The following is a 71,316-nucleotide window of genomic DNA, read 5'->3' as shown; positions in this document are numbered from 1 at the left end:
ATTCTTGACTCTTCTCTTACATCCCTCATTCAACCCATCTCCAAATCCTATAACACCCTCCACCTAGTAGCTCTCAAACCCATGTCCTCCTCTCCACCTCCTTCTTGATCCCATGCGTCATCTGGCCCCACCCAGGATGCTGCTGTAGTCTCCTAACTGGAGATCATCCTGTCCACCTTGTGTCCTTCACCTAATTCTTCCTCGACACAAGGTGTGATGATTACAAAAGGCAAACTGATGCTGTCATTCCCCTTTTCAAAAATTTTACTTATTTATTATTATTCTAGTAGAGGTGATGGAATTCCAGTTGAGCTATTTCAAATCCTAAAAGGTGATGCTGTGAAAGTGCTGCACTCAATATGCCAGCAAATTTGGAAAACTCAGCAGTGGCCACAGGACTGGAAAAGGTCAGTTTTCATTCCAATCCTAAAGAAAGACAATGCCAAAGAATGCCCAAACTACCACACAATTGGACTCATCTCACATGCTAGTAAAGTAATGCTCAAAATTCTCCAAGCCAGGCTTCAGCAATACATGAACCATGAACTTCCTGACGTTCAAGCTGGTTTTAGAAAAGGCAAAGGAACAAGAGACCAAATTGCCAACATCTGCTGGATGATGGAAAAAGCAAGAGAGTTCCAGAAAAACATCTATTTCTGCTTTATTGACTATGCCAAAGCCTTTGACTGTGTGGATCACAATAAACTGTGGAAAATTCTGAAGGAGATGGGCATACCAGACCACCTGACCTGTCTCTTGAGAAACCTGTATGCATGTCAGGAAGCAATAGCTAGAACTGGACATGGAACAACAGACTGGTTCCAAATAGGGAAAGGAGTACATCAAGGCTGTATATTGTCACCTTGCTTATTTAACTTCTATGCAGAGTACATCATGAGAAACACCGGACTGGAAGAAACACAAGCTGGAATCAAGATTGCCGGGAGAAATATCAATCACCTCAGATATGCAGATGATACCACACTCATGGCAGAAAGAGAAGAACTAAAGAGCCTCTTGATGAAAGTGAAAGAGGAGAGTGAAAAAGTTGGCTTAAAACTCAACATTCAGAAAACTAAAATCATGGCATCCGGTCCCATCACTTCATGGGAAATAGATGGGGAAACAGTGGAAACAGTGGCTGACTTTATTTTTCTGGGCTCCAAAATCACTGCAAATGATGATTGCAGCCATGAAATTAAAAGATGCTTACTCCTTGGGAGGAAAGTTATGACCAACCTAGACAGCATATTAAAAAGCAGAGACATTACTTTGTCAACAAAGCCTTTGTCTAGTCAAGGCTATGGTTTTTCCAGCAGTCATGTATGGATGTGAGAGTTGGACTATAAAGAAAGCTTGATGCTTTTGAACTGTGGTGTTGGAGAAGACTCTTGAGAGTCCCTTTGACTTCAGGGAGATCCAACCACTCTGTCCTAAAGGAAATCAGTCCTGGGTGTTCATTTAGAACTGATTATGAAGCTGAAACTCCATACTTTGGCCACCTGATGTGAAGAACTACTCATTTGGAAAGACCCTGATGCTGGGAGGGATTGAGGGCAGGAGGAGAAGGGGATGACAGAGGATGAGATGGCTGGATGGCATCGCCGACTCAATGGACATGAGTTTGGATGGACTCCGGGAGCTGGTGGTGGACAGGGAGGCCTGGCGTGCTGCGGTTCACGGGGTCGCAGAGAGTCGGCCATGCCTGAGTGACTGAGCTGAGCTGAATGGGCTGCACTGAGTGAGCCTTTGCTGCTGTGTGGGCTTTGCTCTGATTGTGTAGAGCATGGGCCACTCTCTAGTTGTGTGTGATGGGAGGGCTTCCTCGGTGTAGTGGTTTCTCTTGTTGTGGAGCCCAGCTCTGGCTACACGGGCTTCAGTAGTTGCAGAGCGTGAGCTCGGTACATGCCGCTCTCAGGCTTCAGAGCACAGGCTCAACAGTTATGGCACATGGGCTTGGTTGCGCCCCCCCCCCATGTGAGACCTTCCCCCATCAGGGATTGAACCTGTGTCTCCTGCATTGGCAGGTGGATTCTTCACCACTGAGCCACCAGGGAAGTCCCTGTCATTCCCCTTTTGAACATCTCTCAAGGAATCCTTGGGGCTTTCCGGGTAGCTCAGCTGGTAAAGAATCTGCCTGCAATGTAGGAGACCCTGATTTCATTCTGGGTCAGGAAGATCGTCTGCAGAAGGGATGGGCTACTCACTCCAGTATTCTTGGGCTTCCCTTGTGGCTCAGCTAGTAAAGAATCCACCTGCAATGTGGGAGACCTGGGTTCAATCCCTGGGTTGGGAAGATCCCCTGGAGGAGGGAAAGGCTACCCACTCCAGTATTCTGGCCTGGAGAATTCCATGAACTGTATGTATAGTCCATGGGGTCACAAACAGTCGGACACGACTGAGTGACTTTCACTTTCACAAGGGATCCTTATCATCTTTGGGAAAAGATGGCCGTCCGTGGCCAGGCCTCCAGCCCTCATATTCTGAAGCTGCCCACCTCTACAGCGCCTCCTTTGCCTCAGACCTCATCCCTAGACTACTGTCCCCAACTCAAGCAGGTAATTGTACCCAAGGCTCCAGCTCTTACTCTAAAATCCTACAATTGTGTAACCTGGACTGGCCAAGGCCTCACTAGCCTCTGGGAACAAATGAAGTCACCCTATTGATAATAACCTTGATTTCTCTGGTCCATGTCCTGCAAGAATTTGGCACCTTACAATCTGCATTCCAAGTATTTCTGGGAGGCCCCAGGAATGCTTTACCCATGGCTGCACATAAGTCCAGTTTCCATCTAGTGGTCCATCAAAACTTGTTGCGGGGGATGGGGGGGGCAGGTAATCATGCTGCCTTCTCAACATCAATTTCATCCTTCCTGCATGCAACAGGCAGGTAGTTGGAAGGTCCTGACCCCATCTCGACTCTAAAGGGGATCCTGATTGGTCCAAGCCAGGGTTTCTCAGCCTCAGCGCCCTTGGCATTTGGGGCCAGATAGCTCTTTGTTTGGAGTGGGGCTGGCCTGTGCATTGTAGAGTGTTTGGCGGCACCTCTGGCCTTTGCCCACTAGATGCCAGTCACATACACATACACCACTTGTGATATGCCTTCAGACTGCCAGATTTCCTCTGTGGGGCAAAACTGCCCTTGGTTGAAAATTGCTGGTTTAAGCCAGTTGCATAATGTTATTCTTTTTCTCTCATTCTCACATTATTAGCTTGGATAAATGGTCCAATGAGAATGAAGTTCTAGAGCTACGTTCAGTGATCTTGTTTTCTCACCTACTTACGTGTGTCAACCAAGGAACTGGAGGTAGCCTAGCCAACTTGCAAACTCAAGAGGACCCATTTGAAGGAGGAAGCTAACCTCATCTAAAACAGAGAGATGAAGAGAAATAGTCCCAAGTGACTTGATTTCTAAATCTAACTGCCTTAATCTCACTGCATTGCTGGACATTTGCATATACTGTCTATAAATATCCTTTATTGTTTTCAGTGTTAACAATCCTGCTACTTGCATCATTGCTATATCTTCTGACTTCCCTGGTAGCTTGGTTGGTTAAGAATCCACCTGCAATGCAAGAGACCCCAGTTTGATTCCTGGGTCAGAAGATGCACTGGAGAAGGAAAAGGCTACCCACTCCAGTATTCTTGAGCTTCCCTTGTGGCTCAGCTGGTAAAGAATCTGCCTGCAATGTGGGAGACCTGGGTTCAATCCCTGGGTTGGGAAGATCCCCTGGAGAAGGGAAAGGCTCCCCACTCCAGTATTCTGGCCAGGAGAAATCCATGGACTACAGTCCATGGGGATGCAAGGAGTCAGACACGACTGAGCTGCTTTCACTTTCATTTTCTGTATAGCACATATCCAGCGTCTAACACACCCTACACAAGCACTGTACTCTTCCCTTTCCCACTGGGCTCTAATCTCCACCCCTGAACATGACTCCTATCCACAGCACTTTCCAGTGGGCACAGACACCACTGTTCTGGTACCCTCAAGATGCAAAGCCATCAGAGGATCAGGGTGGAGAGACAGACTCTTTCTTCTGCCATTGTGCTGCGCTCTGGGAGAAAATCTCAAAGCTCATTGCTCTGGTCACAATACCTTTTAGATTTTTAGTGAAACATTTTGTTTTTACTCGAACTGCAGCTCTCTTTCTCCCAGGGATAAGATGCAACTTCATGGGATGTGGCCAAGAACATGTGTAAGTAATACACATCACTCTGTATTATACTCCCTTAGCCTCTTTAAGACCAACCAAGACCATTATAATATTAGGGCATATTCTTTCCCCAAAATCCCCTCAGTCTCTCATTCAAATAAATTCTGGTTTATTAGACCAGTAGTGGTGTATCAATTAGCTTTTGCTAGTTTACCTTGCAGCAACAAGAAATCCCAAGATTTCAGTGTTGCTTGCAACAAGTTTTTACATTTTCAACATTATATTTAAAACATTAAATATAAACATAATAATTCTATACATATTATGAAATATTCATCACCCACCACCTAGTATAATGGTTTCTCAATTCCTTTGGGTTCTTTATTTAGACTCCTCCATTGATTAACTGGATTCCAACCCTAGGTAGTTTTTCGAGAAGTACAGGATGTAATAGTCCTGGCATATTTTCAGGTTTGTGAATGACTACTGCCTGTAGACTTGAGTGACAATTTGGCTGAGTGAAACTGTGTTGGGTCATACTTCCCTCAGAACTCAAGACAGAACTCCACTCTCTTTTGCTACTGAATGTCACTGAAGATAAGCCTCAGGCCAGCTAACATTATTTTCTCCTTTGAGTGAGTTGCTTTTTCTTCCTGGTTGCCCAAGTGACTCTTTAGCTTTAATACCTAATTACTTCACCAGGATGTGTTCTTTCAGGAACATAAACGTGCCTGTTCAGACTGCACATTCAGGTCTTCCTTAGTTGGACAGTTTTCATTTACTTTTGAATTTTTCCTTTTCCTTTTACTCTGTCACTATTAATGGAACAACAGTTGCATACATGCTGGAGTCCTTTGATCTATTTTTTATATTTGTTCTTCTCATTTCATTTTGTAAATTTTTCTCATACTTATCTACTATGTATCTTACTTTGCTTGCAAAAGTATGCTCGGTTTTTGTGTGTTGTCGATAAGATTTTCTACTTTCAACACATTATTATCGTATATTTCTATTTTTTAATCTTCATTGGCTCACTTTTTCTCTCTCTCCATTATCTTAATGTTGCTTCTTCAATCTTTTATCTCCTCTCTGTCTTCCATTTCCCTCTTAAGTGTTCATGTTCTCATTAATTTCTTTGAGATTGTGGACAGAGTATTTTACTGAAATGTCCTCTGTTTCCGGGAGTAATTCTTTTTCTGATACGCGTTTGTCATGAACGTTTTACTTTTATGTGTCTTTTCTCCCTTCTCTGTTGTACCAGTTTTCTTGATGATTCCTTTCTGTTTACTGTTTCCCCTTTGAATGGGGAAAATTCTGTCTAGGCTAGCATTTTTCTGGAGAATTATATTCGTGAGGTATGGCCACAGTTGACAGCTTTAATTTAGGCATTACTCTAAGACCACTTTCTTACCAAAAGCACTGTGCTCTCTGTCTCAGGACACACTATCACTAAGGTTCCAGTGGCCCCCCCCCCCCCACAACTCTAAGGATGAGCAAGAGGTCTTCTTGCAGTCCCTTCTTCTTTGAATGTCCTTCTGATTATTTTTCTATTTTCCCCCCATGATTTTTAAACCAGCCTTATTAGAGTATAATTTATACACATTAATATTCATTTTAAGTGTAAAGCTTCATCAGTTTGGGAAATTATATGCAGTCATATAACCACTGCTACAATCAAGATAAACAGTGTTTTCATCAACCTAAAATTTTCATGGTGTCTCTTTATATCAATCCCCTCCCCAAGCCCCACAGGCTCAGAGAATCACTCATCTACTTTCTGTCACTATAATCTTGCATTTTGTAGAACTTCACATAAAGGAACCACATAGCACCTGGTCTTTTATGCTTTACTTCTCTTATTTAGCATAATTCTTTGGGGATTAATTCATGCTATTGTATGCATCAATATTTTGTTCTTTTTCTTGCTAAATTCACTACATAGAAATTCCACAATTTGTTTACCCATTTGCCAGCTGATGAACATTTAGGCTGTTTCTAGTTTGGGACATGTATGAAAAAAAGGTGCTGTGAACATTCACATACAAGTATGTTAGCGGACAAATGTTCTTTCTCTCGGGTAACTATTAGGAGTGGGATTATTGGATAGGTGGCGCGGTGGTAAAGAATCCACCTGCTGGTGGGAGATGTGGGTTTGATCCCTGGATGGAGAAGATCCCCTGGGGTAGGAAATGGCAACCCACTCCAGTATTCTTGCCTGGAAAATCCGATGGACAGGAGAGCCTTGCAGGCTGCAGACAATGGAGTCGAAACGAGTCAGACACGACTGGTTAATGTGATAAGGTGAACCATCCTGTTTACCAAAGTGGGTGCATTACTTTACATTCCCAGCTAATGAATCTGACTGTTAGTTGATTGTCCTCAATAATGTTTGGTACGGTCAATCTTTCTAATTTAATTCTAGCAGGCAGATAGTGCTCACTGTGGATTTAATTTGCATTTCACTGAAGACTGGTGATGTCAGACATCTTTTCCTGTGCTTATTGATCAGCCAGGCTTCTCTAGTGGCTCAGGAGTAAAGAATCCATCTGCAACGCAGGAGATACAGGAGACATTGATTTGATTCCTGGCTTGGGAAGATCCCTTGGAGGAGGAAATGGCAACCCACTCAAGTATCCTTGTCTAGAGAACCCCATGGACAAAGGAACCTGCTGGGCCACAGTCCACGGAGTCACAGAGCTGGACACAACTGAGCAGCTAAGGACACACACTGATCCGTCATATGTGTTCTTTAGTGAAATGTCTCTTCAATTATTTGCTCACTTTTAAATTGGGTAATTTGTATTATTACTAAATGGTAAGAGTTCTTTGAATATTCTGTATACAAGTCCTGGGCCAGACATGTTTAGTAAATATATCCTCTCATTGTGTGACTTGCCTTTTCATTTTCTTAACGATGTCTTTAGAAAAGCAAAATTTTTAGATTTTGATAAAATTCATTGTATCATTTTTCTTCTATGATTCGTGTTTGTCATATTCTGTTTCAGAAGTCTTTACCTAAGCCAATGTCACAAATATTTTCTCCTGTGTTCTTTTCTAGAAACTTTATTATTTTAGGTCTATGACTCATTTAGGATTAACTTTTCTGAGAGGTAAATGTGGAGATTTATTTTTTCCTAATAGATATTCAGCTGTCCCACCAACTCCTCTTCTTCTATAAGTTTCTAGATCATTACTTTAGTAATATGTGCTCAGTATAAAACTTTCAAAAATTCTTATAAGATAAAGAGAAAAAAACACATTCATAATCTCATTACCCAGAAATTAATACACCAAGCAGTTCAAACAGCCTTCCTAAAACCAGCTATTTCATCATTTTAGTCTTTGCCAACCTGAGAAGTAAATCTTTTCCTATTTTGGATTTATTTGATTGCTATTAAAGTTTTCATGTTTACTGGTCATTGTATTTCTACTTTGTGAATCTTTATCTGCTTGTCTTTACTTGATTTTTTTCTTAGTATATTCAAGTTTTTCTTAATGGTATATGCTGGCTCTTTATATTTTAAGGCTTTTCATTACATGTGATATTTAATATAATTATCATTTGCTTTATCATTTATCATCTAGTTTATTATTTGGTTTGTATTCATCTATAAATATTTGCTAAGTACCTATTATGTGCCAGACACTCTAATAGATACAGAAATATCATTAGTGAACAATATAAGGTTAAAGAGACATGACCTCATGAAACTTAAGCAAACCTCCTAAACTTTTTTTGAAAAGGACTAGATAATACTACGGAGAAGGCAATGGCACCCCACTCCAGTACTCTTGCCTGGAAAATCCCATGGATGGAGGAGCCTGGTAGGCTGCAGTCCATGCTAAGGGTTGGACACGACTGAGCGACTTCACTTTCACTTTTCACTCTCATGCATTGGAGAAGGAAATGGCAACCCACTCCAGTGTTCTTGCCTGGAGAACCCTAGGGACAGGGGAGCCTGGTGGGCTGCTGTCTATGGGGCCGCACAGAGTTGGACACGACTGAAGTGACTCAGCAGCAGCAGATAATACTAAATGCTTTAGGTCAGTAGACAAGTTTGAGGTAGGTACTTATATAATGATAAAGTTCCCTCTCCTCCCCACCCCACCCCAGTTGCCAGGGTGATGGGCCCACTTGGCGCTGGGGGCCATCCACTGCAGACATTCTTGGGAAGAAGAGTGACCGTCGCAAGGAGGGGATGGCAGACAAGAGCGGGTGCAGCTGCAATGAAGCGTTTCACCCTCTGCTCCAGTGACAACCAAACCTCAAAACAGTTTGCTTTTCCAAGAAAATCTGCCATCTCAACCAGAGCAGCGGTTGGTGGGGGTGGGGGTGGGTTGCTGGCTGAGTCACTGTCTCCCAGACTGATATTCCTTCCGCCAGTCAGTGCCTGGTTGTTGCCAAGAGCACAGAGATGTCAGCCAGAGGATCTTGGGGGCCTGGGAGGTGGGACAAGGGAGGCAGTCCCTGGAGGCTAAGGGGGAAATGGGTGCAGGAAGGGCACTGAGTAGGTCTTCTTAGCTTACCGAGCTGACCCATAAAAACCCAGGCTGCAGCTGAATTTGACCTACGTGCTGTGGTTTGCTAACCTCCTCTCTAGAGTGAGACATACAATGAGTACATAAAAACGTACGTATATAAACTGCCAAGCTATTGAGGTGCTAGAGAAAAAAAAACATAAAGCAGGGAAGAGGGACAAAGTGTACTGGCAGGGAGACGGACTGCAACTCTAAACAAGGGAGATCTCACTGAGAAAGGGCATGTCTTCAAGTCAGGGCAAGACTTGAAGAAAATGAGGCAGCCAAACCACTCCAAAGTCTGAGGGAATAGGTTCCAAACAGGAGGAAACAGCCGGTGCAAAGGCCTTGAGGCAGGAGCATGCCTGGTGTGCTCAAGAACAGTGAAAAGCCAGTTCAGTTGGAATGGAGTAAGCAAGTGACAAAGGAGAAGCTGTAGGAGATGAAGCCAGAGAGGCAACCGCAGATGGTGAAGGGCAGGGCTTCTCCACTCCATCTGCTCATTAGGACCCCAAAGGGCTTTCCTACACTCGCAGCGCTGATGACCCACTCTCAGAGACTCTCATTTAACTGGCTTATTCCAAGATCTCTACTTCTTTTAAAACTTCCAGACGATTCTAATGTGTAGCCATAATTAAGAACCAGTGACACTGAGGCATGGTGGCCATTATAAGGACTTGGGTTTCTCTTCCAAGTGGTGTGAGAGCCAAAGGGCAATGGGGATTCTGATGCAGGGGTGATGTGATATGAGTGAGCGAGTGTGGGGTAGAGACGTTTGCGACTCATAGTGGACAGCTAAGTGAAGATCCTGAATGTGCAGTTGAGCACACAAGGGTGGGATCCAGGAGCAAGATCCAGGCTAGAGATGCAAATTTGTTAAGTTTCAGAATATACTAATCCTTAAAGCCATAACGTCACATGAAATCACCAAGGAAAGGAGTATGGAGAGAGAAGAGAAGAAATCCAAGGAATGAGCTTGGACCTTTTAATATTTGTTTATGAAGACTTCCTAGGGAAGGCCCTAAATTTATATATAGTTAAATCTATGAGTTTAGGCTTTGATAGTATATTTAAAAATTCTTTCTCACCCAAAGATTATATAACTCTTTATCTCTGGTTCATGATTTAACTTTTATATTTACTTATGCCCTGATCTTTATTTCTCAATACCATTTCCCAATAAAAAGAACCAAAGTTCCTTAGAGAAATGGCTGACTCCAAGTCTGGGACAGAGAAAGTATAAAATAAGCCTGGAACACCTTGTGCCAGAAAGCAAAGAAGAGCTTTAAAAATGATGGGAACGGGTCCCCAGGGCAAAGGACCCACTGCCAAACAGGGCACAATTTCAGCATCAAAATGAATTATGATGGTAATGGGTGATGGCCCATTGAATAACATAAGAATCCACGAGTTCACACTGACAGAGGAGAAAGAAAGGAAGGAAGAGAGAAGAGAGGGAGAGAGGAAAACAGGGAGAGAAAACTCTTTGGTACAAGAAGGGCCAACTAATAAATACAGAAAGGATAACAGAATTGGAAAATCACCACCTTACAGCAACCCTAGCAGCAACTAATTTAGCCAAAATGAGTAACAAATATTTAAATAGCTTCCAAGTATTATGTCACAGATTTTGTATTTCTCACAAAAGAAGATAGAATAACTGCACAGTGGAGAAATCCATTAACCACTACTTCACCAAGTGATCAATCAAAGTTGACAGCACAAATAATGGAAAAACCTACATCATGTGCCTCCCAGAGTGCACCATTGGGAAGAACACAACATACCTGTGCAGTATCCCACACAAACACACAACTTGACTCCAGTTATGAAGAAGTGCCGGGTATACACAAATGGAGAGAGGCTCCTCAAAACTACTGCTCTGCATATTTCAAAAAATAGCAGTAGCATGAAAGACAAAGAAAGGCTGAGGAATTACTCCAGATCAAAGGAAACTAAAGACGTGACAACTGAATATAATGAATGACCCCAGATTCCAGTCCTGGATAGAGGAAGGGGGGTGTCTAAAATGGATAATAATGGGAAACGGCAAAATTTGAATATGCATGAAACATTTTGTTGTTACTATTGTTTAGTTGCTAAGTTGTGTTAACACCTTGTGACCCCATGGACTGTCTCCCCTGTCCATAGAATTTCCTAGGCAAGAATACTGAAGTGAGTTGTTGTTACCTTCTCCAAGGGATCTTCCTGACATAAGGACCAAACCCATGTCTCCTGCTTGGCAGGCAGATTCTTTACCATTGAGCCACCTTGGAGTATTGTCTTAATGTTAAATATTCTGAATTTGATCATTGTGTTATGGTTACATAAAAGAATACCCTTGTTCTTTGGAGAAGTTCACACTAGGATAAAGGGTACATGTAGTCTGAAAATTACTTTCAACTGTTACAGAAAAAAAATGTGTTCCTTTGTGTCTGTGTGTGTGTGTGTGTGTGCATGGCACAGTCAGGAAGTGGAAAAAAAGCCAGGATTTGAATTCATAAGATTTATAAGTTTATTAGCTTAAAGTTATAAACATTGTAAAATATTAACAATAGGTGAATCATCATGAAGGATAATGGAATTTATTGTACTTTTCTTGCACCTTTAAAAAAAAAATCTTGAAATTTTTTCGAAACAAAAGATCAAAAATAAAAACATATGTAAGTAGAAGCTGAGATTTGCTTATTGACTGGTCTATGAAATAATAAATTTTCGTGCACATTTGGATTTGCTCCTCCCTTCCTACTCTGTCCCATGAATCCTGTCTGTTTTTATATACCAGTGAATCGGTTTTAATTGTTGGAGTCTTTAATTATATTTAATACCTGGTAGGGCCAGTCTATCCACCTTGCTCTCCCGCACCATTTTCCTCTTCACACTTTTAGTCTTCCAGACAAATTTACAATAATTTTGTCAAGATTTCCCTAAGGAAAAAAAAAAAACCTCATTGAGATTTTGATTGAATTTGTTCGTTTATAGATTCATTGGAACAGCTGAAAGCTTATATTGTTGATTCTTCTTAGAAAAGAGTGTTTGCATCTCCTTTTAAGTTTCATCCTAAGTTTCTTTCTAAAGGTCTTTCTGTTTTCTTTGTGTAAATCTTGTCCATTTCTTGTTGAGTTAATTCCCATGAATTTTGTTGCTGCTGTAAATGTGATATAGTTCCACGATATGTTCCTAACAGCTTGCTCATTATCATAAAAAAGGTATTGGTTTTTACATCTCTAATTCTATATTTTGTGACTGCTACCCTACTAAACTCACTTGTTAGCCCTTGACTTTTTCCATTTTTTTGAGAGGTTCAAAGTACAAAAGAAAAAAACCCATATCTCCTGAAAATGATGATGATAATATTTCTTCCTTGGGAATATTTGTGACTCTTATTTTATTCTCTTGTTAAATCCATTATTAGAACTTCTGGAACATTAATAAGTGGTAGTGGGGAAACAAAGGCATCCTTATCTTGTTCCTGAGTTTAACCAGGATGTCACTAATGTTTCCACAGTTAATTATTGCTTTGGTTTGAGAGAGACTATCTTTGTAATACTAAAGGACTGTTCTTCAATTCTTGTTTTATTTACAAAACATCACCAGAAATGGATGGCAATATCTTGGAATTTTTCTAAAATTCTCATTTACTAAGCTCTGCTTATGCATTCAGCACTGTGCCAAGAGTTATATTCATTATTTAATTTAATCTGTATATGACCTTGACTTCAGACAATATTTTCCAAACTTGAAGATAGGGAAAGTGTACAAGATTCACAGTTAGGAATTGAAAAAAGATAGAATTTGTACTCAGACTTTCTGATTTCAAAACCTAAGCTCATAAGACAGCAATAATGTGGTTGTTCTCCTTGATCTACAAACATAATTGATCACATTAAGAGATTTCCTGATACTGTACAACTGTAGGGAAAAGCAAATTAGCCAAGACTGCGTGGCCAGGCTCTCTCACCCCATGGCCTTTTGCTCTTGCCCCACATTTTGTAAGTAAGATGGTGTACCAGTGGAGCGCTTCTAGAGCGCCACGCGTGCACGTCAAGAGGTCCGCCCCTTGTCAGGGGTTGTGTGGTGCTGGTGTGTGAGCTCCACCTAAAACGCGGTGGCACTACTGCTGCACCACGGCTGTGTCCACTGGGTCAAGCACAGGAGGGGAGAATACAGCGTGTCTGCTGCTACAGCTGCTGTGCCAGCCAGGAGAGCACAAACATGTCTGCAGTTCCTGCGGTTTCTTGAATTTTCTTCCAGCTTCCCGCTTGCGCCTTGCCTACCCTGAGTTTAGCGACTCGGCATCACGAACAGGATCAGCGATACAATACCATTTGTTTTGCTGACATTGGTCCTGCTTGTACAATAGTGTATTGTTAGTTTGCACATCTGGTTGCATTCAGTTTTCTGTTACTCTGTGTCTGTCCTGGGAAGCTCGGCTGCAGTCCTTCTCTGGTCCCTCTGACAGGTTCGCTTTTGTTGGGGGGTGGGGAGCGGTGTGCAACGCTGGCTTACTAAAATGACTTGGGCTGCCCCTCTTTTCCCACATGCTAACCCTATTTAAACAGCATGGAGATGATCAGTTTGTTGATTCACTTCTGGTGAAATGGTCTGGGTAATACATTTTTGGACAACTTTCTCAGCTTCTTCTAGGATTTTTCATCTATGCATCTTCTCTATCACTTCTTCAGTCAAATGAGATAATTTTTATTTTCCCAGAAAACTATCCTCTTCATTGAGATTTTCAAGCTTATTAATATAAAGTTGTAAAACCTACTCCTCCACATTTTTCTTTAATGGCCTACCATTTCTCATTTCTGCCCAATCACATTTTCCTTTTCTTGATTAGCCTTGCCAATGGTTTCTCTAAGTCATCGACCTTTTTAAAGAGCCAGATTCGGAATGCATTTATCAACTTATGTTTCCCATTTTCTAATTCATTAATTTCTGGGGCTTTTGTTATTAGCTTCACCGCCTTCTTTCCTTGGGTTGTGGTGGTGGTAATCTGCTTTCATCTCTTTGGCATCTGAAAATAAATGTTTGGCTCATTTATTTCTCTGTGTTGTCATTCATGATCACTGGTTTTATACTTCTTGTTAGGGATGTCTGTCTGTATTCCCACCTAGACCCAACCAAGAGTGACTTAGAAAAGTGATATTTAATTTCCCAAGTGGTTCAGAATTTTGTTGATTGTTTATCATACAAGTTTTAATTTCTAGTTTTCTTAAATTCTAGTCAGAGAATGTAACCTGTACAGTTTGTACATTTTAGAGGTTATTGATAACGTGTTTGTGACCTGGAATAAAAATGATTTTTGAAAATGTTCTCAATAGTTTGAAGAGAGTGTATATCCCTGCTTGTAGGATTCTCTCAGATGACCCCTGAGCAAGCTTGAAGGATGGAGAAAACATGACTTTCAAGCCCCCTCCGGGACAGTCAAACCAGCTTTTTTAACACTAGAAAGAGATCAAGGGTGGGAGTCTGTGGATGGCAAAGGCACAGGAGGAGCTGGGAAACCCACCCCAAGCTGTCCAGAACCTTCCCAACTTCCAGGTGGCCTGGAAGTTCTTCCTAGAGATACCCGGGGCAGACAGCGGGTGGTGCCACAGGAGCCCCTCAAAGAGCACTGTTTTGCGGCTTGGGGGCCCGATTTTGCTTGCTTATTGAACAGGGAAAGGCAGAGAGGCCAAGTGGACCCTCAAGGAAGCAGCCAGACTTGCTGAGAACAGGTCTGCTCCTCACTGGCCTCTCTCCCCCAAGTGTGACAGTGGGTAGTGGGGGTTCAGGGAAGAGAGGGGTCATTTAATCCTGACACGAACTCAAAGAAAGTGAGTGAAAGTGAAGTCACTCAGTCGTGTCCGACTCTTTGCGACTCCATGGACTGTAGCCTACCACTCTCCTCCGTCCATGGGATTTTCCAGGCAAGAGTACTGGAGTGGGTTGCCAATTCCTTCTCCAGAGGATCTTCCTGATCCAGGGATTGAACCTGGGTCTCTCGCACTGTAGGCAGACACTTTACCCTCTGAACCACCAGGGAAGTCCAAAGTTCCAGGGAACTCAAAGAAAGAAAGAACCTTATTATCCTTGGTTCAACTGCTTTGTCTTGCTTAGAAAAAGCCAAAGTGCAGTGACGTGGTTCTAGACATCCAAACACGCACGTGTGTGGCCTGTGCGACTCTCAGAGTGGTGCCCTGGGGCACACCCCATGCACAGGGCCCCTGGTCTGTGTCTCAGGAACCAGCCTGTGCCCTTGCCTTGTACTTGAGTCTCTTCTCCCAGCCCTCTGTCTCAGACCCTCACCCCAAGACCCCTCCTTCTGTGCTCTGTTACACTCGATTACATGGAGGGATGTAGCCCTCTTTGGTGAAATTCCCCACCCCCTTCTAGATGGAGCCCTTCTGTAGCCCGCCCACTGGGCTGGAATTACACAGTGAGTTCAGGAGTTTCCATTACTCCCATCTCCCAGCATCAGCCCTTCACGATCTATTCAGTGAGCAGTTATTTAATCCCAAAGCCTTGGGTTAAACACTGGAGCGTTTTTTTTTTTTCTGTATCTCACTTTCAAATAATCAAAATCACTTGAAGTTCCAAATACTGACTCAGTTGGAAGTGTCCAGGCCCCCAACTGAGAATAAAATCCTCAAACCTGATTTTTATTTTCACTCCCATGCAGGAAGTGGGTGCTGTGCAAAGGGGGCCACTGGGGGTGGGCGTTAGGCATGCGACTTGTTCTCTCTTTCATTATCTGATACTCCTCTCCCTCCTTGGCCAGTAGCTGTGGCATCTGCCCTTCCGGGACTGGGGGTCTTGAGAGGAAGGGGAGGAAGGAGGAGTAAGGATACGAGCGAGAGCAGAGTACCCACCTGACAGGTACTGTCGCAAGAATGCTTTACACTGTGATTTAAAGGTGACTTTCTGCGCCTGCACCTCCACGGGAATGCCCTGCTGCACTTGCTTTGAAGGGGAGATGCATTTTCTCCCACAGCCTTTCCAGTCACACTGAAAGTGCGAAGAGGCTATGGGAGAAATTTTCCCTTAAGCCAGTTGGTGAACCTCCAAGGTTCACTCTGATTTCATGAGAAATGGCGCCCCTAGATCAGCCCTGGGTGGAAGCAAGCTCAGTCTCCTTGTAGCCAGCCTCCTTCTGCCTCTTCTCAGGCAGAAGTCAGACCCCAGGCCACTGCATGCCCGCACCCAGGCTGCACAGCCAAGTCTCCCAGGCCCAGAGGTGAGGGGACCCGGAGGCTCACGCATGCCCACATTCTCCAAGGAGACCCTCCCTCTCAAATCCCCTCCAACCCTCACCACCTGGCCCTCACCAGTGGCTTTTATAAAGGGCCCAGGTCACAAAACCAACTTTTTAACTGTCTTTAGTCACTCCTGCATATGATCCCTGCAATGCTACACTACTTGGGTCCACACTGAAATCACCCGAAGTGTTTGTAAAAATAGTAATACCTAAACCCCAGCCTCCAGATTTTCATTTAATTGGCTTGGGATGTGGCCTGGCCATTGAGGTTTTTTAAAACTCTCCAGGTGGTTCCAATGAACAGCCAAGAATGAGAACAGTGTCCTGGCCCAGTGCTTCTCAAACTCGTGTGCTTGTGATGGGCCCAGGACGCCATTAAATAGTAAGCCTGGGGTCCAGAGCCTGCATTTCTAACAAGCTCACTCCCAGCTGACGTGACATATCTGATCTGAAGACCAGGATTTGAGCATCAAGGAGCTAGAATATCAATGTGTTTTGGTGAAACTCTGCTGCATTTTTTTTATAGGCTTTATATTTTTAGAGCAGTTTTACCTTCACAGCAAAACTGGGTAGAAAGCACAGTATTTCCTCATATACCTCCTGCTCCCACACATTGCACAGCTTCTGTCATTATCAACATCCCACACAAACGGTGAGTCTATGCTGACACATTATAATCACCCAAAGTCCATGGAGGGCTCACTCTTGTTGTACAGTTTTAACAGAAGTATAATGACTAATATTCACAACTATCATAAAAGTAGTTTTGTTCCCTAAAAGTCCTCTGCACTCAGCCTATTCATCCCTCTCTACCTCCTAATCTCTTGTAACCACTTAAAACTGATTTTTAATCTTATACAGTTCAGGTCTGGAAAAGGAAATGGCAACCCATTCCAATGTTCTTGCCTGGAGAATCCGATGGACAGGGGAGCCTGGTGGGCTGCTGTCTATGGGGTCACACAGAGTCAGACATGACTGACATGACTTAGCAGCAGCAGCGTTTCAGTTCAGTTCACTCACTCAGTCATGTCCGACTCTTTGTGACCTCATGGACTGCAGCACGCCAGGCTTCTCTGTCCATCAAGCTTGCTCAGACTCAAGTCCATCAAGTCAGTGATGCTGTCCAATCATCTCCTCCTCTGTCGTCCCCTTCTCTTCCTGCCTTCAATCTTTCCCAGCATGAGGGTATTTTCCAATGAGTCAGCTCTTCGTCATCAGATGGCCATAGTATTGGAGCTTCAGCTTCAGCATCAGTTCTTCCAATTAATATTTAGGACTGGTTTCCTTTAGGATTGACTGGTTTGATCTCCTTGCAGTCCAAGGACTCTCAAGATTCTTCTCCAACACCATAGTTCAAAAGCATCAATTCTTCGGCCCTCAGCTTTCTTTATAGTCCAACTCTCACATCCATACATGACTACTGGAAAAACCATAGCTTTGACTAGATGGACCTTTGTCGGCAAAGTAATATCTCTGCTTTTTAATATGCTGTCTAGGTTTGTCATAACTTTTCTTCCAAGGAGCAAGTGTCTTTTTAATTTCATGACACTGTTTCCATTGTTTCCCCATCTACTAGCCATGAAGTGATGGGACTGGATGCCATGATCTTAGTTTTTTGAATGTTGAGTTTTAAGCCAACTTTTTCACTCTCCTCTTTCACTTTCATCAAGAGGCTCTTTAGTTCTTCTTCACTTTCTGCCATAAGAGTGGTGTCATTTGCATATCTGAGGTTATTGATATTTCTCCCAGCAATCTTGATTCCAGCTTGTGCTTCTTTCAGCCCAGCATTTCTCATGATGTACTCTGCATAGAAGGTAAATAAGCAGGCTGACAATATTGGTGCACCAAAACTAAATATTGGCGTACCCTTGATGTACTCCTTTTCTAATTTGGAACCAGTCCATTGTTTCAAGTCTGGCTCTAACTGTTGCTTCTTGACCTGCATACAGATTTCTCAGGAGGTAGATAAGGTGGTCTGGTATTCCCATCTCTTTAAGAATGTTCCACAGTTTGCTATGATCCTCATAGTCAAAGCCTTTGGCTTAGTCAATAAAGCAAAAGTAGATGTTTCTCTGGAACTCTCTTGCTTTATTGATGATCCAACAGATGTTGGCAATTTGATCTCTGCTTCCTCTGCCTTTTCTAAATCCAGCTTGAACATCTGGAAGTTCTCAGTTCACATACTATTGAAGCCTGGCTTGGAGAATTTTGAGCACTACTTTACTAGAGTATAAGATGAGTGCAATTGTGTAGTAGTTTGAACATTCTTTGGCATTGGCTTTCTTTGGGATTGGAATGAAAACTGACCTTTTCCAGTCCTGTGGCCACTGCTGAGTTTTCCAAATTTGTTGGCATATTGAGTGCAGCACTTTCATATCATCTTCTAGGATTTAAAATAGCTCAGTTGGAATTTCATCACCTCCACTAACTTTGATTGTAGTGATGTTTCCTAAGGCCCACTTGACTTCAAATTCCAGGATGTCTGGCTCTAGGTGAGTGATCACACCATCATGGTTATCTGCGTCATTAAGATCTTTTTTGTATAGTTCTTCTGTGTATTCTTACCACCTCTTCTTAATATCTTCTGCTTCTGTTAGGTCCATAACTTTTCTGTCCTTTATCGAGCCCATCTTTGCATGAAATGTTCCCTTGGTATCTCTAATTTTCTTGAAAAGATCTCTAGTCTTTTCCATTCTATTGTTTTCCTCTATTTTTTTGCACTGATCACTGAGAAAGGCTTTCTTATCTTTCCTTGCTATTCTTTGGAACTCTGCATTCAGATGAGCATATCTTTCCTTTTCTCCTTTGTCTTTAGCTTCTTTTCTTTTCTCATGTATTTGTAAGGCCTCCTCAGACAGCCATTTTGCCTTTTTGCATTTCTTTTTCATGGGATGGTCTTCATCACTGCCTCCCATACTATGTCACGAACCTCCATCTATAGTTCATCAGGCACTCTGTCTATCAGATCTAGTCCCTTAAATCTTTTTCTCACTTCCATTGTGTAGTCATAAAGGATTTGATTCAGGTCATACCTGAATGGTCTAGCAGTTTTCCCTACTTTCTTCAATTTAAGTCTGAATTTGGTAATAAGGAGTTCATGATCTGAGCCACAGTCAGCTCCTGGTCTTGTTTTTGTTGACTGTATAGAGCTTCTCCATCTTTGGCTGCAAAGAATATAATCAATCTGATTTCAGTGTTGACCATCTGGTGATGTCCATGTGTAGAGTCTTCTCTTGTGTTGTTGGAAGAGGGTGTTTGCTATGACCAGTGCATTCTCTTGGCAAAACTCTGTTAGCCTTTGCCCTGCTTCATTTTGTACTCCAAGGCCAAACTTGCCTGTTACTCCAGGTGTTTCTTGACTTCCTACTTTTGCATTCCAGTCCCTTATGATGAAAATGACATCTTTTTGGGGTGTTAGTCCTAGAAGGTCTTGTAGGTCATTATAGAACCATTCAACTTCAGCTTCTTCAGCATTAGTGGTTGGGGCATAGACTTGATTACTGTGATATTGAAGGGTTTACCTTAGAAACAAACAGAGATCGTTCTGTCATTTTTGAGATTGCACCCAAGTACTGAATTTCAGACTCTTGTTGACTATGAGGTCTACTCCATTTCTTCTAAGGGATTCTTGCCCACAGTTGTAGACGTAATAGTCATCTGAATTAAATTCTCCCATTCCGGTCCATTTTAGTTCACTGATTCCTAAAATGTCTGTGTTCACTCTTGCTATCTCCTGTTTGACCACATCCAATTTACCTTGATCGATGGACCTAACATTCCAGTTTCCTACACAATATTGTTCTTTACAGCAGTGGACTTTACTTCCATCACGTCACATCCACAACTGGGCATGGTTTTTTGCTTTGGCTCCGTCTCTTCATTCTTTCTGGAGTTATTTCTCCACTTTTCTCCAGGAGCATATTAGGCATCTACCGACCTGGGGAGTTCATCTTTCAGTGTCATATCTTTTCGACTTTTCACACTCTTCATGGGGCTCTCAAGGCAAGAATACTGAAGTGGTTTGCCATTCCTTTCTTAATCTTATTACATTTTCATAATTTGTTGAATCCTAAGAAGGTATCTTCCCAAAGAAAGGTGATAATGGCTCTATAGCTGACTTAGCCATTAAACAACAAGCTGAGTTTCCTTTGTGGTGGGAGTGTAGGATATTAGCAACATCCCCATTTTTTACCTACTAGCTGCTGGCAGGTAGAAATACCCTTACCAAGTTATGACAACCAAAAATTTCCCTAGAAGTTACCAAATGTTCTGAGAAAGAAGGAGGGTGCAGAATCACCTTTAGTCAAGAACCATTGATTTATAGCAACACAAAGAACTTGAAGAAGTTTAAAATTTTTTACACTTGTAACTTCATTCATTTACAAATTATATGATTGAGCCAGTGCTATTGTATGCTAAACAGAGTTCTAGTACTGGGGATATAAAGGTGAACAAACCAAATGTTTATATAATAATATAATGTCAAATAGTGATAATATTATGTGCAGAAAATAAACAAAGAAAGCACAATAAGAGATAGTGATGGCCTAGAGCCAACAGGGAGAATCCTATCATGAAGAGAAGTTGAAGGCCTCTTTGAGGAGGTAGCTTTTGAGGTTTCAAGAAAATGCAGTGAGGATGAGTCAAGTAAATACAGTTCAGGCAGAGGTCAGGTTTTTCCAGACTAAGGGAAAGCTGGAGTAAAGGCACTAAGGTGAGAGTATGATTTAATCCCAGAACAAAGTCTTGGGCTAGGTTGAGGATGAAGTATTGGTGTTCCTTTCTGACCCAACAAAAGCTACAGGGAGCAGTGCAACCTTAAAAGGTGATTCTTCCTTATTCAAATGAAACCTCAGGAGTCTCCACTTACCCCACTCCCTTTACTGTTATATTCGTAGTATTCAGTTTTTCTATAGCTCTAAGAGTTTCCTCACTCTGTCAAATACAAAGACCATATTGTTTAAATCCCCACTAATATGATGGGTTTGTGAATTTCTTCTTTTGTTTGTAATAGCTTTTGTCTTGTTTTTTTTTAATGAGATGTTACTTGGCTCATAAAAGTTTACCATGTATCTTTAACGTAGATTGACACTTTGACCATCATTTTTGGGGTAATATTTATTTATTCACTTTTGGCTGTGATGGGTCTTCGCCGCTGCATGTGCTTTCCCTAGCTGTGGCAAATGGGGGCTACTTTCTATTGTGCGGTGTGGGCTTCTCATTGAGCTGGCTGCTGCTGTTTTGGCATGCAGGCTCTAGGTGCGCCGGCTTCAGTTGCGGCTCCTGGGCTCTAGAACACAGGCTCAATAGTTGTGGAGCAGGAGCTCTGTGGCTCCATGGCATGTGAAATCCTCCAGGATCAGGGATCAAACCCATATCTCCTGCACTGGTGGCAAATTCTTTACCACTGAACCAGGGGGAAGCCCACTTTGATTACTATTAACATTCTCTTATTGGCACTTTCTCTTGAATTTTACCCCATATGCTTTCAATATCACTACTTCTGCTGTTTTTGTTTGCATTTCCTGAGTATAATACTTTTATATTCATTTATTTTTCACTTTTGCATAACATCTTATGTTTCTGATGAACAAAATACCTTAATTTTCAATACAATCTAAAAGTTTTCAACTATTAATAGTAGAATCCATACTCCCATACTTGAATGAAACATTTCTGTTTGGTATTATTTTTGTAACATTATTTTTCACTTGCTTTTTTTCCCTTGCCATTTCTTTTTCTGAATTTTTGTTAGTTGATCAGTTTTCCTTGGCTTGCTTTTCTGTAATAATTTGAAAGTTATATACATATCAGTTCAGTTCAGTTGCTCAGTCGTGTCCAGTTCTTTGTAACCCCATGAACCACAGCATGCCAGGCCTCCCTGTCCATCACCAACTCCCAGAGTCTACCCAAACTCATGTCCATTGAGTCAGTGATGTCATCTAACCATCGCATCCTCTGTCGACCCCTTCTCCTCCTGCCTTCAATCTTTCCCAGCATCAGGGTCTTTTCCAATGAGTCAGTTCTTCACATCAGGTGGCCAAAGTATTGGAGTTTAAGCTTCAGCATCAGTCCTTCCAATGAACACCAAGGACTGATCTCCTCTAGGATGGATTTGTTGCATCTCCTTGCAGTCCAAGGGACTCTCAAGAGTCTTTTCCAACACCACAGTTCAAAAGCATCACTTCTTCAGTGCTCAGCTTTCTTTATAGTCCAACTCTCACATCCATACATGACTACTGGAAAAACCATAGCCTTGACTAGACAGACCTTTGTTGACAAAGTAATGTCTCTGCTTTTTAATATGCTGTCTAGGTTGGTCATAACTTTCCTTCCAAGGAGTAAGCATCTTTTAATTCCATGGCTGCAATCATCATCTGCAGTGATTTTGGAGCCCCTCAAAGAAAGTCAGCCACTGTTTCCACTGTTTCCCCATCTATTTCCCATGAAGTGATGGGACCGGAAGCCATGATCTTCGTTTTCTGAATGTTGAGCTTTAAGCCAACTTTTTCACTCTCCACTTTCACTTTCATCAAGAGGCTCTTTAGTTCTTCTTCACTTTCTGCCATAAGGGTCGTGTCATCTGCATATCTGAGGTTATTGATATTTCTCCTGGCAATCTTGATTCCAGCTTGTGCTTCCCCCAGCCCAGCATTTCTCATGATGTACTCTGCATAGAAGTTAAATAAGCAGGGTGACAATATACAGCCTTGATGTACTCCTTTTCCTATTTGGAACCAGTCTGTTGTTCCATGTCCAGTTCTAACTGTTGTTTCCTGACCTGCATACAGGTTTCTCAAGAGGCAGGTCAGGTGGTCTGGTATTCCCATCTCTTTCAGAATTTTCCACAGTTGATTGTGATCCACACAGTCAAAGGCTTTGGCATAGTCAATAAAGCAGAAATAGATGTTTTTCCGGAACTCTCTTGCTTTTCCGATGGTCCAGCAGATGTTAGCAATTTGATCTCTGGTTCCTCTGCCTTTTCTAAATCCAGCTTGAACATCTGAAAGTTCATGGTTCATGTATTGCTGTAGCCTGGCTTGGAGAATTTTGAGCATTACTTTACTAGCGTGTGAGATGAATGCAATTGTGTGGTAGTTTGAGCATTCTTTGGCATTACCTTTCTTTGGGATTGGAATGACAATTGACCTTATCCAGTCCTGTGGCCACTGCTGAGTTTTCCAAATTTGCTGGCATATTGAGTGCAGCACTTTCACAGCATTACCTTTTAGGATTTAAAATATCTCAACTGGAATTCTATCACCTCCACTAGCTTTGTTCGTAGTGATGCTTCCTAAGGCCCATTTGACTTCACACTCCAAGATGTGTGGCTCTAGGTGAGTGATCACACCATCATGATTATCTGGGTCATGAAGATCTTTTTTGTACAGTTCTTCTGTGTATTCTTATAGAATAAGACAAAATGTTTAAAAAAAAATTCTACCAATTTCAAGAATTAAACAGTATCTACAACTGCATTCAAATTGGATGAGAAATCGTGGTCAATTCCTCCTTTACTTTTCCCTCATCTTAAATTTTTGTCAGAATAATTCCCTTAAAGATTATTTCTGATGTTTGCATTTGGTTTCATAACCATGTTTCAAACAATGATTTAGACACTAACTATTCTTTACCGGCTTAATTACTCATGGTTGTTTCTTTTGTACCACCTCTTCCATTCCTGGGTTCTTTTTTTTGACTCATTTCTCGGTTGATTGGTGGACCTTTGAGGGCATTATTTTTCAGGCAGATAATGTGAGTCCTTACATGTCTAAGAATTTCTTTCTCTTGACCCATGTATGAATGACATCATAGCTACTTAAAGAATTCTTTACATTTGTTGCTTCTAAAAATTCAGCAGATATTGCTTCATTGTCTTCTAGAATTGAGAGTTACCTAATAAAGTCTGGTACAAGTCCATTCTTTTCTATGTGAGTAAACGTTTTTCCTAAAAACATGAAAACATTTTTCCTTTATCTTTGAAACTTGAGATTTTATAAAGACACAAATACGCATGGGTCCCTTTACATTAATTTCAGCCATTAAATCTGATGGCTTACACCCGCCACATCAGAGAAGAAGTTTTCTATTAATTCTTTGATTATAGAAATAGTAAATTACAGAACATATTTAGAACTTAAAAAAATTTTTTCTGTTCAACTCTATTGAGATATAATTAACATACAGCACTCTGTAAGCACTCTGTAAGTTTAAAATATACATTATAATGACCTGTTTTACATATATGGTCTTCCTTGGTGGTTCAGATGGTAAAATACCTGCCCGCAATGCAGGAGACCCAGGTTTAATCATTGGGTTGGGAAGATCCCCTGGAGAAGGAAAAGGCAACCCACTTCAGTATTCTTGCCTGGTAGATCCCGTGGACAGAGGAGCCTGGCAGGCTACAGTCCACGGGGTCGCAAAAAGAGGAGGGCATGACTGAGCTACTAACACTACCACCATACAGCACTCGAGAAGTTTACAATGTACATTATACTGACCTGATTAGCGTATATTGTATGATAATTACCATAGTAAGTTTAGTGAACATCCATCATTTCACATTATTGCCAGAAAAAGAGAGAAAGATAAAATGTTTTTCCTGTAGTGAGAATGTTTAAGATCTACTCTCTTTGCAGTTTTCAAGTATACCATACAGCAGTGTTAACTATAGTCATCGTGTTCTACGCTACACCTCCAGAGATTTTTCTTATAACAGAAAATTTGTACCTTTGACGCTCCTTCCAGTCCCCTCACTCACCAGCCCCACCTCTGGTAACCAGGTCATCTTCTATGAATTTGGCTTGTTGTGGTTTTTTTTTGTTTTGTTTTAATTTCTCATATAAGTGAGATTATATGGTATTTGTCTTTCTCTGTCTTGACTAGAATTTTTAAATGAGCATAAAAAGTCTCCTCTAGTTGTTGACTCATGATAGACTCAATAAATATATGTTAAATGAATGACAAATGGATGAAGAGATGAATCTTCTTTTCCTCCTTCTTTGCTCCCTTCATCTCCCAATTACACAAATGCTCCGTCACCTGTATTTCCTTCATCCCTTTAGCCTTCTCCTCTGGTATTTAATAGAAAATTTCAAGCTAGCTTTCTAATAGTATTTGTTATTATGCTATCCAATTCTCATACTTTTATAATTTTATAATACCAATTTTTCATATAAAATAAATTTTTGTAATTGTAGTTACTCTTTTCTCACAGGTGCAATGAAATTTGTAAAAACTATAAAGACAGATATAGTATTTTATTTCATTCCTTTTTTTTTTCCTCTTGTTTCTTGCAGTAGCTCTCCTCCACAGTAATATTTGTTCAGTTTCCTTTTTTCTAAGTGAAAGTGAAAGTCGCTCAGTCATGTCTGACTCTTTGTGACCCCATGGACTATACAGTCCATGGAATTCTCCAGGCCAGCATACTGGAGTGGGTAGCCTTTCCCTTCTCCAGGGGATCTTCCCAACCCAGGGATTGAACCAAGTCTCCCACATTGCAGGTGGACTCTTTACTACCTGAGCCACAAGGGAAGCCCAAGAATACTGGAGTGGGTAACCTATCCCTTCTCCAGCGGATCTTCCTGACCCAGGAAATGAACTGGGGTATCTTGCATTGCAGACAGATTCTTTTCCAACTGAGCAATCAATAGCTACAATAATAAAGACTCTTTGCAAACCCCATGGACTGTAACTTGTTAGGCTCCTCTGTCCGCGGGATTTCCTAGGCAAGAATACTGGAGTGGCTTGTCATTTCCTTCTCCAAGGGATCTTCCTGACCCAGGGATTGAACCCAGGTCTCCTGCATTGCAAGTGGATTCTTTACCAGCTGAGCCATAAGGGAAGCCCTCCTCTTTCTGACCAGCCTCCAAAATATCTCCCAAAGAGATATCTCCCTCCTGCTATTCCTGACATCTGTGTTCCCCCCACACAGTGAACCAGGGCAGCCTGTGAGACCAACGGTGTCTCACCACAATGCAGACATTATTGTGCCTTACTTTTGAGGCTAGGTTATAAAGGCATTGTGACCTCCTCCTGGTCCTCTGGGATCTCTCCCTCTGGAGGAAGCCCACCATCATGTCATGAGGATGCTCAAGCAACCCTGGGGAGAGGTCCACCCGGAAAGGAAATAAGGGGTCCTGCCAACAGCAGCCAGTGCCAACTGGTTAGCTGTGTGTATGAGCTACCTTGGAAGAAGATCATCCCAATCCATCAAGTCTTCTGATGATAGCAGCCGATCAACATATTGGAAGACCACCCTTATGACAGTCCCCAAGCCAGAACCATCCCTCCATGGGTCTCCCAAACTGCTAACTCACAGAAATTTCAGAGATTATACGTATTTATTATTGTTTTACGCCACTAAGTTTTAGGATAATTTGTTAGGCAGCCATAGATAACTTTTCAACTGATTGGTCATTTCAATAAATGTTACTTTTCCAATATTGGGGCTTGAGATAGGTGGTGCTAGAAAGCATGTGGGTCTCTGTTCAACTCTTTCATCCTCGAGAAAGAAGAGAAAGGCTGAGCTATTCTGTGGCATTACTTTTTCAGTCAAGAGGTCTATTTGTTACTGATGAATACAGAAGTTTCTACAGCTTGGTGAGCCTGGTGCCAGGTGTTTCCTCACTGTGCAGAAGGGCTTTCTGTATGGCTATATTGGAATATTAGTGGTAGCAAGGGCCTCTCCCAGCTCCCAGACATTAGAACCAACAAGCTCCCCAGCCATCCTTTTTATCATCTCTGCCAGCCACAGGGTCATAGTAATGGTCTTCTTTCTTGCTTGGTATAGATCTCCCCGGAACCTATATTGAATCTCTGAGGGGCTATTACAGGCCCCAACAAGTTTACATTCCAGAGCATTGAAGAGCCAAATGCCTCCTCCATTAATCTCCATCAAATTAACTCATCAGACCATAGTGTTAAACTATGGTCTCAATGGAAGCATGAGGACAGTATCAGGAAGGAACAACCACACAGGAATAACATACTTTGGAAAACAGTCTTGGCATCATCTTGTAAAGCTGAGCACTCCCACTCATGTATCCTACAACTTACCTCTAAAGAAACTCTGGAATTTGTTCCTCCGGCCACAGGAATATTCACAGTAGCACTGCTTAAGGTAGAAAAACACGTGGAGATAATCCACTGTAGAATGGATAGATAGATCGAGGTATATTTTCATATATAATAGGATGTCATAAAGTAGTGAAAAATTAATCACAACTCCACATATCAACATAATTTTGTGGAATCTCAAAATTCATAACATGGAGCAAAAGAAACAAGTAGAACAAAAATTCTGTTTACAAAATGGTCAGCAGCGCTAAATAGTGTCTTGCTTAAGGTTACACTCCAAAGTGGGAAACAGAGTAATAAACTCAAAATCGAGAAGGATTGGAAGGGAATTGTGTGCAGTTGGGGTGAGTTTCACTGGGTTGGTACCAGACCTGGTGGAGTTCATTTTCCCATCCCCTAGTGGTGGTTCCACAGAATTTGCTTTATTGTTATTCTTTAATGCTCTTTAATATGTAAGAAATATCAATGCTTCACAATGTTATAAATCGAAAAGATTCTCACAACTTCATGCCTCAGGACTTTACACTGAGGGCTCCTTCCAGACGCAGCAACTGGGCATTTGCTCCCCTTTTCATGCCTCCCTCTTCAACTCACACAGCAGCACCCCTCCCGCTGCCAAGAACCCCCACCCCTTTCCCTAGGAGGAGCTGCGTTAGAAGACCAGGTCCTCAGTCTCAAGCAGCACCTCCATCCATCCAGACTGGCACCAGCCTGACACCTCTTGGTCAGCACCTCCCTGGACTGCCTTGAACAGGAGGCAATAGACTCCCTCTTGTGCAAAAACTATTTTGAGTGGGTATTCTGTCATTTGTAACTAAAAGAATCCTGACTAATACACAAGTGTTTGCTTATTAAGCCTTTCTCAAAATGGCCCTTTGTGACATGTACGGGAAGGTCTGAGAATTCTTATTTGATCCTTCATGTGGCTGGTTCTGAGGGGACTCATTCACTGAATCAGTTCCCCAGGCAGCAGGGGCAGGTGGGCAGACACTGCCCTGAGAGCCAGGACAGGCAGGTCCCTCAGAGTGTTCCAGCCTCAGCTGCTAGCTGGTTACAGGCAAGTCGCTTTTCCTGCCTGGCCCTCAGTTGCTTCATCTGCCAAGTGGGGAGTCTGGTCCCTCTTGGTGAGCATTTACAGAGTACAGGTGTCTCTGATGAGTGGCCAGGTGACTTTAGTGAGCAGGATCGCTAAAGAGGTTGTGTTCTCCTTGAGAAGTCAGGACCACAGGCAGCAGGCCAAGAGCACTACAAGCAGAGGCCGACTCAAGGGCAGAGTCCCCAGCACAAATGCAGACGGGCGCTGAGACCAGCCACTGGGGAGGGCATTGAGCGGGGACAACCCTGGAGCCGTGTCCTAGGGGCTCAGAGAGGTCTGAGAAGGTCAGAGCCAAGGAGAGGGGATAGTCACGAGTCAGGTCTGGAAGACCATGGGCCGAGTGCAGCGTCAGGCCAGCAGGGAACGGAAACTTGTAGAGCCACGGGGTGGGGGTTGTGTGAAGCTTCACGGAGGGGGTGCTGTGTCCACTCCTCAAGCGAGAGGCCCTCTTAATGGCTGCAGGATGCAGCTTCCCCCTCAGCCACTCCCTAGGTGTTCAGTGTGCAGGAAAGCTGCGGGATATTCTAATCCCAGGCCTCTGGCAGGTGCTGCATTTGACCCCATCCAGTGGCTGATAGAGCCCGTGACAGAACACTGAGGCTCCGAGCCCCCTGACCTACTCCATCAGGCACTGGCGGGCTGTTTGGGAGATGATTATGCAGGATCTGGGGGTTTGTGCCTGGGCCAAGGGAGGGAAATGGCGGGTGAGAAACACGCCGTGGCCTGGTCACCCAGAAGGGGAGCTGGCCTCCTGCAGGGCCCAGTGCTGAGGGTTAGTTCCGGGAGAAGACGGATAAGGCAGAGAGCTGCATTCCCCCGTGGGGATGGTCCTCGCCCAGACACCGCATTTGGCCCTGCTGCCCCCCAGTGAGGTGAGTGACAAGAATTCAATCACCCCAGCTGGCCCTGGGGCTGGAGTTTCCCCACAATCATCTCCCCCAGAAGACCCAGCAAATGTACGTAGGTTTGCTGGACACAAGGCAAAAGGTTTCCCTGGGACAGGCTGTCTGCTCAGGATTGGATTGAAATTCTCTTTGTTACGGAGACAGCAGTCCTGCTATAGTCTCCCACTATGTCCCCTTAGGTCTATCACCTCCCTGAACCATTAGCCTCTCAGCAGGTCAGAGCTCACCCAGGCACACAGCTAGAAGGGGTCAGAGCTGCAAATGACCACGTGCACAGGCCCAGCATCCAGAGAGGCTAGGAGAGACAGGCTTCCTACCGCCCCCTCAGTCATCTCTCCTCAGGCATTCCAGGTGGAGCCAACAGTCCACACCCTCCATCACCCCAAGGGGGCTAGGATGTGACCCCAACCACAGACTCAGTCCCTGCCTCCAGCCAGAACCTTCCTTGCATTTTGCATCAACAGCGAGAGAGCTCTTCTTCCACCAGGGTTGCATGGACCCCAGCACATGGCCAACCACCTGCCCCCCTACTCGCTCAGAATGGAGCCAAACACAGATACTCAAATGAGGGATTCTATTTGAACCCCAGACCCGGTGTGCCTGAGCTAGACTTGGAGTCAGTGGGTCCTGTTTCCTGCTGCTTGTAAATGAAAGAGCCTTGGCTGACGCAGCTCTGACGCTGACGCAGTCTATGCCGCATACCTGGACCTTCACTCAGCTGTCACTGCAACATGCTGGCTCCTCAGCCTCACCCACCACACAAAACCTGTGGCCCTGCAGCCCTGGCTTCCTCATGGTGAGCACCGTGGTCCTAGACTGGCCCCCCCTGCAGCTCAGGGCAGACGTGGCACCCGCCAGTGCCAGGGGCTGGGTTGTACAGGAGCATGGCTGCCGGGCCTCAGCCTGGAGCTCTGGGTCCCCACCTCGGGAATGCAGCCTGCTCCGAAGAGCTGCACCTGAGCACGTACACTCAGAGGCTCACTCCCTGCCCAAGCCCTTCATTCGATTTGTCTCCTTAGCATGCTAGCTTGGGAGTTATTTCTCATTTAAATAAAATGTGAAATCGGAGCTAATGAACGGTACTAATGTTAGGAAGATGACTTTTTGGACCAGGGCACACGAATGAGGGTTTGCCACTGTCCGGAACTGAGGAAGCTGGGATCCACACGATCCTGAATGGGTGGAGCGTCGTTTTCCTCCAGCAGCGAAGAGGGCGGCACGCATCCGGTCACCGCGCAGGTTCTGCGCACGTGCACGGTCTGTGTCAGGCTCTGGGGTGGGGAGAAGCCCACGTGGCGGGAGGGCCTTTCTTGCCAGCCATCTGCGGTCGCAGTGGCAGGGGGTGGTCCTGTCCGGGAAGCCCGGTGCTCCTTGCTGTCTGGAGGAGCCTCCTGGGAGGGAGAAGCCCTGTGCTCCCCCGGCCCTCACCCCTCAGCGTGTCATGACAGGGAGGTGCAGAGGTGGGGAAATCAGTCAGCCATCCTCAGTGAGTCAGGCCTTTGGCAGGCGGCCCCCAGCCCCGGAGCACCTCTGACTCAGCCTGCTGACTGACGGACAGGGGACCGACAGACAAGAGGCAGTGAAAGTGCCGGGAAAGGGCGGCACCAAGGGCGGCCTCCTGACACAGGTCACCCTCCAGGCCCGGCCCCGTGGGGCTCTCGTGTCCCTCCTCACTCGCTCCTTCCCCTCACACCCCTCCTCAGTCCGAGAGGCTGAGCGTTTGAGGGAAACCTGAGGGACAGAGAAGGGCGCCCCCTTTCCACACACCGGCAACAGACTGGTGGTCCCCCAGCTCCAGGCCAGACATCAGCCTGCCCTTCAGCGGACGGGATACTCCGGGGAGGGTGGGGCTGATGCTGAGGGCTGAGGAAAGATCACTTCCTGGCTCTCGGCTCGCCCACACCCTGCCGTGGGCCCCACCCACAGGCAGCTCTCTCTAAGTGCTGCTCACTGCCAGCGTGGGGCCTGCCCTGACCCCCAGGTCGTTTTCTTAAGCATGCGTGCCTCACCGGCTTCTCCCACCCTGTATTAAAGCTCCGGGTTCGGCCCCTCAGGACACACCTCATGCTGTTTCTCCAGTGTTAGCCCACACATGCCCTGACTCTTCTCTGTGTTCACACTGCTCTTCCCAGCCTCCCAGGCGCAGAGCCCAGCCTGCCACTCCGAGGAACCCCCTGGGTCACCCCCAGCCCCAGAGCCCCCAAGCTCCTCAAAGGCCAGAGAAGGGTCTACATGGAGCTCTTCTTCACCCTGCTATCTCAGAGCCCTCAGAGGGACCTACTTGCCCCTTTGTTTAGCCACTTCTCTGCCGCCATACAGAAGGGAAGGGAGGAGCCATGCCTGACAGCTTTGCACCACCCTGGAGCTTCTGCAGCAGCGCCCCAGGCCCGTGGGCAGCCATCCCAATGTGGCATCCGCGCTGAGCCAGAAGAAGCTCCTGCTCGCTGCACAAGGGTCGGGCCTGCTCCCCCATCTCCAGGAGAAAGCCATAGAAACCGCCTCTCTCCCAGGACTCCAACTTTCCAACAGTGAGACCCTAAACAAAGCACCCAGCACGCCAAGCCTCAGTTTCCTCTTCTGAAAAAAGAGAGAATGGGGCCTGGGACACAGAAGGAGCCGAGTAAGGATGGTCTCTGCTTGTTTCATTCTTGCCGGCAGAAGCTCAGAGCACCAACGCCTCACCTCTCTCTAGATCTGGGGCCCCCTGAAAAGCTCTGGAGGTTATGACCTCTCTCCTCTGAGAAGGCAACCACACCAACATTGCACAAACAGTGCTCAGGCTGAGGGGCCTCTGCAGCCCTCCACTGCCCCTGCGTCGAAATCTGTTCCACAGATCCAGTCTGGGTGGGGCTCGGAGCTCAGGGCTATCTGAGGCCAGCCTTAGTGGTCACGCTGGGCCCACAACAAAGCACTTGTGCTCCAGCTGGCCCATCCAGGAGCACACTCTCAGGGGCATGCAAGGCAGAACAAAGTGCATGGGGCTCTGCTCTCCCTTCTAAGCAGGGCCTGGAGATGGCAGCATCTCTCCTGGCAGAGCAAGCTGTGGCCTGTGGGATGTGCAGTGTCCCTCTCCCACCCGGCTCCTGCCAACCCCCAGCATCTTGGCCCACGTGCCTCCGAGCAAGGTGGCTGTCCTCGGAAGGACGTGGTCCCACGCCCTGCTCTCCTTCCCTTTGTAGCTCTTACCTGGGACAATCTCACATTCTTTTGAATGTTAAGTTTTCTGTGTGTGAACTATACCAGACCAATGAAAATAGCACACAGAAATATATAAACGTAAAGATAAGAAAGGCTTAATAAATCAGACCGCCTCCTCCAGCGCCCAGCACAGTGAGAGGCTGGGGGAGGCTCTCCAGTTCAGACCTCTAGGGCATGGGCACTATTAGATTTGGTTTTTAGCTCTGGGTCCTGATGCAGAAAAGATACCTGTGCATCTGCCCAGATTTGCGACAAAGGAGACTGCACAGAGAGCCAGGGATGAAGCCTCCTGGAGAGTATTTGACAATTTCTGTACTGTCGAGTGACCTGGGCGGTGAATTCCTCACAGGCGAAAGGGAGGGGGAACACACAGCTTCACTGGTCTGTGAGGTCTCTTGGAATCCTTGACATATTCCTTGTGAGGACATCAGAGAGACATTCTGAGCTGCCAGACTTTAGCCAGTGCTCCTGCCTGGGCAGCCTTAGCACGTCCCAGTGTGGAAGTTCAGGAGGAGCAGTGCCTGGAGGTGGAGAGGCAAGGAGGTGACAAGAGCAGCAGCTGCTTCCCAAGGAAAAGCTGTGAGGCTGTGGCAGCCGGCCCCTGGTGTCCTAGAGACGGGGGGGACAGGATCTGCCTGCTTTCCAGGAGATAGGAGGTTGGGTTAGCCTGAGTGCAGACTGGGTGTAGATTCCCCAGGAATGTGTGCCAGGTGGGGATGCTCTGACCCCTGCTTTAGAAGGCAGCACTTTCCATCACGCTAGATACCCTTCATCACTGAGGAGTCCTCTATATTGTATTCAGCCAAACTGTGAGCCCCAGACTGTTCAGCGCTGCCCTTCAAGTGGGTTAGAAATGACTTTCACAGCCACTCACAGAAATCTGGTAAAAAAACAACAACAAAAAACCTGTCCCCATTTGCCCAGGACTGAAGCATTTCCTAGGAGACAGGACTTTTTACCTGGGCAAACAGGGGTGGGTGCTCACCTACACAGAAGCCAGGAGGACTGGGGGGATCCTACTGGAGGGCTGGGCCTTCTCTGTGTGTCCAGAGAGCTGTGCCACCAAGGGTGGCAGGAGCAACCCCTCCTGTGAAACTGATTTGCTCAGCCACTGCTCAGCAATGCAGAGGAGAGTGTGTCCTGTGCCAAATGTCCTCAGAAGCCAGGAGGAATCAGTTAAGCTGGTGACCTCTGCTTTAGGGCTCCCTGCTTGCTTATCTCCACTTCTGGGCCTTTCTGTACTTAGGAAAGATTAATTCAGACCTCTCTCCCCACTATGCCAATCTTCCCAGGACCACCTGCCTGGAATCAGAGTACCCAGGTGCCCGTGGACAGGACCAGGCTTCTGGACATTCCCCTCCACCCCACCCCTCCACCAGCCACCTGCTCGGAACTGCCCTGAATGTTGACGGGAGAGGGGAGAGGTAAGCAGAAAGGAGAGTTCTGGACAGTGTTGTCTGGGCCTGCTCTTTTCTCAGCTAGCACTGTTCCTACCTATGGGCCCTGACATCATCTTGACTGGCTAAAGAGTATACATTTGCAGTATACATTACAAATTAGAAATTTGTAATGCTTTTTAGAACCAACTCCTGCATTAACTAGGGCATTGAGGTAGTGAGTTACTCATGAGTTATGATGTGAATAATGAAATTATTCATAAGTTATGATGCTTATGGCAGGCAAAAGGGTATGGGTTATGTCTCAAGACCATGGGACAAGCTTGGCATCTGTTGGCCTGAGCTTGGGGAGGGTTGCCAGGTGACTGGTCTCATGGAGGGGGTTGATATATCTTCCAATCTCCATAAAGGGTAGAAATGGCAAGGATGTTCAGACTTGAGGATGATTTTTCAGGCTTGCTACCACCTCCAAAAGGCTCTTTCTGTCCCTAATAGAAATCATTCGGTCACATCTGACTGAATTTCACCCTCTTTTTCCCCATTTACTTTTCACACTAGTAGAAGACTAGTGGGGAATTTCCAGTTCTGGTTGTTTTTAGAGAAGAATGGGAGCAAATAGGTCAGCTAGCTTCCTCTGCTCTTGAGAAATAGGTTTAAAAAAACCCCTTAGTATCTCCCATCCACACTGGATTTATAAGTGACAAGCCATGGGGTCCCCAGGGGCATACATTCTGCCTACCCTCTAACCTGGGACCTGGACTCCTGTTCCTATGTATCTCTCATGCATGCTAAGTCACTTCAGTGTTCGACTCTTTGTGACCCTATGGACTATAACCAGCCAGGCTCCTCTGTCCATGGAATTCTCCAGGCAAGAATACTGGAGTGGGTTGCCACGCCCTCCTCCAGGGGATCTTCCAGACCCAGGGATCGAACCTGAGTCTTTTATGTCTCCCGCACTGGCAAGCAAGTTCTTTAACACTAGAGCCACCTAACACCTCGGTATTCAGAGACACTGATGTGAAACTCAATCCTGCTTTAATGTTTTAAACACACACACACAGAATCACACAAAGCCCTTGGCACATGGTAGGCTTAATTTTGAAAGAGGAAGATTTGACATCATAATAACTCAAATAATTTCACATGCAGCAGCAGCAGCTTCATCTTAGAGCTTCTCCACCTTTAAAATGTCATTTCCCACTCCCAGCCCACTTGCTGTCTTTTTTTTTTTTCTCCACTCACTGTCTTGCTAGCTCCTTCCTCTTCCTCTGGAATAATGTTAGTTTCCATCTGTCTCTTTCCCCTATTCCACCCCATCTCGACCTTGGACGGCCAAGATGTACTTATCCTCACATTGATACACAAATTTAGTGTAAGACCTATCAAAATCCCAGCAAGAATTTTTGTAGATATATAGAAAAAATTATTCTACATTTTGTATAGAAAGGCAAAAGAATCCGAATAACTAAAACAGTGCGGAAAAAGAGGAAGAATGTAGAAGAAATAATTCTACCCAAGTTTAAGACTTTATAGCTACAAAGACTCTTTGCAACCCCATGGACTGTAACTTACTAGGCTCCTCTGTCCATGGGATTTCCCAGGCAAGAATACTGGATTGGGAAATACATTTCCTTCTCCAGGGGATCTTCCTGATCTAGGGATTGAACCCAGGTCTCCTGCTTGGTCAGCAGATTCTTTTTACCTCTGAGCCACCTAGATAAACCAAGTAGACCAAAACAACTCTGAAATTTAAATTTTCAATGAAGCTACAACTCACAAAAGCAAGCCAAGACCTTTGTGCTAAACAGAGCAACCAAGTACTGAAATTGAAAATTTGTATAAAACCCAGAGTCTCCTAACATGATAGCCAAAACATACAAGATAGAATAAAAAACCACCCAGCATACCAAGAGTCAGGGGAATTACAATTTGAATGAGGAAAAACAATCAACTGATGTCCAAATAAGATAAGTTATCTGGCAGGAATTTTGAAGCATTAGCATTATCTTGAAACAAATGAAAAAATTTTAAAAATTCTGCAAATAGACATTATAAAAACGAAGCAAATAGAAATCATAGAACTGAAAAATAATAATTTTAAAAAAAAATCTCACTGGATAAGCTAAATAGTAGAATGGAGTTGAGAGAGAAAAGAATCAGTGAGCCTGAGGACATAATAATAGAATTTATCCAGTCCAAACAACATATAGGAAAAGTACTAAAAAAATAATAAGCAGAGCTTCTCCTATGTGAAGATGACAAAAAAGACCCAATATTCACATAATTACCATCCAAGAAGCAAAAGAGGAGGGGAAGTGCTGAAAAAGTCCTCAAAGAAATAAGCTAAAATCCTAAATTTGGCAAAAGATATAAGCCCACAGATCAAAAAAGCTGAATGAACACCAAAGGATAAATTCAAAAGAAATCCATGCCAAGATACCTAATTAAATTTATGAAAACTAAAGAAAAGGGGAGGATCTTGAAACTGTCAAATAGAAATGACACATTAACTGTAAAGGAACACCAATTTGAAAAACAAATTTCTCACCTGAAACCAGTGAGACCAGAATATTTTTCAAATGCAAAAACATATCTCAATTGTAGATCCTCCACTGGGTAAAACCATCTTTCGGGAATAAAGGAGATATATGCCTTCTCATATGACTTAAAATGGGAAAAGGAAGTTCTCCAGATGGAAAGGAAAGGCTATAAGGAAGAATCTTGGAACATCAGGAAGGAAAATAATAGAACAAAATAAATATGGGAATATACAATAAACTATTCTCTCCTTGTAAGCTCTCTAAACTATATTATATTACTGAAACAAAACATATAACACCATCTGAAACTCAAGCTAATAATATTTAAAAGTGAACTAGGTGAAAGGACTTAAATAGATTTAAGGTCTCTATGCTTCACTCAAACTGTTGAAATGTTGATACCAGCAGACCTTGTAGGCGACATATATATTAAAATACCCAGAGCAACCACCAAGAAATGCAAACCATAAAGTTCAGTTCAGTTCAGTCTCTCAGTCGTGTCCGACTTTTTGCGACCCCATGAATCACAGCATGCCAGGCCTCCGTGTCTATCACCAACTCCAGGAGTTCACTCAGATTCGTGTCCATCGACTCAGTGATGCCATCCAGCCATCTCATCCTCTGTCGTCCCCTTCTCCTCCTGCCCCCAATCCCTCCCAGCATAAAGAAATACAGTCAAAAACACTAGATAAATTGAGATGAGAGACCTCTCTGAGGTCTCTTTTATATGGGTCTCTGGACAGAGGAGCCTGGTAGGTTGCAGTCCATGGGGTCGCTAAGAGTTGGACACGACTGAGCGACTTCACTTTCACTTCTCACTTTCATGCATTGGAAAAGGAAATGGCAACCCACTCCAGTGTTCTTGCCTGGAGAATCCCAGGGACGGGGGAGCCTGGTGGGCTGCCGTCTATGGGGTCGCAGAGAGTCGGACACGACTGAAGCACTTAGCAGCAGCAGCAGCAGCTCCCTGATAGCTCAGTTGGTAAAGAATCCACCTGCAATTCAGGAGACCCTGGTTCAACTGCTGGGTCGGGAAGATTTGCTGGAGAAGGGATAGGCTAACCACTCCAGTATTCTTGGGCTTCTCTTGTGGCTCAGCTGGTAAAGAATCTGCCTGCAATGCAGGAGACCTGGGTTCAGTCCCTCAGTTGGGAAGATCCCCTGGAGGAGGGAAAGGCTACCCACTGTCCTGGAGAATTCCATGGACTGTATAGTCCATGGGGTCACAAAGAGTTGGACACGACTGAATGACTTTCACTTTCTCATCTCTTCTACTAACCCCCAGAAGAACTGGCATTGAAGGTCAGTGGGCTTACTTTCAGCTTCCCAGGTAGCATTAGTGGTAAAGAACCCACCTGCCAATGCAGGAGACATAAGAGACGTGGGTTCAATCCCTGGGTCAGGAAGATCCCCTGGAGGAGAGCACAGCAACCTACTCCAGTAATCTTATCTGAAGAATCTCTTGGACAGAGGATCCTGGTGGGTTATAGTTCATAGGGTTTCACAGAGTCAGACACAACTGAAGCGACTTAGCATGCATGCGTGCAAAGGGCTTACTTTCAGAAGAGCCAGAGTATAGTGGGAAATAGAGACTCCTCTCTTAAGGAGCACACACAAAATCTTTCAAGCTCTAGGACCCAGATTAGAAGAGGTAATTTGAAAGGCGCCTTGGTCAGACCCCCCTGCTGATCTTAGCCTTTCAGAGAGGCAAGAGGCAATTGGAGCTCACCTGGGGACACAAACACTGGCAACAACCATTTTGGGGAGCTTGTTCTACCACGGACACTGGTGTTGGCAAGCACCATTTTGAAATCCTTTCTCTGGCTTATTAACACCAGAACCTGACTCCTCCCAGCAGCCTTTTGGCACCAGCACTGAGACACCCCAGGCCAAGCAATTAGCCAGGGAGAGACACAGCTCCACCCACCAGCAGGCTGGCTGCCTTAGGACCTTCTGAGCCCCCAGCTGCCCCAGGATCACACCACCCACAAGTGCACTGGCTAGCCTCGGGAGCTTGCCTTGTCCACTGCAGGGCCCAGAACTCAGCTCCAAACACCAGTGCTCAGCACAGTCTCTAGGCCTCTAAGGCCCTACAGCCAGATACCCTGGGATCAGTCTCCCTCTGACAGTAGGTAGGCACCACCCCCAGGACCCCCAGAGACCTGAAACCACAGGTTCATAGATTCAGTTTCATCCACCAATGGGCCAGCAGTAGCTGCAGTATCCAGCCTCACCCACCAGTAGGCAGGCACCAGCGTGGGGAATGCTCCAGGCCCCAGCCCCAGGACCAAAGCAAGCTCTGCAGGTGGCCATATCAGGACCCAGCCCGCCCATCAGCAGGCCAGCTCCAACCCTGAGACCACCTGGGCCACAGCACTGGCCACCAGGTCAACCACGGTCCTGCAGCCAGAGACTCAAGAACCAGGTGCTGCCCACTAGTGAGCCAGAACTAGACCTGGGAAAACTGAGCTCTAACCCTACCCACCAGCAAGCTCTGAGACACCTTGTACCATTCAGCCCATCACCTCAGGATCCAGCCCCAATCTCCAACCGGGCAAGGCCAGCTTTAGGGCACCCTGGATCCTGCAGCCAGTGGGGTCAGGAAACAGCCCAAGCCACCAACCAGCCAAGACTAAATCCAGGATCGCCAACCCTGCAACCACAGGCAGAACCAGGCTCAACCAATCAGCTTACTGTCACTAGCCCCGAGACCTACTGGGGCTCTGCAGTTACCTGCCTGGTGACACAGCCCTACCAACCAGAAGCCAGCAGCCTCCACTCAGGGCAGGGCCTGGCAACCAACCAGACGAGGGCTGGCCATCTCCCAGGTTACCCACAGCAGTCAGCCCACCACCACAGAGGGACCCACAACAGAGGCCCACGTAAGGTTCACCCACGTAAGGGTCACCATATAACTCTGGTGACCAGATAGGAGGGTGCTATTGGGACACATACGGTGTCTCCTGTAAAAAGCCGCAACTCCAAGGTTGGAAAACACAACCAACCTAACAACACATAGAAATAAAAGCATCAAATAAGGCAAAATGTGGCAACAGAGGTATACGTTCCAAACGAAGGAACAAGATAAAACTCTAGAAGAACTGGGGTTCTCCTACACTCTTGGTGGGAACGTAAACTGGTGCACCCACTATAGAGAACAATTTGAAGGTTTCTTAAAAAATTAAAAATAGTTACCATGCTGCTATTGCTAAGTTGCTTCAGTCGTGTCCGACTCTGTGCAACCCCATAAACGGCAGCCCACCAGGCTCCGCCATCCCTGGGGTTCTCCAGGCAAGAACACTGGAGTGGGTTGCCATTTCCTTCTCCAATGCATGAAAGTGAAAAGTGAAAGTGAAGTCACTGAGTCGTGTCCAATATGATCCAGCAATCCCACTCTTGTGCACACATCTGGAGAAAATTCTAATTTGAAAAGAAACATGCACCCCAATGTTAATACCAGCACAATTTACAACAACAAAGACATAGAAGCAACCTAATGACCACTGAAAAATGAATGGATAAAGAAAATATGGTGTGTGTATATATGTCTATATACATATGTATATACACACACACATATACGTATACATACAGGGAGTTGCTGGTAGCTCAGCTGATAAAGAATCTGCCTGCAATGCAGGAGACCCCGGTTGGATTCCTGGGTTGGGAAGATCCCCTGGAGTAGGGATACGCTACCCACCAAGCTCAGACAGTAAAGAATACAGGTGCAATGTCGGAGACTGGCATTCAATCCCTGGGTTGGGAAGATCCCCTGGAGGAGGTCATGGCAACCCACTCCAGCATTCTTGCCTGGAGAATCCCCACGGACAGAGGAGCCTGGTGGGCTATAGTCCATGGGGTCTCAAAGAGTCAGACATGACTGAGCAACTAAGCACAGCACAGCATAGCACATATATACGTACAATAGAAGACTACTTTGCCATAAAAATAGAATAAAATAATGCCATTTTCAGTAACATGAATGGACACAGAGATTATCATATTAAGTGAAATCAGACAGAGCAAGCCAAATATTATATGATGTCACTTATATAGTGAATCTAAGATTTGATATAAATGAACTTATTCACAAAACAGTAACAGACTCACAGACATAGAAAACAAACCTATGGTTAGCAAAGCGGAAAGACAGGGAGAGGGATAAACCAGGAGTGGGATTAGTAGACACAAACTGCTGCATATAAAATAGATGATAAACAAGATCCTACTGTACAGCACAGGGAAATATATTCAATATCTTATAATAAACTATAACAGAAAAAATATTAAAAAGAATATATATAGATATATGTCTGAATCAGTTTACCAGTTTGCTGTACACCAGAAATTAACACATTAAAAATTAACTATACTTTCATAAAAAAAGATAAAACCTGAGAAGAAAAACTAAGTGGAGATAAGCTATGTGAAGGATAGAGTTCAAGGAACTGATCATAAAGATATTTAAAGAACTTAAAGATATATTTAAACGTATATTGAGATACTTAAAGATATATCGAGAGAAGATTGGATAACAGTGAGAATTTACGAATTGTAACAAGGAGTTACATAGTATAAAGAACCAAACAAAGATGAAGTATACAATTACGGAAGTGAAGAATACACTAGAAGTCAGGTGCAGGTTAGATGATACAGAGGAACAAATCAACACCCTGGAAGGCAGAATACTGGAAATCTCTGAACAGAAAAAAATTTAATAAAAAGAAATGAAAACAACTTAAAAGACTTCTTCTAGGACACCATCAACCCTACTAACATTAACATTATAGGGAGAGAAGGGTAAGAGAGAGAGAAAGAACAGAGAACATTTTGAGGAAATAATAGTTGAAAACATCCCTAAACTGGGAAAGGAAATAGACATCCATGTCCAAGAAGTATCAAGATTACCAAACAGGATCAATCCAAAGAAGACCACACCAAGACACACTGTAATTAACAGAGCAAAAATTAAAGATAAATTGTTGCTGTTCAGGCGCTCAGTCATGTCTGACTCTTTGTGACCCCATGGCCTGCAGCACACCAGGCTTCCCTGTCCTTCACCATCTCCCAGAGTTCGCTCAAATTCATGTCCATTGAGTCTGTGATGCCACCCAACCATCTCATTCTCTCTCATCCCCTTTTCCGCCTGCCTTCAATCTTTCAGCATCGGGGTTTTTTCCAATGAGTTGGCTCTTCACATCAGGGGCCAAAGGATTAGAGCTTCAGCTTCAGCATCAGTCCTTCCAATGAATATTCAGTGTTGATTTCCTTTTCAACTGACTGATTTGATCTTGCAGTCCAGTGAAAGTGAAAGTCACTTTGTTGTGTCCAGCTCTTTGCAACCGCATGAACGATACAGTCCATGGAATTCTCCAGGCCAGAATACTGGAGTGGGTAACCATTCCCTTCTCCAGGGAATCTTCCCAACCCAGGGATCAAACCCAGGTCCCACACATTGCAGGTGGACTCTTTATCAGCTTAGCCACCAGGGAAGCCCGAAATGTTAGTCACTCAGTCGTGTTCTACTCTTGGGACCCTATGGACTGTAGTGCTATGGACAGGTTACTCTGTCCATAGAATTCTCCAGGCAAGAATACTGGACTGGGGTGCCATGCCCTTCTCCAGGGCATCTTCCCAACCCAGGGACTGAACTCCGGTCTCGCCACATTGCAGTCAGGTTCTTTACCACATGAGCCACCAGGAAAGCTCCATGCAGTCCAAGGGACTCTCAAGAGTCTTCTCCAACACCACAATTTGAAAGCACCAATTTTTCACCACTCAGCCTTCTTTATGGCCCAAATTTCACATCCCTACAGGACTACTGGAAAACCCATAGCTTTGACTATATGGACTTTTGCTGGCAAAGTAATAGCTCTGCTTTTTAATACACTGTCTAGGTTTGTCATAGCTTTTCTTCCAATGAGCAAGCCTCTTTTAATTTGGTGGCTGCAGTCACCATCTGCAGTGATTTTGGAGCCCAAGAAAATAAAGTCTGTCACTGTTTCCATTGTTTCCCCATCCATTTGCCATGAAGTGATGGGACCAGATGCCATGATCTTCATATTCTGAATCTTGAGTTTTAAGCCAGCTTTTCACTCTTCTCTTTCACCCTCATCAAGAGACTCTTTAGTTCCTCTTTGTTTTCTGCCATTACAGTGGTGTCATCTGCATTTCTGAGGTTACTGATATTTCTCCTGGCAATCTTGATTCCAGCTTGTGCTTCATTCAGCCTGGCATTTTGCATGATGTATCCTGTATATATATTAAATAAGCAGGATGACAATATATGGTTTTGATGTACTCCTTTCCCAATTTTGAACCGGTCTGTTGTTCCATGTCTGGTTCTAACTGTTGCTTCTTGACCAGAATACAGGTTTCTCAGGAAGCAGGTAAGGTGGTCTGGTATTCCCATCTCTTGAAGAATTTTCCAGTTTGTTGTGATCCACACAGTCAAAGGCTTTAGCATAGTCAGTGAAGCAGAAGTAAATGTTTTTCTACAATTCCTTTAATTTTTTCTATGATCCAATGGATGTTGGCAATTTGATCTCTGGCTCCTCTGCCTTTTCTAAATCCAGCTTGTATATCTGGAAGTTCTCAGTTCATGTACTGTTGAAGCCTTGCTTGAAGGATTTTTAGCATTACCTTGATAGCATGAAAAATTAATTGTGCGGTTGTTTGAACATACTTTGGCATTGCCTTTCTTTGGGATTGGAATGAAAACTGACCTTTTCCAGTCCTGTGGCCACTGCTGAGTTTTCCAAATTTCCTGGCATATTGAGTGCAGCACTTTCACAGCATCATCTTTTAGGATTTGAAATAGCTCAACTGGAATTCCATTACCTCTACTAGCTTTGTTTGTAGTAATGTTTCCTAAGGCTCACTTGACTTCACGCTCCAGGATGTCTGGCTCTAGGTGACTGATCACACCATGGTGGTTATTAGAATTATTAAGATCTTTTTTTGTACAGTTCTTCTGTGTATTCTTGCCACCTTTTCTTAATATCTTCTGATTCTGTTAGGTCCATACAATTTCTGTCCTATATTGTGCCCATCTTTGCATGAAATGCTCCCTTGGTATCTCTAATTTTCTTCTAGAGATCCCTAGTCCTTCCTATTCTATTGTTTTCCTCTATTTCTGTGTGATGTTCACTTAAGAAGGCTTTCTTATCACTCCTTGCTTTTCTTTGGAACTCTGCATTCAGTTGGGTCTATTCTGCCTTTTGGTTTTTTTGCCCTTTTGCGTCTCTTCTCTTCTCAGCTATTTCTAAGACAATCATTTTCCCTTGTTGCATTTCTTTTTCTTTGGCATGGTTTTGGTCACCACCTCCTGTACAATGTGACAAACCTCTGTCCATAATTCTTCAGACACTCTATCAGACCTAATTCCTTGAATCTATTTGTCACTTCCACTATATAGTCATAAAGGATTTGATTTAGATATTACCGTAATGGCCTAGCGGTTTTCCCTACTTTCTTCAAATTAAGTCTGAAGTTTGCAATAAGGAGCTCGTGTTCTGAGCCACTGTCAATTCTGGGTCTTGTTTTTGCTGACTGTATAGAGCTTCTCCATCTTTGGCTGCAAAGAAGAGAATCAGTCTAATTTCACTGCTGACCATCTGGTGACACCTACATGTAGAATCATTTCTTGTGTTGTTGGAAGAGGGTATTTGCTATGACAAGTGAGTTCTCTTGGCAAAACTCTGTTAGGCTTTGCCCTGCTTCATTTTATACTCCAAGGCCAACTTGCCTGTTACTCCAGGTATCTTTTGACTTCCTACTTTTGCATTTCCCCTAGGATGAAAAGGACATCTTTCTTGGGTGTTAATTCTAGAAGATCTTGCAGGTCTTCACAGAACTGTTCAACTTCTTTGGCATTGGTGTTTGGGGCATAGACTTGGATTACTGTGATGTTGAATGATTTGCTTTGGAAATGAACAAAGATCATTCTGCCATTTTTGAGATTGCACACAAGTACTGCATTTCGGACTCTTCTGTTGACTATGAGGGCTACTCCATTCCTTCCAAGGGATTCTTGTCCACAGTAGTAGTAAATATAATGATCATATCAATCGAATTTGCCCATCCCATCCATTTTAGTTCCTAAGATGTTGATGTTCACTCTTGCCATCTCCTGTTTGAACATCCAATTTACCTTGATTCATGGACCTAACATTCCAGGTTTCTATGCAGTATTGTTCTTTATAGCATCAGACTTTACATTCACCACCAGACACATCCACAACTGGGTGTCAGTTCCACTTTGGCTCTGCCTCTTCAGTATTTCTGGAGCTATTTCTCTCCTTTTTCCCAGTAGCATATTGGACAGCTACCAACTTGGGGGACTCATCTTCCAGAGTCATACCTTTTTGCCTTTTCATACTGTTCATGGGTTCTCAAGGCAAGAATACTGAAGTAGTTAGCCATTCCCTTCTCCAGTGGACCACATTTTGTCAGAACTCTCCACCATGACCTGTCTGTCTGGGGTTGCCCTACATGACATGGCTGATAGTTTCACTGAGTTTTAAACCCCTAGCTAAAACTCAATACTCAATGGTGAAAACTGAAACTATTTCCTCTAAGATCAGAAACAAGTCAAGGATACATACTCTGGCCACTTTAATTCAATGTATTATTGGATGTCCTAGCCACAGCAGTCAGATAATAGAAAAAATAAAAGGAAAACAGATTGGAAAGAAAGACATAAAACTGTCACGGGTTGCAGATAACATAACATGATACTATGGGTAGAAAATCCTCAGTTCAGTTCAGTTCAGTCGCTCAGTTGTGTCCAACTCTTTGTGACCCCATGGACTGCAGCACACCAGGCTTCCCTGTCCATCACCAACTCCCAGAGCTTGCTCAAACTCATGTACATCAACTCAGTGAGGCCATCCAACCATCTCATCCTCTGTCATCCCCTTCTCCTCCTGCTTTCAATCTTTCCCAGCATCAGGGTCTTTTCCAATGAGTCAGTTCTTCACATCAGGTAGCCAAAGTATTGGAGTCAGCTTCAGCATCAGTCCTTCCAATAAATATTCAGGATTGATTCCCTTTAGGATTGACTGGTTGGATCTCCTTGCAGTCCAAGGGACTCTCAAGAGTCTTCTCCAACATCACCATTCAAAAGCATCAGTTCTTAGGTGCTCAGCTTTCTTTATGGTCCGACTCTCACATCCATACATGACTACTGGAAAAATCATAGCTTCAACTAGAGGGACCTTTTTAGCAAAGTAATATCTCTACTTATTAATATCCTGTCTAGGTTGGTCATAGCTTTTCTTCCAAGGAGCAAGCATCTTTTAATTTCATGGCTGCAGTCACCATCCACAGTGATTTTGGAGCCTAAGAAAATAGTCCAAGAAAATGGAAACACTGTTTCCATTGTTTCCCCATCTATTTGCCATGAAGTGATGGGACTGGATGCCATGATCTTAGTTTTTGAAGTTGAGTTTTAAGCCAACTTTTTCACTCTCCTCTTTCACTTTCATCAAGAGGCTCTTTAGTTCTTCTTCGCTTTCTGCCCTAAGAGTGGTGTCATCTGTGCATCTGAGGTTGATATTTCTCCTGGCAATCTTGATTCCAGATTGTGCTTCATCCAGCCTGGCATTTCACATGATGTACTCTGCATATAAGTTAAATAAGCTGAGTGACAATCTTCTTCAAACCTTTCCCCAAAATTGAAGGGATGGAAACATTTCTAAACTCATGCTATGAGTCCAGCATTACCCTGATACCACAGTCAGACAAAGACACTACAAAAAAGGAAAACTATAGATCAATATACCTGATGAATATGGAAGTAAAAATCCTAACAAAATACAAGGAAACAAAATTCAATATCATAATAAATTCCATGTGATCAAGTGGGATTTATTCATTAAATGCAAGGATAGTTTGACATATACAATTCAATCAATGTAGTACATCACATTAATGGAATGATTGTGGGGAAATGACAATATCACCTCAACTGATGTTAAAAAAGCATTTAACAAAATTTTACACCTTTTCATTGTAAAAACTCAACAAACTAGGAATAGAAGGAAATAACCTCAGCATAACATTTGTAACAGCCAAAAACTGGAAACAACCCAAATATCCTTCAACAAGTGAATGGTTAAACAACTGTTATACATCCGTACCATGGAATGCTGCTGCTGCTGCTGCTGCTGCTGCTGCTGCTGCTGCTAAGTCGCTTCAGTCGTGTCCGACTCTGTGCGACCCCACAGACAGCCTCCTACCAGGCTCCTCTGTCCCTGGGATTCTCCAGGCAAGAACACTGGAGTGGGTTGCCATTTCCTTCTCCAATGCATGAAAGTGAAAAGTGAAAGTGAAGTCGCTCAGTCATGTCCGACTCTGTGCAACTCCATGCACTGCAGCTTACCAGGCTCCTCCGTCCATGGGATTTTCCAGGCAAGAGTACTGGAGTGGGGTGCCACTGCCTTCTGAAATGCTACTCAGCAACAAAAAGAAATAAATTAATGATATATGCAATAGCTTGGCTGGTTCTTCAGAGCATTATGATTTCTCAGGGGGGAGGAAAACAATCTCAAAAGATCCCACACTGAATGATTCCACTTATTTAACCTTCTTGAAATGACAGAATTATAGACATGGGAAGTTAGTGGTGGCCAGGGCTTAGAGAGAGAAGGGACTGGTGGGGAGGTATACCACGAGTGACTATAAAGCTTTATGCAGATCTTCCTGGTGGTGAAATAATCCTGTATTTGATTTCACTGATGACTCTGTGAATCTATAGTCGATAAAATGGCATCAGACTACACATAAACACTGTGCCAGTGTTAATTTCCTGGCTTGATATTGTACTATAATTATGGAAGAAGCCATCGGGAGAAACTGGATGAGGGTACATGGGGCCTCTCTTGTACTATCTTTGCAACTTTCTGTGCATCTATGATTATTTCAAAATAAAATACCAACATACACTGTCACACAAAGCCCTTGGAAACATGGCACACTTTATTCTGATGGACGAAGAGCTGACATCGTAGCCATGCATTCTCACCATAAGTGTGTGAGTCTGGCACCTAAGAGCTTCTCTTCTCTTAAACTATCCTTCATCACACATCCTCCTACGGTCCTGGCACATCACTTCGGCAGCCAGGACCTTCCTCCATCTTGCTTGTTCCTTTCTCTCCCTCCTCGACTGTGTTCTGGAGTAGAGTTTACTCCCATCTGTCCCCTCCAACAATTCCCTCACACCTCCACCTTGGGCTGCCAATCATATGCGATGTCACCACGCCCACGGCAAGGTAACCAATCAGAGGTAGCCATCCTCCTTCCATCGGGATAAACATGTGACTCAAATTGGACCAATCAGAGTCCTCGCAGGGAGTTGCTCTGTGAAAACTGCCCTACTGGTTCAGGGTGGAGCATTCTCGCTGCTGCGTACCTTGGGAGCACCACTCACAACGTGTTTTACAAAACATTTCTCTCAGAGGGAATCTAAGGGTGAGTCCCAGAGGAAAAAAGCTGTGGGAAGGAAGGACTTACCAAAATGTCAAGTCTAAAAAAAAAGTCTACACGAGGCAAGGCAAAAAGGGCTTCTCTGGGTGGAGACAAGCCAGGAAGGAGAGGACTATAGCCAAGCAGGTGGGCCTTGCCCAGGCACATCTGCCTCCCAGACCACCCACATTCCCTCACAGGAGCATGATGCCCTCACATGGGCCAGCATCCTGGCCACATGGCTGCCAGCAGCCAAGGATGCCCCACTGTGCCTCTGACAGCCCCCCGGGGCAGACCCAGCTGCTTCCAAAGTTGATGTCTTAGTGCCACACTTCCATGGAAGTCTTTGTGGGCTCACCCATCACTCCACTGCTGTGCAGGATGGGGGATCTGATGGAGGGGGCCAGAGGCTTAGAGCACTAGGGTTCAGGAGGGTTATGCAGAGGCATTCTCATCACGGGAAGGCCAAGGTTGCAGGGACTAGAATAAGTATCTCCTGGGAGGCCAGAGTCCCTGGGGGTGGATGAGGCCAGTGGGGCAGACCAATCTAGTGAAGGGGAAGTGGGGCTGGAGATAAGGAGCGGAACCTGAGTCCCAGCCTGCTGTTTCGCCATCACTGACTCCACACCAAGCTCAGGGCTTCAGAGCCTCTGTGAGGAACAGAGCCTGGCTGGCTCAGCTGAGGACTTAGGCTTGTTTTTCCTTTAGCCCCCAACGCAGACACACACAGTCCTCCTCCCTCTCCCCCTGCCCCAGTCCAGGGCCCAGCCCCCAGACTGGCTCTGGCAGAGTGCTGTCTCTGCCCTCACCTGGCCACCTCACTCACTGGCCCTGAGGCCCTGCTTTCCCCTGCCCTGTTCCTGGCGCCCAGCCCCCGGCCACCCCAGGCAGCCAGGCCCAACCAAGGCAGGCTGTTTTGGAAAAGTGCTGGGAGGTGGCAGAATGTGCGGTCTGTGAGTTCCCTCCAACCTGGCGCCCCAACCCCTAGACAAACAGCGACCGTGTCGGCCTGTCCACAGTGGCCTGTGTTCTCCTTCCAGGCCAGGAGATCCCAGGGGCAGGCAGCCGTGCGGGAGACGTCACTCGCCCACTGGGCCCACGGGGGAGAGGCCAGGACAGACTGGGTGATGACAGGCCAGCCACCCGCCCAGCCGGGCCCTCCCACCCCGTGGCAGGGCGGTCAGACCGAGGGCAGCTCGAGGACCAGGCTTCCTTCACCTCTGCTGCCACACAGGACATTCCACTGGGAGAGATGGAATTTACACTCTGAAAAACTACTGCCTTCCACTGGCACATTTCCTGGTGGAAGCTGGGGATGTCTGTTGCTGCTTCTTGCTGACCCTGGAGGCCTCAGTCTGAGAGAGCCCTTGGGTGGGGCCTGTGCTGTTCAGGCCAGGTGACCCCCGTTCTGGCACAGGACACCCTCTGCTTCTGTGTGGCTCTGCGAACATCCCTGCTATGCTGAGACTCTGCTTCAGCTTAAGGAAACAGGGGATCACCTTGCTCTCCCCTCCCCAGGGTGGAGGTTAGGGCTTGGGGAGTACAGATCCAGGGTGGGGAAGCAGAGCCAGGGTGAAGCAGCCTACCGGTGGCACTGCCCAGGAGATGCTGGTGATGCCCCTCTGGGTGGCCGGGCTCTGTGACCCAGGTTGTAAGAGGCCCTGTCTGGGCTGAGGTTGGGTCTGACTGACTGTATCAAAAAGAAACACTGCAGCCACAAAACGGCCTTTTTCAGGCCAGCTCAGTGGGGACTTTTACTCCCCAGGCTCCGAGGAAGGGCCTGGGCACAGACAGGGTCTGGGACTGGCCTGAGCACTGTGAGGCTTGGCACTTGCCAGGGTTGGGCCCCTCGGTGCCTGGTATAGCTCCATGGGCCACGGCTTTGCTACTCACTGCCCTCCCTCCCTCCCCACCCCCAGCCCCTTGTTTTAGGGACTGCCCTGGATGTTCCTTGCCTGGCACTGGACAATGTGCCTTTTGCAGGGTCATCTCTAGGCTCTATGACAGTCACAGAGTGTGAGAATGGGCAAAGAGGACATGGTTTCAGTCATTAAGTGGTCTTGGGGAGCCCTGTAGCTTGTGAGCTCTTCACTGTCCAGCCCTCAGCGTGCCTGAGAAGGAATCTGTGCCTGACTCTGTTTAAGGCCTTTGGCAAACTGATTTGGTCCCAGAATCAATGCGTTCCTGCAACACCCATGAAACAGCCCTGAGAAGTGCCTCGTGGGGTGTGAGACTGGAAATCAGGAGAACTGAGTTCTGCTCTCCTATTTGTCGTGTGGCTGTGAACATCCATGTCCTGACTCATGTAAACAAGCTGGACTCTGCAGCACTCTGGTTGCCAAGACACCTGGCCCAGCCACATGGCCAGGACTCAGCTCCCAGTCACTCCATCCCACATCAGGCTTCTGGGGCCAGTGACCATCCAAGTACACCTCCCACTCCCCGGGGGACCTGCTGCTCCCAGGACACAGACACTGTGTGCCTTCACATGGGGAGGGGCGGGGTATGGCCTTTCAGGACCAACTCTGAGGAGAAGACCTTCCTCCCTGAGAAGTAGGTGGGACTGGGTGTCGACGAAGGGACTGTAGGTGGCCAGGAGGACCCTTTCAGGGAGCTGAGAAAGCAGAGGCCAGAGAGCCAAACGAGGGTGAGTCTTCACGGTTTATTATGGAAGCCTATAAAAGAGCCACATTGAGTATTTCCAAAATCACAAAACGCACAACATTTTTTTACTATGCAACATGGAATATTATATACAGAGTAAAACCACATGACAGCAAAAACACTCACACGGCACCAGGTTCAGATCAAAACACAACACACAAGTGCTTCTTTTCAATATTAAAACAACTGTGATAAAAACATATTAATATTTTGAACCATGTTTACAATAGAGGAAACAATTCATATTTTACTAAATAACAAATATTTAACAGCAAAAACTTTATACTAAATATCTATTTTGAATTATAACAAAAATAGTACTTATAATAGTTTATAAAGACAGACACAAAATTATAACATTTATGAAAAAACAAGTTTTGTGTATAAAATTAGAGCGATCTGGGCAGAGTCAAGATGATGCCCAGAACACAAATGCCAGCGCCCAACATTGAAAGTGCTTCAATCTGCAAGCCCATGGCGTGAAGAGCTTTGTGGGGTTCTGTCTCTTTAATGTCAAGTAGGAATGGTAAGTGAGAACACATCACCCATCTAATGCTACTACTATAAAACCTACAACAAGCACACAGACACGGATGGATGTAAAGAGGAGATGGATGAGTCTCGACATTGAAACCCTCCTGTCAGCCAGTCAAGAGCTTTCTTCAGTTCTCTTCTTAACCCCTTTGAGACCCAGTGGGGTAAGTAATCCTTCTTCCCTCCCTCACAGGGATCCTGTCTTGCCTTCTCTGCCCCTCCCAGGCTGGTGGCCGAAACTGAAGGCCACTGAAGCTTCTCACAGCCCTCCAGCTCCCTGCCCCTTGCCAGGTCCAGGCCTGGCGGGCTTCCTGATGAATCTGCACTTACTGCAATCCTAGATAGCAGTCAAAAAACAATTGGTTCAGGGTAAGATGGGTCAGCATAGAGGTGCATGGACCTTTCAGAGACTGGACTTTTTGTAGGGGACAAATTCTGGTGCATTGTGCAGCTGTTTCACAAGCTTTGATGAGTCCTTAACATGTTTTTTTGTGGGGGGGGGGTTGCCTGTTTTTCAGAATGGTGTGGCGGGAAATTGAGAATATTACTCTTTTTTAATGTCAAGTTTTGTCAATAATGTCTGTGCTGCCCTGGCTTCTTAAATGATGAAAAGGTAGAAGCCGAATGAAATACTTGAGAACGTCCGTGGGCACAAACCACTCCCGTAAAGCCCAGCACAGGGTAGGTGTGAGCGGGGGCAGGAGTGGAGGGCTGCCACCTGCCCCCTGGACGCCACGGGGAAGCCACTGGGTCACTGCTGCGGAGAGCCCACTGAGGGCACTGGTGTCCCGCATTATTCTGTGTGTTTTTTATTTTCTCCTAAAGAGGATTCATTGCTTTTATAACATCAAACACCAACAGAGAAACATGAAAAGCAGAGAAAATTTTGGAAACAGACAAAATCACTGAGAGACTCACCAGAGGCCCAAAACCATCCCGGGAGGCATCCCTCATTGCCAACACTCAAAATGCCAGTGGCAGGAGCTATTCCTCCTCCATCCCCTGACCGCTCATTTTCAACCAAATCACTTGACAAGTCGCACGTACCCTCCTCCTCAGCTCTTGCTGCAGCGCTCCCCACAGCCACCTCAAGCCACCACGGCTGAGGGAGGGCTGCCTTCTGCTCTCACCTCCCCTGGCTTTCATCTGGTCCCCACACCCCTGAGCTGGGCTAAGCAGACAGTGGCATAGAGGTGGGAAGGGACTTCAAGGACACCTTTCTAAGGGCAAAGGGCAAAGGGAGAGGGTCAAGGGAGGGATGACGGAGGCCCTGGCTCCCCGTCAGAAGAACCCGTATCCTTCTCCATACTTACCAGCCAGAGCGGGGGGCACCACGGTGGACAGTGACCATGTGGGAGGCGGCAGCGGCCTCCTAGGCCCCTGTGCTCGAGGTTTCCGACAGAGCGGGCAGGGAGGCAGTGCACCATTTCCCCATCTCCCCCCAGGACAAAGGCAGACCCACTGGATTTCACCCCGGGAGTGAGGCTCCGAGGTTGAACCCACAGAAGGTCTGATGCCTGGGGGAGCTGCTTGACCCTCGGCCGGCGGGGGCAGGGGCTGGGGGCTGGGTCACTTGCAGAAGTCCTGCCTGGGACAGCTGGGATGGAAGCCAGGGGACGGTGGAATTCTTGTTCCAGTCCCAGTAACACCAATAGTCGGTTATATCAGTGAATAAATACGGGGGATGGGGTGCAGGGGTCAGCCCATGGGCAGAGGGCCTTGGGCGTGGGTGTACAGGGAGCAGGGTGGGCTCTGAGCCGCCTGGTAGAAAGGTGGGGGTGTCAGTGCGCGTGCCCAGGGCCACCAGGGAGGATGCTGGGAGAACAGGCCTGGGGCTCCTTTGCCCCAAGGTCAGAGAGAGAAAAAGTAGCAGCAATAGGTAATTTCAAACGTCCCAAATGGCAAGGGGTGGGCCTCCAGGCTGGTGACAACCCATCCCCGCTCTGCCAAGGGTGACTGGTGTTCTATTACCCACGATGCTGTTCCCCACGGGCACGGGTGGCCAACACCGGGAGGGGCATTCGCCTGTCTGAGCCGGGGCGGGGGGTGGTGCTGAAGAGAGGCCCAAAGGGGGCACCTCTTTTTCTCCCTCCCCATGTCAACCACCTGACCTCAAACTAAAAAGGCCAAAAGAAAAGGGAGGGGAGAGACCAGTTTAGAATGTCACAAGCAAGGGCCGCAGCACAGCGGACGGTTAACACTGTGAGGGGCATGCGGGCCCGTGGCGGGGCCGGGGCCGGGGGACTAAGCTGCTGGGAGCCAGAGAGACTGGAGAGGGGAAGGGGGAGGGCCCAACCCCGGAGGCTGGGCCCCTTTTGATTTGGGGCAGGTTTGCCAGGCAGAGGAACAGGGGAGAGCAAGGCCTGGGGGGCCCTCCCCCTCCCCCGGGCGCCAGCCCCACCGGCACACAGGTTACTACCCTCCCATCGCTCCCACCCCGAGGCCTGGAGCCTTAGACCGTGGCGCTCAGCATGGCCTCGGTCTCTGGCAGGATCTTGTTCTGGTTGGAGTCCAGGCCAAAGAACTTGACGCTGAGGCCGTCCACAGGGTGCAGGACGGGGACTAAGGTGATGCGGGGGAAGGTCCGGGTGGCCAGCTCGAAGCGGCTGGTGCTGGCCAGCTCCACCGCTAGCACCTTCAGGAACAGCTTGGCCAGGTGCTTGCCTAGGCAGGTCCGGACACCGCCGCCGAAAGGGAGGTAATGGAAGCGGCCGTCCTTGTCCTCGCTCCGTGCCTGGCCGAAGCGGTCGGGGTCGAAGACGTTCACATCCTTGAACACAGGCGCCGTGTCGTGTGTGTCCCGGATGCTGTACATGACACTCCAGCCTTTGGGGATCTGAAAACCCTGGAGGCAGGTAGGGGAAGGGACGGGGAGGGGTGGTGAGAACCAGAGGGGGTCTCAGAGGACCCAGGACCTTCTGCCTGCCAGCCCCCGCCCAGATGTTCCCACTGTGGTCCCGGGGGCCTGGCCAGGCTCTCCTTTGGGCATGTCAGTCCACCTATTTATAGATGTTTCCAGGCAGCTTCACAGGACACCCAGGGGGGCTGCATCTGACCCAGCATTTGGGGCAAGGACCCTCCCACTAGCCTGAAAGCTTCCTGAAAGACAGCAGCATCATCTCCCCCCTGAGACTGAGACTGAGGTACCCCAGGGGGAGCTGATCTTTCCCATCGGCCCCGCCCCACTGCCCATGGGAGTCTCACATCGAGCTCGAAGGTTTGCAGCACGGTGCGGTAGCCGCCGGAGACCGGTGTGAACAGGCGCATGACCTCCTTGATGACGCAGTCCAGGTAGTGCAGCCCACTGAGCGTGTCGAGGCGCAGCGTGCCCTCGCAGGGGCAGCCGCCACTGTGCAAGAGGCCCTTGGCCCGCAGCTCCTCCCGCAGCTTCTCCAGCACGGCCGGATGCTTCAGCAGCTGCATGATAAGCGAGGTGCTGGCGCTGGCAGTGGTGGCGTAGGCAGCAAAGATGAGCTCCAGGGTCCCGTCCTGCAGCAGCGGAGAGGAGGCGCCGCTTGTGACCTGGGTTCAGCCTGGCGGCAGCCCCTCCCCACCCACATCCCCCCCAACCCTGGGGCCATCTATTTGAGCCCTGGTGCTTCCTCTGAGCCTCACATTGCTGGGGCATGTCAGCCACGGCGGACATAGGTCCAGTCCCCTGACTGGGCAGAGGTACTAGCCTGAAAGTCCCCTGGGGCATGGCTGCTTCCCCCTCACTACTGGATTCCAGGGCTGGCCATCAGCCCTCATCAGTGCAGTGAGCTCACAGGAAAAAGAGCAAATCCCAAGGAGCGGGCACTGTTCGGGCCAGCAGAGTGTGGTTCAGGGTCTCCAGCTGGGCCTCCAGACTGGCAGCCCCAGCTTTTCCTTCCTCAGGAGAAGGAGGGAGGTGGTAGATGGTCAGGAGAGCTGAGGGGCTAAGGAGGCAGGAAGACCTGGGATGGGACCTGCAGTGAGAAGGCTGAGGCGAGGTGGCCCCCCGATGACTTAGAGCCCTTCCAGGGCCCTCTGGGGAGCAATGGTGCCCCATGAAAAGGCCTCCCCAAGCCGTCTCATTCCAAGCCCTGCATTTTACAAATATGGATGCTGAGCCCAGAGAGCGGAGTGAACGAGTATGTCCCTTACATGCTGGGGCACTACCTACAAGTCACAAAACTTCTTATGAAATGGGGAAGTCTTCTGAGCTCCTTTCTGGCTCATCAGAGATTTAAAAACAAAAAACAAAAAAAAAGGGAAGCAGAGACAGGGATGGAGCAGTCGGCAGTTCATTGTCCACGGGCACCTGGGAAGCATGTGGGCAGCAGAGTTTAAGTGAGGATGAACATCCACCTCAAGAAAGGGTAGGCAGGAAGACTTTCTTGGAGCCCAGAGAGGACAGTCCCGGGGCTGGCAGCCCAGCTGGATTTGGCCCGTGCCAGGCAGGCTGTGCCTCCAACTTGAAAAGGTTGCTCCTTCCCAAGGGCTGAGGCTTGCTCTCCAGCAAGTGGCTTCTCCTTCTGGGCCTCATTTTCCTAGGTGAGCTCCTAAGGCTACTGTGACCATGAAAGGCACTGCAATAGTGAATACTGGACGGGGGGAGGGTTGGGGGTGAGGAGCAGATGAGGGGATCGACAATGCCCCTGATGCCACATCTGTTCAGGATTTCTAGGATCCAATTGCCAGCATCTTTTCCAAAATGGTAGAGGGAATTGTGGTGGGATGGAGAGCCTGGACCCCAGCTGCTGTGGGGACCAGTTCATCACCAGGACTGTGTGCACAGCAAGTCATGGGGAGGGAAGGGATGGCCCCACCCATAAGGGTGGATATGCAGTCCTGGGGTGGAGTTCGCGCACTTGCGCTTCCCAGGGCCCGGGGTGGGGGAGGGGCCCACCTTCAGCTCCTGCATGGTCATCTCCTTCCCGTGCTCCTTGCTGCTCTCGATGAGGATGTCCAGCGCGTCTGCGTAGTCCTTGCCCTGCGTGCACTGCAGCTTCTCCCGGATTGCCTTTTCTAGGCCCTTCTGTAGGGTCTGTCTTGCCTGAATGCCCTGAGGCAGGGAGGAGGTCGTCTGGTTACCCAAGGGGAAGGGCAGGGTCACCAAGGGCCTCCTCCCAAGTTCTGGCAAGGTGTAGTGGGGAATCTTCTGAGAATTTCCCATCTAAGCAGCAGAGACCCCAAGTGAAGGGTCCACCGTGCCCTCCCACTGAAACCCCTCTCTGCCAATGGGACCAGTGACCATCTTAGCGGTCAGCTGCCCCTCCCTGAGGGGAGCTCATGGATGCCCATCTCTTCTCTGCCCAGGCCCTGCGTGCTCACCCGCCGGTAGCCACTAAAGGGCAAGTCGACGGGCAGGGAGAAGACGTTCTCCACAAACTGCTGGTAGACCTCGAAGAGGTGCCCCAGGTCCTCCTCGGGGATGCTGAAGCCCAGCAGCACGCGGATGGCCATACGGAAGGTGAGCTTCTGAGCCTCCTGGTACACGTTGATGGCTTCGGGGTGGCTGCTCCAGGCACGCAGCGTGTCCTGGATCACCAGCTGGATCTTGGGCAGGTAGCTCTCCAGGGCCTCGTGGCTGAAGATCTTAGAGAAGACCTGCAGGGGAGTGAACTGGTCAGACGGACTCAGGCCTGCCCAGCCAAAGTGCAGTCCCCATGACTGCGATCAGGGAAACTCCAGGTCCTTGCCCTGACTGGCCTCAGGCCTTCCCGTCTCCAGTCACAGTCCCTCTGCTGGCTCCTCTGCTCTGAGCCCCCCCTCCCACTGCCCATGTCTTGAAGGGAAGGCGGGGGAAGGACGGGATTAAAACAGTTCACAGAGTTGGGGGATTCAACATCACTCACAGGGTGACCTGAGCTGTCATTCCTTACTAAAGCCCCAGAAAAGCATGTGCTCCAAACAATGGCAAAGCCCGGAGACCCGGCAGTCCAGCTGCCAACAGGTCTGTAGGCCATGTGGCCATGCCAGCATGAGGGGCGACACAAGAGGGAGCTGGGCAGGGCTGGGGGGGAGGCTGCCCCTCCACTGCGGGGGCCATTCCCAAATGCCTAGGCCACAGCACAGATGTGCCCAGCAGGAACAGCACACAGGTGAGTGGACTGGACAAGGAAGAGGTGGGAAGCAGGAGGTGGGTCTTTTATTCCACTGATGGGAGAACAAGAGAGTCTAAGGCTAGACTGCAAGCAGAACTTCCTGAGACCCAAGGTTGCTCTCACTCCGTGCGAAACACCTATTGGGTGGAGATCCTAGGGTGTCTGTTACTGTGCCATCCAGAAGTCTTCACTGTGACCAGGTCTGGAGGCAGGGGAATGGAGGTAAGGCTTTTCACCTCAAAAGATGAGAAAGCCAAACAGAAGGTCTTTTAATTCCTTGCATCTTCCCAGTTCATTTTAAGTAGCCAGTGAGTCTCTGCTTCCACCTCCCTTGCTTTCTGTCCTCGCAATTCCTGAGCAAAGAAGTCCTTAGTCCCCCTGCCCCTCCTCACCCAGATGCCCCTGTGCACGGTTTCACGTTGCTGCCCAAGGTGTAAAGGAGAGGGTAAGATGTGAGTTTATTTACTGGTGGCCTGTGGGTCTCACTGGCAACCAACAACCTCTAGCCCCAACCCCTGGAGACAGAAAGAAGGGGTGCCCCCACCAATGCGGAGGGAAAGGTCATCAGGAAAGGCAGAGAGGGGAGGGGCAGAGCAGAGGAAGGAGACAAATATCCCTCTAGCCACCCCCAATCAGCCCCACGCAAACCACACACACGCGCCCGCCCTCCCCTCCTGCCCCCAAACACAACCACCGCACAAACTGTAAATGTGAGAATTTCCCCTGCAGTCAGCTCAAGAAGGAAAAGGTAACATTTTCCTGGCCTCGGCCCTGCATGGCTAATGGGAGGGCTGGTTTGCAGAAATAACAGTGCTGGCCCTTCAGTGGCCCAGCCAGACGCTCACAATAGCACTTTCATTCCGAAATTCCCGGTGGGCAGAGGGAGGGAGGGAGGGAAGGAGGCCGCTGAGGGGCAGAAAAACCAGCACTGTTTGGGGCTGCTCCTGCTACTAAGGGACGGCTGAAATGTAGAAGGATGAGGGGAGGCGGCAGGGGCAGCCCAGGCCTGGCCAGGTCACTCACACCTTGCTCAGCTGTGGGGGACCGGGGAATTTCCAGGGCCACCTCCCTCCAGCATGCTCTCTGCCTCAGCACCCGCCTCCAACCCTGGTGTTCTTAGGATTCCAGGTTCCACTCCTGGTCCAAGAGTTTTATGGGTAGGAGCAGGGCACTGCCCCAGAACTCAGCACCAGCTGACTAGGGGCCCTTATAAAATAGCAAAGAGCCCACAGAAAGTGGTCCATGGAAGCCGAGCAGGCTCCTGAGGGACACAGGATATGTGGCTGCCAGGCCTCCGTGAGGAGGCTGGAGGTAGGGCAGGCAGGGACGGTGGGGGCACCATGCCTGGCCAGAGCCAGCCAGTCCAGAGCAGAGTCAAGGGCACTACCCTGAAGGAAAGGGAGCAGAGGCTGGCCAGGGGCCCCTGCACACAGAAGATCTAGGCACAAAAGTGGGCATGTGGAGGGGGAGGGGGAAGCAAGCAGAGGCCCACACTGACGAGGATCAGCCAAAGTCAAAGCCAGCGAGGCTCCTAAGACGCAGTGGTGGTGGTGGTTTAGTCGCTAACTCGTGTCCGACTCTTGCGATCCCGTGGACTGTAGCCTGACAGGCTCCTCTGTCCATGCAGTGGGTGGTAGAAGAAGGCAGGCCTGGCACCTGGAAACCTGAGTTTTAATCCCAGATCATCCACCAACTCACCGTAATACCATGGCCAAATCACCTCCCGGCCTCACAGTTTCCTCATCTGTAAACTGGTGAGGCTGAACCAGGTGACCTCTAAGGTTCCTTTCAACGTACAAATCACATAAACACCAATATCCACGTGTCCCTAAGTAGACACTATCCCTTCAAAGCCCAGAATCTGGTATAATCACATGATATAATTGCCTGCTGGGCCTCTACTCACACACTCTGTATGGGCGACAGTGACTCAGGAGGGGTCACTCCATGGCTACCAAATGGGGAGCTCTGAGGGACCCCACTGCACCCAGAGGAGTGGCCAGGCAGGACCCAGGGACAAGCCCTGCCCTGTCCCAAAGGTTACATTCCCTGCGCCCTCTAGTGATGGCTGGCTGAATTGCTCCTACTCAAGCCTTGGGAGCCATGGACAACAGGAAGGACCCAAGGGGACCTGGGACTGAGCAGAGCGATTCCAGAGCAGGGGGTCCACACCTGACGTCCAAGTGGGAAGGGGCCCTGAGCAAGGCCAGAAGCTGAAATGACCCCAAGATGCCTGAATCTGCAGTCTCTTTGAGGTGGGGCTTCTGAAAGAATTGCAGCCCCAACCAGGGCCCTTATCTTGACCCATCCAGGAGTCTAACTGGATGCTCTGGGATCCCTTTCCTCCTGGCAGTCCCATGATTCTCCTTAGAGGCCCCCTGAGGGGGAAAAACTACCCAAACTAGAAGCTAAGCAAAGGCAGGTTGCGGGCACTCCAAGCTCAAGGGGCTTTGCTTATGGTCATTAAGACCACGCTCTTGCCTCCTGCTCAGCTGTTCCACAGGCATCGGGGCCTCCCAGGCGCCGGGAAACTCCAGGGCCTCATCCCTGGGACCGTGCCCAGGGTTAACAACGCGGGCGCTTCCCAAAGCTGGGGCAGCCCAGAAACCACCGCCCACCACAAAGCCCAGGAGGAGGCGGAGGTGCTGGCCAGGGCAGAGGAAGGCCGGGGCTCATGGGGGCGGGTAGGGTCAGCACTCGGGCACTGGGGAAGGCGCCGGCGGAGCAGCTCTGGGTGAGGAGGGGAAGGGTGTCCCGTGGCCCCAGAGCCCAGGGCCTGACCGCAGTCGCAGCAGGAGCCAGGACTGCTTTGTTTCCCTCTGGGGCTTCCCTGGGAATTCCCACAAGTGAGCCAAGAATGCTGGACAAAGGTCACCAGGAACCAGCCCGGCTCTGCAGAGCCCGGCAGAGAGAGCAGCAGGTAGGGAACGCCCCATCGGGTCGGTGCTGGGAGGGCAGGGCGCGGGAGACCTGGGAACTTCAGGGAAGCCGAGCAGGATAGGCTCCGGCCTTGAAGGATGATGTCCTTGGAAACCCTCCCCCCACCTCTCCCGGCTTTCCCAGCAATGCAGTTGGCTCAAGAACCCCCATCCCTGGTTCTTCCTCTCCCTGGAATAAAAGTGGATTCCACAGCGGGGGCTGGGGTAGTCACCAGGGAGCTTGTCAAGGCTCAGATTCCCTGTGACTGTTTCTGCAAATGTCTCCCTCACACCCCGAGGCCCCCCTCCCCATGTCTCACCCAGGGAAGGGGAGTAGCTCACCGGGCCCCCAGAGCCCTGTGCTGACCCACTCAGCCAGATAACTGCCCCTTCACAACTGGATGGATGCAGAGAAAGATGGGCAGCCTCAGAAGCTGGAAGAGCCGGAGAGGGAACCCACTCCCCGGGCCAGTGACTCAGACTGGGAGGAATGGAAGCGGCTGCCCGGGAGGGTGGGGGCCCGGGCAGGCCACCCCGCCAAGCCACCGGAGCCGCAGCCTGTGAGTGGAAAGAATAACAGAGGGCGGGCAGCCGCCGAGGCAGCTGTCCGCACAGCACAGGGGTGACGCCAAGGTGTGTACTTTATACTCAAGGAAGGGGGAGAACAGGAGAGGACGTCACCCCTTGGCTGCCTGGCATTTCCACTGGACCTCCACTTCACCCTGGCTGCCTCCTGAGTCAGGCCCCACTCAGACCCTCTGATGAGGAGGTGCTGGCCAGACATACCCCCCACCCCCGCCCTGCCCAGCCTGTGCATGCCCCTTCTGGGACCTCAGCACCTGTGGGAACAGAGTTTCTGTCCCCTGTTTGAGTCCAGCTCTGACTGTCTCCCCTAATTCTTCCACACACAACAAAAGCACCCAGTGGGGTGAGGGGAGGGCAGCACTTGGTACATTCGTACTGAGCCACAGACTCTGACAAGGTCTTCCCAGACCCTTCTAACCCTCCTCCAGCCAGAGACAAACCCCCTTGGAAAACTGAGGCCCAAAGCAGGAAGAGCCTCCCAAGGTCACAGTCCCAGGCATGACTGGCCACACTCACCAGGGTCCCTGAATACCTGGCCTCCCACCACTCCAAACCCACTGAGCCAGCCTCTACCAGTCCTGGGGACTCCAATGTATCTATGAGCCTGGGGGACACTCCTCAAGGGCCCAAGTTTATTCTAAGGGTAAGGCCAGCTGTTTTGGCTACTCTGGTTTACTCTCAAACTTTGTCAACCCCTCCAACCTCTGCCCTTCAGCCTGGGGCACCTGGAACAGATGTAGCAACCGGCATAGAGGGCTCAGGGCCGGAGCAGACCCCGGCCAAGCCTCCCTGCTGCCAGCCAAGGCCACAACTGCCTCCCAAGGCTGGGAGAGTGAGCACATACCTCAGCATCACAGTCTTGGATCCATCCCTCCCTGGGAGGAGGACGCAGGAGGGAGAGGGAAGGGAGAGGACAGCCCCCACACCACTTGCCCCTGCCCAACAAGGGTACACAGAGGGAGGAGACCACTCCCAGGCACCCTGGCAGCCAGCCCATGGGCACCCTCCCCCGCTGACCTTCAGAGACATCCGCTCCTGTCAACCGCCCCCTCAGAAGCCCCTGATGCTACAGTAACTTTTGGTGAAGGACCTCCACAGGCCGAACAAAGGCTCTGAGCCTATGCCGGAGGTGGGGGATGCGGGGGCAGCTCCCAGGAGTGGGGCTGCCTGGCCATTCACTGTCTTCCCATTCAACCCAGGTAGAAACTTCTGCCCTGAGCCAAACCTGATGGACATGACTTTGGAGCCAGAGGCTGTGCATTGGTTCAAAGGCCACCTGGAGCCGGTCTGAGCTGGCCTCCCGCAGGATCCCGCAACCGTGGGCCCTCTTGGCTCTGCCCTCCTGCCGAATCACCTCCTGGTCTCTCTATCCTGACACAAATCCCAGCATACACAGGATTTCTGAAAGAAGTACAATGAGCCTGACCCTGAGCTCCATCCCCACCCAGGGGGCTGAAAGGCTGTCTGTGAGGAGCCATAGGTGGGTGCAGAGATTCTTAATTCCTACCCCAAAAACCTGAGAAGCTGTTCCCCTATCTCAGTCATGGACACAGAAGTCCCTGAGCCAGGAAGCAGAGTAGGAGGGGCAAGAAGACCACTCCTAAGGTCTCTCTAGTCCAGAGTTCCAAAGCTAAGTTCATCCCTGGGATGCACTCTGATGCAGAGAACTCCAAGTTCTCTGGCAGAATCTCAGGGCCACTGCCTGAAATGCCCTGAAGATGCTGGCTCTTCGGTGTAAAGAAGCCAGGCCCTAGCTCCAAAGAAAAAGAGGAAATGTCTGATCTTGGTGGGTGGGGTTTGGCACCAGATGCTTCCAGGACGACCCATGACAACTCCCTGTCCCCCTCCTCTGTGTCTCTGGTAACCCTCCCCCGATCTTCTCTACTTCTCTCCATGCACCCTTCCAGGGCACCCCAGCCTCTCTGAATACATAGAGAGAAGCAGTCCCTCCCCTCAAAATCAGAGACTCCCCAGGCCCCAGGTAGGGGAGGCCTAACAGAGGAGGGGGACGGAATCTGAGGTGGTGGCTATGACGACACTGGCCTGGAGTCCAGAGAGGACTCTGTTAGACTGGGTGAGGTGTTCTCCCTGGCAACCCTACCCCTCTGGGCCCTAGACCACCAGGGCAGCCTGGACAAACACCTGGACTTCAGCAATGACTGTGAGGAACCCCTTCCCAGCACATCTGGTCAGACCTCCCAGAGAAGGGGTGGGGTACCTGCCCCAGTGGAAACAGTGACGCTCCTAGTTCCCCACCAGCAGGGCCTCACTACACCTGGGCCCCACTTCCTGCGGGTACATGCTTACCCTCAGCAGGCCAGGGTCCCTGCTTGCAGTGCGGGCTGGATAAGGCAGCAGGAGTGCCACAGGGCAGCCCTAACCCTGGCCAAAGTGGGTCTACCAGGCACTGGGTCCAGCAAACAGGCCATTCTCTCCAGGACCCCATATGTGTGCCCCTGAGTATTCTCTTCTCATCCCTCCAGCCAGATTCTACTCTTCAAGGGCAAGGACCTTGCCTTTATGTTTGTATTCCTACCTTCTATGTTTGTTTCTAGCCCAAGCCCTGCTATTTAACTCCGTAAACTTAAGCTGATTGAACACCAATTAACGATGTGGGGGAGAAGGACCTTTTCATCTTTTAACATAAGACACACCCATGCCACATAACAAGGCCACCACCAGTACACGCAGAGTGTCCCCAAGTCTCTGTCAGGATGAACTGGTCTGTGGCTGCTCCCGACCCCCAGGGAGCTAGAGGGCAAGGGTGCCAAGAAGAGGCACTATCCATGCCTCCTCGGTGATCCAGCTTTCTAGCCTCTCTCAGGACCCACCACCTCACCCTGTCCCTCAGGCTTCCTTTCCTGAGTATTCCTCCAGCAGCATTCATTGGGTCCCCCCTCCCCTACCCTCCCTCCAAATGGACCACAGAAAGCCTAACCCTCGGGGACTTTCCAGGAGCGCCCTGCCCCACCTGAAGGCCTACAGCCAAGTCAGGCAGAGGGTGAATGCAACCGCAAGGCCAGAGCCTCCCCGCAAACCTCCCACACCCCCAGGGGCTCACACTCAGGTCCCGATCACGCTTTCTTCCTCCCAGCACCGCGCCACCCCCCCACCCCGCCTCCATCTCCACCCTCAGCTTCTGGCAGCCCCAGGTGGGCAGGGCTGAGTAGGCTGTCCTTGATGGCTTAGAAACGCTCTTCCCAGAGACGCCAGTTTTGCAGGCCCTGCCCTGCCTTTTCTTCCTTCCCGACCTGTTTCCCGACCTCTGGGAGTTAGTGATGGACAGGGAAGCCTGGACTGCATGCAGTCCATGGGGTCGCAAAGAGTCGGACACGACTGAGGGACTGAACTGAACTGAACTGAACTGAACTGACCTGTTTCAAGTCCCTCAACCTCTCTAAGCCTCAGGGTCCTCTTCTGTGAGCGGCGGACAAAAAATGGCTTTCTAAGTCACATTCTTTGGAGCTGGGTTTCTGAGTCTCAGGCTCTCTCCTAACTCTTTAAAACAAACTTTTGGTGGAGTTACACCAAAAGAAAAAAGTGTTTGGCAGCCCCCTCCTCGCCACTCCCGAGAACCCTCCCCATCTGCCCCCGGGCTCTGTTAGCTGCTTCCGGCTCCAGTGAAGCAGCTGGAGAGACTACTTCAGAAGCCCCTTTCCCAACCCCTGAAAGGCGTGCTTTTCAAGGGCGAGGGCGGGGGCGGGGGTGAGGGTGGGTATGTGCAGACCAGTCCCCTCTGATTTTTCCTCCTTTTGTCTGTTACGAAGTACTCTTCGCGGGCCGTTCGCAATACATCGAATTCTACGGGATGAATTCCTCCGTTCGCACACAGACTTCCGGCGGAGGGGGCTGCCCACCGTGGCCCTCTCCTGTCTCCCGGGCTCTGCCACTTTTCCCGGAGATCACACGCTGCCTCTCCCTTTCCTCTAGGTTTCAAACCTGGTGAGTCCTCTGACCCAATGGAAAAAATGAAGGGAGGGGAGGTCGTGCAGCGCCGCCTCCCCCCGTCGCGGCCGCTTTAAGCCTGCGGGCCGGCGCCCCGCCCGCCGGCGGCTCAGCTTTCGGGTTACTGCAGTTCAAACAGCACGTGCCGCCCGCGCTCGGAGCCGCGGCGGCGGCGCAGCCCTGGGAGGGGGCGGGGGAGGCTTGCTCCGTGCGCGCTGGCTCGCCTCCTCCTCGCCTCTTCCAGGCGCTCGGGAAATCCACAGGATAAACACCCACTTTCTCTTCCTCTTTATGGGAGGAGGGTAGGTGCGCTTTGATCCCTCGCCGCCCCCTCGGCTGTTATCCCACCCCTTGTACTTCCCCCTCGGCCCAGATCCGAGCGCGGTGGCCCAAATTTCACCTCGCCCCTCCCAAGCAAGGCCCAGCAACAGCTGCCACAAGGTGCCCCCAGCCGCCCGCGCCTGCTTGCGGTGCCCTTAAAGCAACCTGCAGCAGGGGAGGCTAGGTGTGATTTTAGAATGAGCCGTTTCTAGTCCTCGGGATTCCAAGAGGCGATAAGGAGGAGCGCTGGCCACCGTCCGCCCTCTCTTTTTGTCCAGGTTTGTGGAACACGGCGAGGACAGGCTTTGGACGCCCCTATCGCCGCATGTTCAAGTTGTCCAAACCAACTCCCAATGACACTCCCTTTGGGCCTGGTAGCGCGCACGGTGCGGTGGGTCATCAAAAGGGCAGACCCGAAAGAGGCCTGTGCAGGCCCTGGATCTGGGGTCGCAGCTGTCTAGGCTGGGAGCTTCGGGATTCTTCTGCGTGGTGTGCAAATACGGGCGCGGATTCTGGTGGGGACGTCCCCGGGGCGCCAAGAACTCCTCACTCCGAGGGGCGTGCACGCGAGAAGAGGATCAGAGCACGGTTGCGAGGCTCTTACCTTGCGCTTGTTCCGGTGGATGTCGCCGATGGAGTTGGACACCGTGTTGGGGCCCAGCAGCATGCGTGTGCTTCGTGGCCACTCGGTGCTCACGAGGTGGTGCTCGCCCATGAGGATCTTGCGCACATTCTCCGCGCCGGTCACACGGATTAGCGGCCGCCCGAGCAAGTGCGTCTTGAACACGTTGCCATACTTCTCCCTCCGCGACGACTGGAAGCCAGAACCCTGCAGGGGCCACGCAAGAACTTTCTCAGTGCCCACAGAGCCAGATGGGACGTCCAGGAGGCCCAGCCTCGAGGGCCCTCGGGGGAGGGGCGGAGGACCTCACCTCGGGCACCAGTTCCCTACCCTGCCGTATCCCACTCACACACATACGCACGCACGCACGTAGGTTTTATTTTTCATAGCATGCACGAGAACTGGGAAGTGGGGCCTAGAGGATAATAAATAATGCAAGGGGGCGAGAGGCCCAGGGCACCCCGCGGGAAGTTTTTTTAGTAATGACTTGCGGGAGGGAAAAGGTATTACGGACCGCGAGACCCTAAACTAGAGCCTCCGCCTCCCCCCTCCCTCGCCTCGCGCTCGGGAGACTCTCGGAATAAATATTTCCAGGCTCGCGGCCACGGGCTGGCGAGACCCCGCGGGGTGGCCGCAGGCCAAAGATTATTTATAGCGGCGAGCGGTCGGTGCCCCGAGGCAATCACTACAGATGGGGGTTGGGGTTTCTTCCGTTCGCGGGTGTGGGCCTCGAAGGGATCGGGAGGCCCTCTGAGAGCTCCGCAGGGTAGAGTCACGGGCCCGGAGCCGCGATTTTCCGAACGCAATTTGCCCCGAAATAACTGAGCAGGACTTTCGTCGCCGCCTTGGAGTTTGGAACGCGAGCGCAGAGGAAGGCGCTTCCCGCGGGGCGGGGCGGGGCGGGGCGGGGCTGGGCGGCCGTCACAGGTAACCGGATCCCCGGCGGCGGCGCGAGCGGAGCAGAGCCAGGCCCCGGCTCAGGCCGGGCGCTCGGAGGAGCTGGCGGTGCTGGCCCCACGAGGGTACCGGAAACCGAGGGGACCTCCGAGGGGCGGGGGCAGGGGCGTCCCGCTCACCTTTGACGTCGTTGCTCGCCACCCAACCCCGCATTAACCCTTCTCCGGCCGCGGCTGCAACCCGGTGAAGGGGGAGGGGCGCCACCTGTCAGGCTGTCCCGCCTGCCCGCCAGCAGACGTGCGGATGCGGGCTCCAGACCTGCGGGGTCATGCACCCCCCGAAGGGACCCTCGGCTTCCTCTTTTCCCCGGTTGGTCCCCCTCCTCACTTTCCTTTCTTCGGCGGAAAAGTATTCGCCAGTTAGATGTGTACACACCCCAGCCCCGCCGAAAAGTGACTCTGCAGAACCCGGAGCCCTAATCACTTTTCCACATGTGCCTCCGGCCCGGGCGCGCGACAGGGAGCGAGCCCGGAGCGCCCGCGCCTCGAGGTTGGCGGGTGGGGGAGAACTCCCGCCACTCTGCGGCACTTCTAGGCGGCGTCTACCCCTTTAAGAGAAATCAAGGCGAGGGTGGAGGTGCGACCAAAGTGGGGTGAGGAGCGGGGCTCCCTCGCTCTGCCAGAGGTACCGGTCTCTCTCACTCCGTCTGACTCTCCTTCGCTCCTCTCCTGCGTTTCCTCTGTTTTTCTTTTCTTTCGACACAAAAGTTGGGTTGTGAATTTTCCGAAGTCGCCGCCGCCTTTCTCCCGCCGCACCACCCCCCCCGCCTCTGATCTGCCTAACTATAATTAAAGTGCGTTTTTTGTGGTATTAATAAAGGGTTATTTGTCCGCCGTTTCCACGGTCTTCACAAAGAGGACTTTCATAGGGGCGGCCGCTCGGGCCACGAGTCCAATTTATACAAAAATGTTGTATTTTTAGCCCTGGGCTCTGTTTAGATGGCGCACGGTGGAAACGGAGAGCCCTTGGAGGTCCCCCAGTAAAATCTGATAAATGACTCCGAAAAAATAAAGCTGGGATTCAGAGGGATCCCATTAACCCCTTCACTGCTCCTCTACAACGCATCTCTCATTACCCGCCCGCCGGGAGGGTCAAGGGCCCCCCGGGGGCGGACGGATGGGGAGGCGTAGGTCTGCTTCCCCCTCCCCATCTTACGTGCGAGTTGGACGCGGAGCCCCGGAGGCCCTTGTGGGATTCGGAGAAAAGGTCAGGGGGACGTTGGTGGCCGGGGGAGGGGGGTGTAAAGAAAGGGGGGGCCAGACCGCGAATTCGGCAGATTGGCTATAACAAGGCAGGGGCCGACGCCCCTGTGAATTATTTTATTTCCTAAATTCTCGGCCAAAAGCCTAGACCACCGCTGCAGTTAACCCTTTAAGTGTGTTGGCACGGGAGAGGCTCTAGGGATTTCTTCACGGCGGTGGGGGAGGGGTATGTAGGTCTCACTGGTTGAGATGAACCCTCCTTGCTGCACGAACCTCAAAGAGATGAGTCTGATTCCGGGACTTGGGAGGACCACTGGGGAGAGGAACCTCCCGCCCCAGCTCTGCTGTCAATTGGCTCCGGGCGGGGCGGGGCTGCGCTGGGTGTCTGTGTGCACGCGCGGATTGCACGCGTCTGTTAATTTCAAGCCAAGCTTTCGCACTTCTAAACTCACAGGTCTCTGCCTTCACCTCCCGCCTCAGCTTTCCTGGGCCTGGACTGTCTGTTTCAGAACAGCCATCCTTCTAATTCTCATCAGCATCTGCCAGACAAACCCGCGTGCACACGCGCACGCAACACACCTCCCGCAGTTAACCCATAGGACCCCCATCCTAAAGAAAAACCTACTGTTTAACACATTGCAAAACCGATTGTCTAGCGCTTGAGGAGGTTAATTCCAGATTAATTTCCCCATTACCTACCTGGGTCTGGTCCCCGACAGGCCCACCCCCATTATCGCCGGCAGTGTGGTTTGTGCGGCGTCTAACAACAAACACAAACGCTCTCTATGGATCTCACACACCTCTCCCAAGTTCCTCTCCGCTGCTAAACTGTCCCCACCCAGTAAGTAAATAGACCCTTTTCTCCGAAAGTAGAGAAACCTCGGGTCTCAGGCTTCTCATTTTCCTTGGGTTACCTCCTTCTTCTCCCACCACAAAACACACACACTTTCTCAAACCGTGGACCACGGCAGTAGTACCTGGCGTGGCCAGTACGGGACGCGGCGGGAACAGAGCGGCAATCCCGGCTGCCACTGGCCCACTCTTTCCCTGACTCGGTTTTCGGGTCCCAGGTACACCGACAAAGACCGGGAAGTCGACAGCCAGTGGGACGGGAACGCGAAGGAGAGGCGAAAGCGGCTCAAGACGGGACGCCCCCTCCAACTCGCGCGGCTCGGGAAGCCCCCAGGACACTAGACGCACCCCTGCTGAGTCGCCCGCGGCTGGAAATAGTCGGTCTTGGGAGCCCTCTGGGATCCAGGGACCTCTCTTACCACCCCCTTGAACCTGCGCACCCGGCGCCAGCGGGCTCAGAACCACGCCGCAGGCGGGCCGGGGAAGCCCGGGCGGCTCGGGCGGAGAGGAGGGAAGGGGCGGGGCGGGGACTGGTGCCTTCAGGCTCCCGGCGCCCCCTGGCCGGCCCGCGGCTCCGTCCGCCCGGTGCTCGCCGTTAGCGGAACCTGGAGAGCAACGGAGTGAGTGCGCCCTTACCTGTAGCAGCCAGTGGCCGGTCTCTCCGATGAGCGGGAAGCCCATGGAGCCCTTAGGGATGGGCAGCTTGCAGCTCTTGTCGCGGGTGGCAGCCCAGCGCAGCTGCCACAGCTGCTGCGACACGGCCAGCAGCAGCGTCACCGACACCAGGCACGCGGCGAGGGTGGCCAGCGCCGACACCAGCTCCAAGCCTTCAAAGAGCATGTTGGCGGCCGCTCGGGGGATTGGCTGTGCGGGCCTCGGCGGGGGAGGGGAGGGCCAGACGAGCAGGGACGCGAGCGGCGGGGGAGGGGAGGCTTCGGCCGGGGGTCCGGGCACCTCCAGCCGAAACAGAGAAGGAGCAAGGGGCCGAGGGAAGGGAAGTGGAGGTTGTGAGGGGAGAGCAGGGGGGGGTGGGGTGGGAAATCGCCTAAAAGAAGAGAGAGAGGAGACACGAGGCGACTCGGAGTGTAACTTTGTTTGCTTGTTTGTTTGTTTGTTCCCTTATAGCGGGCTTAAGGGTTGCTCGAGGGGTGGCGAGACGACGTCGTGAATCAAGCTGATGGGTTGGCTCTCCCCGCAACCATCACACTCGGAAAACTTGGGGAAAACTTTGTCCAGCGGGAGTCTCTCTCGTAAGCCCCTTCCCCTGTTTGGGAAAAAAAGAACGGGGACAGAGAACTAGCGGAGAGAAAGTGCGATGGATTTGTCAAAAGTTTCCCCCTCAAATTCCAAGGTTTTTAAAAAAGGAAAAATCCTGAATCCCCAAATTCCAACGAACCCAGAAACTTTGGGTGCAAGGGGGAAGGCTCCCCGGCTGAGGCGAGTGGAGAGGCCGAGCTCAGCGCCTCTGGGCTGCCCGGGGCGGCGCGCCGGAGCCCCGGAGCCGCCGCTGCACCCCCGAGGCGGGCGCGGCAGGCGAGGCGGCGAGGCGGACGCGGGTGCGGAGCCGGCGGCCCGCGGCCCGGACGGGACGCAGCCGGCGACAGAGCCCCGGGCGGGCGCTGGGGCGGCGGCGGCTGCGGCGGCGGCGGCGGCGGCGGGCGGGAGGGGTGGGGGGGGGGGTTGGGGGAGGAGGTGAAAACCCGAGCTGGGCTATTGTATCAATTAAGAAAAGGCAGTCCGTCCCGGGACGCGGTCTCTCGGCTCTGGAGTTGCTGCTGGGGAAAGAAAGGGGGAAAAAGAAAGGAAGGCAAAGGAATGAAAGAGGGGAAAAGCCGGAGGCAGGGTTTCAGGGCTGATGGTTTTAAAAGCTTCCCTCAATGTGAATTTGTGCCTCTGAGAGCCAGGCGATGCTTGTGTTTATATAGAGGCGGGAGGCTGCGCCGTGGGCGCTCCGCCAGGGCCCCCCCCCCCCCGCCCCCCCCCCCCCCCCCCCCCCCCCCCCCCCCCCCCCCGCCGCGCTCTCGAAGCCGGAGGCGTGGTGAGAGGCCGGCGGCCGGAGCGTGTGAGCGCCCGCCGGCCTCCTGCCCCGCCCGGCCGCCCGCAGCCCGCCGCCCGCCGCGGACCCACTTGTAGCCGCCGCAGGATCAAACTCAGTTCACCTCTCGCCTCCTCTTCCTTCTCGCCGGCGTCTCGCTGAGCCCGGCACCTACAGACGGACGAGATGAGACGCACACACACACGCGCACGCACACACACACACACACACACACACACACACACACACACACACACGGTGAGCGCTCGCATGGTGCCCGCTTGGCTGCTTGGCTACTTCGCTCCCTCTTTCCCCCATCCCGGGCCCCCGGCCCCCTTCTCGCGCCCCAGGCAGTCCCGCGGGGGCTGTCGCCCCAGCAGCTGAGGTCTCGGGCGGACCGCTTCTCGACTGAGGGGCGCCAAAAGCCCCTGAACCTGTGCTTAGGATCTGCAGCTCCTATCCCGCGGGACCCCGCCGGCTCCCGTCTCCCGGAACCCCTCAGTCCTCTCATCTGTCACTCCCAATTCCTTCTAGCGGGGAGTTCCCATCTTGGATCCCGACCTCCTCAGACCTTGGAGGCCAAGGTCCCTTCCCCCGCTTCTGTACGCCTCTTACCCTACAGGACCCGATGTGCCCCTCTCCCCGTCCGCGTCCCGGGCAGCTGACGGTGCAGCCTTCCCCTCGGACACCTCGAGACTCCCTCACTTTGTAGTCCCCTCCGCCCCCTCCTCGCCCCGCAGCGTCGGAGGAACCCCGATGCTGGTCTGGTGAATGTCCCGCGAAGAGGACCAATGCGGCGGCCCCGGCACCCGGAGGCGGGAGGAGTAGGATACAAACGTTCATTGATAAATTAGTATTAATCAATAAACATGCCAGGTGAGAGCGGCCACCTTCTCCCAGCCGGCCGCTGAGGACCCAGCGCGCGCGCCTGTGCGAGGTGTGCGTGTGGCCCAGGGCCGCGTCTGTGCGCGCGCGTGTGTCCTGGGTCGGCCCGACGTCTGTGGAGCTGCGTGGC

General features: G+C 49.3%; 1 protein-coding gene across 1 annotated transcript; it reads right to left on the bottom strand.

The window, feature by feature from the left end:
- Positions 1 to 50,241: 50,241 nt before the first annotated feature.
- Positions 50,242 to 69,775, bottom strand: LOC120851283 (cytochrome P450 26B1). Its single transcript, XM_040223939.1, has 6 exons — positions 68,903 to 69,775; positions 65,238 to 65,462; positions 56,092 to 56,367; positions 55,667 to 55,822; positions 54,001 to 54,285; positions 50,242 to 53,641 (listed from the first exon to the last, which is right to left on the bottom strand). The coding sequence occupies exons 1-6, from the start codon at positions 69,104 to 69,106 to the stop codon at positions 53,249 to 53,251; spliced, it is 1,539 nt and encodes a 512-aa protein (XP_040079873.1). The 5' UTR covers positions 69,107 to 69,775; the 3' UTR covers positions 50,242 to 53,248.
- Between the last annotated feature and the right edge of the window lie 1,541 nt (positions 69,776 to 71,316).

Source organism: Oryx dammah, unplaced genomic scaffold, assembly GCF_014754425.2.
Source record: "Oryx dammah isolate SB20612 unplaced genomic scaffold, SCBI_Odam_1.1 HiC_scaffold_25, whole genome shotgun sequence".
Taxonomy (NCBI): domain Eukaryota; kingdom Metazoa; phylum Chordata; class Mammalia; order Artiodactyla; family Bovidae; genus Oryx; species Oryx dammah.
This window is presented reverse-complemented; position numbering and strand designations above follow the sequence as displayed.

Bases quoted from the DNA above. Each gene is read 5' to 3' on its own strand.
- LOC120851283 (XM_040223939.1), bottom strand. From the start codon at position 69,106: ATGCTCTTTGAAGGCTTGGAGCTGGTGTCGGCGCTGGCCACCCTCGCC. The intron at 65,463-68,902 runs GTAAGGGCGCAC...TGGCCCCTGCAG, and splicing joins CCGGCCACTGGCTGCTACAG to GGTTCTGGCTTCCAGTCGTC. The intron at 53,642-54,000 runs GTGAGACTCCCA...ACCTGCCTCCAG, and splicing joins TGCAAACCTTCGAGCTCGAT to GGTTTTCAGATCCCCAAAGG.